The sequence below is a fragment of the Alternaria postmessia genome, assembly GCF_024291825.1.
Source record: "Alternaria postmessia strain BMP 2775 chromosome Unknown scaffold_38, whole genome shotgun sequence".
Taxonomy (NCBI): domain Eukaryota; kingdom Fungi; phylum Ascomycota; class Dothideomycetes; order Pleosporales; family Pleosporaceae; genus Alternaria; species Alternaria postmessia.
The window spans coordinates 1-66,679 of NW_026260111.1; the positions used below are offsets into that span (position 1 = coordinate 1).

The following is a 66,679-nucleotide window of genomic DNA, read 5'->3' on the forward strand; positions in this document are numbered from 1 at the left end:
GTCAGTTTAAGAGCTCTAAACTGAACTGACTGATAAGACGAGAGCTCTAAACTGACACTGAACTGACTGCCAAGCAATCAGTCAGTCAGTCAGTCTCATCAGTTTGGATTGATTGTTAGCAACTCTGCCTTAGCATCAACAACGTCAATGGCAAGACAAAGCAGCAGCTCAACGTTCGTGGCGAAGGCAAGGCCAGCGGAACAGAGGTGATCTCATACGCCATCAAGGAGGCTGCGAACACTCAGTTTGTTCTCAAGGCTGTTGTTGCATAGGTAGTGCGGTCGAGTTTGTAGGCCGAGGCCAGTGCTACGGTTGAAGGCAATGTCAGACTCCTCAGTCGAGATGTAGCACGTAGAATCTGTCACTCCTTCATCAGATTGATCCGCTGTACACGTTAGACTACTTTGGAATGATTTTCAAAAGCTATGTATCCTAGCCGTGTATCGATTTTGACAAGAATGCCTTGCAACTAGATCAAATTGGTTCTTCTAATTTCCGCTTTGCAGGAGTGTCTCACCTTTGCCTAAACCCAGTCGAGTTAGTTGATTAATGGTGTAATCACTGTTAGCCGAGATCATTCGCAACCTAGCATTGTGCCTAGGTGCCATACTGACCTCTGAAGCTGAATACATTTAGTGCGCCTGATGTAATCACCTAGATTTTCTGAACACCCATCATGCATACATTGTAAAAGAATCTCATTCGATCATCAAAGAAGATATCGCTCCTTCTGATTGCGACATTCAAAAGCATGAAGCTACGCTGAACATCTTCTCGTAGATGCAAATTACAAAGTGTACCGGTAGAAAGGGCTCTTATCACCCATAAGCAACAACTCCTGCTCGGAATACCTCGCACGAATAGCGTCTTCACCGTGCTCCGCGATCAGCTCATCCCTCAGTCTATTCTCCTTCGCATACGCCCACCTCAACACAAAAGTCATGAGAATGGCGGTACAGCACATGGCCAAACTAGCCGAAAAGCCTGTCGTGTACTTTGGTGCTTCGCGCGAAAGATAGATATTGCTTCCCATGATACCACCCATGTTTCCCACGGAAATCAAGAGAGCCATACCAACAGCGCGCTTGGAAGATGGTGCGAGGGAGTTGCCGATCCAGGAGACAAGGCAGGTAAAGGGGCAGTATAGACCTCCAGCCACGGGGAAAAGGAAGCCATAGGTGATGCCAGGATAGGCGGGCTTAGGAATGGCCAGTTGAGCGATGAAGCCGCATACGGCAATGGAATAGCCTGCGATAATGTATGGGGAGCGCTTGCGTGTCAGATCGGAGGCCCACGCAAAGATGAGGGTAAGGATAGCGGCGAAAACGTAGATCGGGATGGTCATGAGTTGGGCATTGGCACTCGTGTAGCCGAGGCCTTGGATGACAGATGGTACGGTGGCCGTGAATCTGTATAGAAATATTAGACATGAATCGGTAGCACAAATCGTTGTCGTTGACTTACCCATAAACTCCAACGGTGTTTCCCCAGAAAATAACCGTAGCAGCCCAAATCTTCCAATCGGAAAGACCTGTGAGGATCTGCTCTTTGCTGATCTTATCGCTGTTGGTGGCCTGTCCCTGTCCAGACCCAGAATCGTTGGACAATCGGGAAACCAGCAGGTCGCGCTCTGGTTGGGTAAGGAACTTGGCGGTTTCGGGGCTATCCGGGAGAATCTTCCAGATGAAGAGCGCGAGCGCCACTGGGATCAATCCCTCGATTAGGAAGATCCACTGCCATCCTGCAAGTCCAGAGCGACCATCGAGTTTCTCAATACCGTAGGCGAGTAAACCACTGAAAGCTCCAGCGAGAGAGGCGGCTACATAGAAAACAGCCATGCGACGCTGAAGTTCGAAACGGCGATACCAGAGAGTAAGCAGAAACGTTGCTGCGGGGAAGAAGCCAGACTGCGAATGTGAGCATATGCTGTCAAGTCTAGATTTGAATATTTTCCACCTACCTCTGTCACACCCAAGAAGAAACGTCCGGCGAGTAGCCCACCGTAGCTGGACGTTAGACCCATAAGTGTCATCACGAGACCCCAGCAAAACATCAAGATTGCCATCCAATGACTTGGGCGCATCATCTTGAGCACGATGTTGCTAGGTACTTCGAGGAGCGTGTATGGAACGAAGAATAAAGTGACTGCAGTGTTGTACTGGCTACCGTGCATTTTCAGGTCGTCCGTCATACCAGCAATCTTCGCGTTACCGACTACAATATGTTAGTACTCCGACATCAATTTGTCCAAGAGCCTGCACTTACTGTTACTTCGATCGATGAACGCAACAAGGTAGAGAAGAGACAGCATTGGAACGAGTCTCATATCCACCTTCCTCAGCACACGTGCAGCCTCCTTCTCCTCAAGATCGATATTCTGCGCTTCGAGCTCACCACTGCCCGATGAAGTCGAGATCTTCTCCGCGACATTTTCGGTCTGCTGGTGCTCAGCGGAGAGCTTGTCGTGATCGAATGTTGTCGCCATGGTGTGATTGCAGGCGATATGGGAGAGAAAACTGGCAGGGCAATGCACGACTTCAACCCCGTGGGGAGCTTCTACCCTTTAATGCATCTCGGTAGAATGCAAAGCCCGAATCATAGCATCACGACGGCATACCTTCTTCGGCAACGTTACCCACCTAGCATGCATGCCTCGCCTCTCCAGGCTCCCCTCAACGCAATTGACCCTCTTGTGTGGAGGCGGATCAAACGTATGTTAGCTTCTGGGGTACCAAGCGGCGCCTTTGCGGGGTAGTTTTGGCGGGATCATCATGCACGGCGTCGGCACGTGCAGCGCGATCTGCATGTCGTTGTGACGTATGGTTCGACCATCTGTCAAGCGGCACAGGATTAACTGGAGATGTGCAGGGGCGCATTTGCCGATCTCATAAGCCGCGGTGTCGGTGTGGGCATTTGTTGAAGGGCCGGTGGTGGATTTGGCGAAGAGTTGCTAGGTGGTTGGTCGGGTGAGTCCCTTCGGCGATAGCCCGATGAAAAAGGAAGTCCTGTCGGTAGCAGCGCCGCCTACGCTACCCTGGAGTATGTAGCTAATGGACATATAATGTCCGGAGTCTATAACTTGTCGTTGTCTAATTTTAGTCCACACGACATACAAGACATATCCAGGTCTCTGCCAAATGTGTTGGTAGCTCACTACAGAATGTTACTCATAGTTGAGGGTAGTAGAACCCATATACGGAAAAAACGGTCTGCCTCGAGACGAGGTAACCACGCGCACAAGCAACCATAACCGCGATACTTGAACCGGTGGCATTTGAGCAATCCGATGCATGCCTGTATTTGACATGTTCAATCGCGCCCACGTTCGAGCCTGCGCAACTTGCGTTTCCAGACATGCCCAGTTACATAAGGTTGCACACATCAGCTTGAGTTTTTGCACCATCCTTGGTCGTTGTCTTTGCACATGTTTTTGCGACATCCTCCAGCACTTGCCTACACAGCTCCCCTGTCAGCGCACTACATTCAGCGTAATGATCGCACAGCATTCTCTGCGCAGTCTGTAATCCCTCATGTGGCATGACGCTCGCGCCCTTGCCCTTCTTGTCCGGGCCATGCTCCGCTAACGTCCATTGTCGCCTCAAATCCCTCTTAAGACCAAGGACCATTACAGGCAAGTTTTCATCGTAATTAAAGTGCTTGTTCACTACCGGCAGCCATGTCGAAGAAAGCGACTCGAGCGACGCGCGCGAGGATATGTCGTAACAAAGGATCACGAATTGCGGGTGCAGAAGCGTATAGTTCTGGGGTGAGGCTGTGTCGTAGAATTGCAGCCTGTACGGCCGGCCATAGAGTGTGATATCGAAGGCATACGGCTGGTCGATATCGCGCAGCTTGGGAAGCTCATAAGGTGGAAGGTCGTCGTTCTGAGGTTGCACGCCGAGTGACAGGCGACTTTGAATCATCAGCAAATGGGACAAGACGTCAATTCACACGCTTTCGTCGCCGCTGTCGCATGTCGCGCCGTACAGCGCGCGCCGGATGATAGTACTCACGACAAGAACGTCGACTTCCCTACTTCAGAGTCGCCCAGCAGCAGGACGGTAATCTCCGGAGGCAGTGAGTTATATTCCATCGCGAGTCGTAGATGCCCCGCAGACACAATCAGATATCAAGGTGGTTTCATCTTTGCTTCTACGAGAGTCATGAGAAGTGACGAACATCTGGGCGCGGAGATAGGCGTTAGCTGCACATGGTCTTGGCAACCAGAAAGCGTCGCTCCATCACTCGCTGCCTCTACACTCCTTCATACAAGCTCGCACATATGTCGCCCATTCTACGAGACGATCGCCAACATACTTGGAATTTGTTCACGCTAACGCGACAGTAGCTAACTGATCAAGAGCGTTCGCAGCTGCTGCTGCTTCGCGCCAGTTTAGCGTGCATACCTGAATTACAAGATTTGGCCACCCGTTACCGAAGCCGTGGCAACCACCCTGTTATACTATTGTTCAACTATGGATAAGAAGCTTTTGTGCCTCTCAAGTTTGACAGCCTCGCGATACTGCTTATCTATATGACCACTCACACGACTTCGCAGCCACGATTACCTGTGCCTTGCTAACCCGCGTTCAGCAGTCTTGGCAACGCCTTCGACACCATGAACCAGGAGTCTGGATTCTTTAGAGCATTTCTGCATCCTGCTTGCCTACCACCAACATGATGTTTTGCGTTAGGCACAAATCCGTGTGGCCATAGCAGAAGATAACGATTCGGACCTGCTTAGAATCGTAGAGTATGTACGCCAGCCAAGTACGCTTGCTGTCTTGGAGTCTTGGAAACGCCATCCCCGATTACCGAATCAGGAAGCTGGAAGCAATTCATCCGTCTAAGAGGCTGGCAATAGAAAGTACCAAGCAATCGACTTTGAATAAATAACAACAAGATGGCGACAGTCTGTGTCTGCACGATTTGCAACTTCTACTCGTCGCAGCATTCTTACCGCTGCCCGCCATGAAGGTCTCCACTCTCCTCGGTTTGCTTCCTGGCGCTGTTCTCGCGTCAGATGTCCTGAGCGTTGCGTTCTACGCAAAGGAGAAGAACCAGCTATACGACTTCATCTCGGCCAACAGCGAGATCGATTATGGCTGCCGTCCTGTTGTCACGGCTGCAGGTGGCGAACACAAGCTGCACGCTGTCATCTCAGAGGACCATTTGGACCACTTCAAGCGAAGTTTGGATCCAGAGCTCGTTCGCGTTGAGCTTTTGCACAACATGAACAAGCGACAGACTGCAACTGCACCTATCGGCAAGGGCGATCGTTTCAAGGGTGGAAAGGTCGCGCCTCGCGGTCTCGGTACCAGGAAGCCCAGCGAGTACGCCCAACTTCAGAATGCTGGTGTCTTCAACATTGACGAGGTCTACACCGCCATGAAGGGTCTAGAGAAGGAATACGGCATGTCGCTCTTCACGACGCCGGAAAAGACCTTCGAGGGGCGATCGATCATTGGTGGTGTTGCCAACAAGGCGGAGAAGATCAAGAAGGACAAGCAGTACATTTACTTCACTTCTGGTATGTCTTCGCTCAAAATCACATTTGAAGGATAGACTAACCTCCCGACTAGGAATTCACGCACGTGAGCGCGGTGGACCTGACAACCTGATCTACTTCGTCTCTGACCTGCTCTATGCGAACGAGCACCGCATCGGCCTGACCTACGGCAACAAGAAGTACACCAATAGCCAGGTCAAGAAGGCTCTTGGGGCGGGAATCGTGTTCATTCCTATGCTGAACCCTGATGGTGTGAACCACGACCAGGCAAACAGCAACCTCTGGCGAAAGAACCGCAACCCCGCCTCTTCTACGCCTGGTGTTCCTCTTAGTGTTGGTGTAGATCTCAACAGGAACTTCGACTTCCTCTGGAACTTTACTGAGAAGTTCGACCCCTCCGTTGCCCCTGCTTCAACGAACCCCACTTCGCAGGCTTTCTACGGCACTGCACCATTCTCCGAGCCAGAATCGAGAGACATGGCTTGGGTGTACGACCAGTACCCCAACATACACTGGTACATTGACGTTCACTCCGCTGCTGGAACTCTGCTCTACTCATGGGGCGACGACGTCGATCAATCCCATGATCCAAAGCAGAACTTGTTCAACCCAGCTTACGATGGAAAGCGCGGTATCGTCGAAGACGAGCTGTACAAGGAGTACATTGACCAAGAAGACTGGGACAACATTCGTATCGCTGCCAACCGTACCACTGATGCCATGATCTCCGTCGGTGGCCGCGAGTATGTTCCCCAACAAGCTGTTGGTCTCTACCCTACTTCTGGTGCTACAGACGACTGGTCATTCAGCCGCTGGCACAAGAACAAGAAGCTCACCAAGGTGTACGGTTACACCATGGAGTTTGGTTACCCAACCAACTTCTACCCCACAAGCGAGGAGTACATCCAAAATATCATTGATACCAATGCTGGTTTCATGGAGTTTATCCTCACTGCTGATGAGATTGGACTCAAGGCCTAGATCTGTAATGGTAGAACGTAGCTCACGCGGTAGCAGGTATGTGGAAGTGACGACATTATGAGAAACGAGAGACGATGTGTTGTAGCTGTAGCATTAAGAAGAGAGTATTACTCATTAGTCATTAATCTATTCGCTGGTAAAGCACGCCTTGAGGGGTATCATCGTACAGAATTATCATTGTTGAAAGATCCTAATCCGACACTTTCACAGCAAACGCATTTTGCGGAAGCTTCGTACAGACGCAATGCCTCTCAAACGTAGCCGCCGTCTAATAATTGCCTTTCTTTCGACTTCATTCTTTTGATGAAGGAGGCTGCGTCTGTCGCGTATTCGTACTTCGGCTGCCGAGCGCTGGGGGTTGTAGGGACGACGGTGAGCGATCTGATCTAGAACTTCTCTGCGGTGTAACGTTCTGGTTGGAAATTGGGTCGCGGTAAACGAAGATCGAGCGCCCACCAATGGTTTTTGGGCCGCTGGAGCCGTGCTCATGGAAAATCCCGGTGTCTCGATCTTCTTCTCCACGTCTTTCGTCGTCTTCCTCAGCATCGGTATAGTCGTCTTCCATCTCCATGGCCGCAACACCCTCCGTTATTGCTCTCTCCTCCTCCAACCTAGTCTCTTCATCCCTCTTCTTCATCCCTTCAATCATTATCTCCGTCCCCCACCTCCTCCACGTCAACCCCAACCTAAACGGCCTCCTTCCTGCCTCCTTCAGACTTTCATACCAATCTTTGTGCTCCGTATAAGCAAGCCTCCTATCCCACTTCTTCTCCGGCGTCGGCGCCCGCGGTAGACTTGCAACATGCTCAAACAACATGCGCTGTGTATGCGTATTGATTTCCAGCAACTCGAGGATACTCTCTTTAACATCTCTGTCGAAGCACAGCCACTCTATTGTTGGTGGATTAGAATCAAGCCGGAAGCCGAGTGCTGAGCCGCCTAGGACGAACACGGATGGGAGGTAGCCGACTTCTAGGCAACCTGGGGGTAGCTCGTCGCCTGATGGGTCGGGGATGGAGGCTAGTGGATCAGGGCCCAGAAGGTAGTTTACATAGCCGTGTTGCTGGCGGGTGAGTAACGAGCGAAAGTCTGAGACGGAGATGAAAGACGCAGCGTAGTGGTATATCACGACATCGTCTCCAAACTTGTGGTATTGGAGTTGCTTTAACTTTATACCTTTAGGTCCGTGGAGGCCTCTTGGTAACTTTAGAGCTTTGAGGGATTGCGACTGGGCCTTGGGCGGGTTGACTTTGGAAGTTTTGGCCCTGCGGGCTTTGGCATGGTGGCGTTCATCATCTTCAGATGAACGATCTCGCTTTTTCCTCTTCCCTGGTTTTGAGGTGGCTTTGGGCGGCATGACGTTTAGTAGCCGTTTCACACAAAATAGAGGTTAGTTGATGGTTGTACGGTGTGAAAACTTGCTATCCCGGAGAATTGGTTGGATATATGCATAGCGTGGAGAATTAGGTTAGCCTCATTGGGAAGGTTCAGGCAGTCTTCAGAGTCTCGTTCACCGTGATGGTGAAATATCTCAGTAGAGAACATGAAGGAAAGCTGTATGAAGAAGCTAGTCCTTACCGAGTTGCACTCTGGGTGTATGCCTACCTATCTTAGTTCGCGATCTCTCAAGAAAGTACCACTATAACTCTTTGAGGCGGCTTTTGGTACCTGGGGCTGGACTTAGCAAAAGCAAGCTCCATCAAAGAAGCTGGCAAGTTCTAGAAGGAGATGCGCCTTTTCGGTGCGCATACGCGTACTGCTAAATTTCATGTGATACTTTGAAGGCTGCACATCTACACGGCCAAGAGAGTGGTGTCAATTGGGAGGGATGAGAGGTGGAATAGTGAGAAATTCGTAGCTGTCGAACCAGCTTATCACGTGCATTCGCAAAACTTTATATAGCCCATCAACAAGCCCTCTAAGGGGTGCACCACGTGCGCGTCTATTTTGCCCCCTTGCTTGGATTACGGGGACTTTGCGTGAAGACCATTGTCATAAGTGAAAGCTATAATCAAGAATCTATGCGTAATTGCATGATGATGCTGTCTAGCGACGATTGATAACCACTAAGATAGTCTTCCAACAAAGAAAGGTGGCGCTATGTTCAGTTATATCACATTATTTTAAGGAAGTACGCGATGCCTATGGGATTAACAATCTAGGTTGTCTGCCCGAAGAGATTGTAGTCGTCGATATTCGAAGTCTCGGCAGATGTTCAGTTCACTTTATACCGCTTGAGAGTGAATATAGAGGTACAAGCTGCACGAGCAAGGCGCGTAGCCTAGCTTAAGCAGATATTTCCATCATTACTTCTTTGACCTTTCCGTCTCCACTGCCACATATCGGAAACAACCCTCGAAAGAATGTGGATTACAAGGCTCTTCGGGCTGGTTGCCCTCCTCGTTATTGTTACTGGCGAGATATGTCAAGAGTAGGCATTTGTTCCACAATCCCAGTACCTCTTGGGCTACATGATACGATGACTGACTCTGATCTGTAGCTGCTTGAATGATGCTCAAACCGCGAGCAACCTCACGATACTGGAGCATTTAGATAAAGTGTTGGTCGCTGGTAAACCACAGCCGCCACCACCAGCACCACGACCTCCGCCTCCACCACCACCAGCAAGAATTCTCCCAGCGGATGACGAAGTTTGGAAAAAATGCAGAGAAAAGGGATGTATGCTCTCATGGGCAATGCGCTACGAAGACAGCCAAGTAGGAACCTATTACGTTCCGCCCCGCCCTACAGCAGCGTCGCCGTACCAAAGTCTGAGTGACCTTGCGAAGTGGTTTTGGTTTCGATGGCCCCAGGCCAGCATAAGGGAGGAATATTTCGACTTCAACCGGGCTTGAGGCATCGGCCATGCACTCGAAGAACTTGGAGTTAATCCGTATGCAGATGAATACGAGGGAGGTGAGAACCGGGTCCACAGTATTGACCACAAACTACCGCCGGATAACCCCTACCACGATATTCCTGTCGCTGACCAGAAATACAAGGTCAACGACAAGACCTACAGGGCCACAGCTGCTAGCTTTTCCTTTTCACTTAATCCGAAAGACGGTGTCATCATTGGTCTGAACCGAGAGAGCCCCAAAGCAACGGGAAAACAACAGGAGCCACCAGTTTCAGATGACCAGATGCCGGAACTTACCCAGTTTTCTGACGTGGTGTGGCTGAGTTGGGATGATATGGTCAAAGAGAAGAATGGCGATCTTAAAAACATTCGATATCTCATCTCAGTTTTGGTCGTCAACAGGGAGACGGTCTCAGTTGTACTGAGAGCATCGGAAAACAGGGGATGGGGAGTAGACGATTGGCCAGGTCATATATTCGAGGATGGGTCGCCAGAGATGCATGCAATCATCGGTAAGTCTCGATCATTTCAGGAGGGGTTGTAAGACGACTACGAACCACGTTTTTCTGAGCAAGGTTGATTGTCATCAAACTTTGTGGAGGGTACTGGGTGGTTGGTACATGTCTACCAGCATCTGTTACTGTAGCTTGGCTACCTTGTGGCACAATAAGGTTGCTGTCAAGCTCCATGTGGTCCAGCGACACCCTTCTGGGTCATTCAAGACTGTCTTGTTCTTGATCTTCTATCATCGCGAAGATCCGCTGGCTGACTCATGACCAGGCACTCCAAACATGTGAGATACCCTTGTACGAACTGTATGCGAAACATGTACTGACTTCGTACGCCCACCTTTAGGCAAGGCTTCGCGTATATGCTAATTCAGCACAAAGCGCAGCTGGGCAATTTGTACGTCAGCAAAATACAGGTCTTCAGATGCGAAACAATGCACCGCAATCCATGCATTGTTGCACATGTATCGCAACCAGGCTCTGGTTTAGGAGGTGGTCCAGAATTGATCCCAAACGAGGGCGTTGCGGAGCAGGTATCAGTCAGAGGAGTAAGAAGTGACGAAAACCATAATCTGGTTCGTACACACAAAATACTCGCGAAGCTATAACGGTGCGGAAAGCCATAACTTCTTGAATAGCCGAGAAGATCTCATGAGAAGTATGGCCTTCCCTTGTCGGCGGAGAAGTTTGTTTCCCTAAGCTGTTCTCCATCTATGCTACAATTTAAAGGCATACATAGTATTTCACCTCAAAAGGCTAAGAAGAGAGCGGCATGATGCATCTTTGTGATAAGTTCGAACGTTCAAGGTTTTATCCAGTAGAGTGAAATCTTTCGTACTGTTGAGAAGCGACATAATTGAGACCTCTTTCACGGATTGTGTATATGGATTTCGCTTGTGGTATCATTTGTCATAACCGAGAGGGGAGAAGGTGAGAGACCCATCTACGATCTGGTACTTCTTACCTCAAAAACATAGTCGTTCTTTATCCAGTGAAAGTGAAAGTGGTATTGTACCGCTTGCCTTAAGCGACGCACAGCTAAGTCTCTCTCACTTCTCAACTGTTGGTTCTTCTCTGGAAATACTTCCAGCGAGTATCATTCGAAAATATGCAGATCATAGTGTTCCTTGGGCCGGCTGCCCTCGTCGTTACCGTCGCCGGCGAAATTTGTCAAAAGTAAGCATTCTCCACTACGCATTTCACCGCTATCGATATATCCCGTCACCACGATGTATGCTTGAGTACATGATAGAATAACTGACTGCGACTTCTAGATGCTCAAGTGAAGGCGCAGCCTCCGTCAATCTTGAGATACTGGGGGCGCCAGATGCAGATTCATTCGTTGTCGCATCGAAGCCAGATGAAGTTTTTGTCGCCGCTGCAAAGTGGCCCAGACCAGCGACAGATGAAGTCTGGGATAGTTGCAGACAAAAAGGGTGTTTAATTGAATGGTCAATGCACCACAATAATGACCAAGTTGGACTCTGTTTTCTACCCCCACAGATAAGTGCAGAATCTCCATTCCAGACCTGGGAAGATCTCACAACGTGGTATTGGCACGAACACCCAGAAGACAAGATGGGCAACGATGATGATAGCCAATTACGCGATGATTGGGGCCTTGACGGTGCATTAGACGGGCTTGGACTTTCCTCGTATACGTACCTGCGCAAGGGAGGCAAAAATCGAATCCTCGGTATGGCCCACGTCGACCCTTACGGCTCGTCTATGGCCGACCACCAGACATACCAAGTTAACGGCCAAACTTATCGGGCAACCGATGCTGATTATACGATGTCGTTCAACACAGAGGAGGGTGTTATCATTGGGTTAAGTCGCGAGGGCCCTGCGACGAGCGCTCTACGTCGAAATCCGTCGATTCCAGCAGCTCAAATGCCCATACTCCATCAATTCTCTGACGTGGGCTGGCTTACATGGCAAGAGATGACAAAGAGGGACGGCCATGATGCCAAAAATCTTCGATATCTGATCTCTGTCTCCATCGAAAATCAAAAAACACTATCAGTGTGCCGTAGGGTATTCATCAACAACAGGTGGAAGGGCGGACCTTGGCCAGGGCTTACATTGAAAGCCGGTACGGATGACTTTCATGCCATCTTAGGTACCCCGAACATGCAAGGGTAAGAAATACATTGGTACGAACTGCATGTGAGACATACACTGACTTTGCACGCGAACCTATAGGTACGGATACATGCTGATTCAGCACAAAGCGAAACTCGGTAACATTTACATCAGCAAAATCCAAGTCTTTGCGTGCACCGGAACCAGAATGGTCTGTATCGTCGCACACGTATCCCAACCACGATCCGCTCCAGCGTCGGTCCCGGACCAGGGCGTTGAGGAACAACCATCAGGTAGAGTAAGACGCGACGAAAACCACAGCTTGGTTCGTACTCATAAGATCTTCGCGAACTTATGAGGTGAGGATTCGGCGTGGAAAAGAAGGACAGAAGGTACCTGGACTTGTGGCTGTCGGTCGGGTGTGACTGCCCGGGTTAGATTTGGATGCTGGGTCGCGAATGCCTTGATGAGACATCAGGCATGCGCGCCCCTTACTGGCTGAATTTGGGTCCTTTGCTTTCCAAACTCAATACTTTCTCGATCGTCAGTCCCATTTAATTCCGTCTCTTTTTCGCTTTTGAAAATGCTTGATCCAGTCAGACAGCTCGATGCACGCCACATGTTGTAGGCAAAAGTAAATCCATGCTGCTAGCCAATGACACGACCTCTACGCGCATCACGACGAAGCGGATCCGGCAGCCGTGTGCCCGCATGTTGTTATGAGGGGATCCGAACGCAGGGCAGGATACTTACATATACTACAGCAGGCACCGCTGCGCGTCAGACCCAAACTTACATTGCTCAACCACAGAAACTCGCCGTCGATTGGAGATCAGCAGTCATGTTGTGCAGGCGTGCCTGCTTCGGTACGCCAGTACGTCAGACTCGGCCAAACGTCATATGCCACGGTTGCCCCGCGCCGTAGGATGAGGGCGCGCGCATGACAGCTAACGGAGGAACATCTGCCGCCGTCCCAGGCAATCAATTCGCGTCTACACGATGCGACCGTGGGGTATTAGCCGTTCCTCCGAGCGAGGTGCTGGTAACAGTTCCGGGCCATGTTCATCTCGCAGGCTCTGTGACAGCTTAAAGGCTTTTCCCTACCTCCTCGGCTTTCCTTACCCCGCTAGCGACTCAAACGACTAAGCCTGTCGTCCTATCAGCCGAGTATCTTCGCCGCATTGCGCAATCGGAACCGCGGCCGGTAGCGAACGAAACGACTTCTGGACGCCCTTGGATCTGCCTTTCCGAGGTTATACCACACCATCTATTAGCCATGAGGCCTGCGACTACAGCGCCCGCCGCTTTTCGCGCTGCAACCTCCGTTGCACGACTCCCTCGACGACAGACTTGCAGCTTTGCGACGCGCTGCTTAGCTTCCCAGACAGCTGCGAAATCGGCCCAGTTTTCGAGCCCGCGACGAACCACCGCAAACAGCGCCCCAACAGCAGCATCCAGTCTGTATACCCAAATCGGACAGTACAGGATGGCGTCCCAGGCAGGAATCAAGAAGATCAAGGTCAAGAATCCGGTGGTGGAGCTGGACGGTGATGAGATGACCAGGATCATCTGGCAGGTCATCAAAGACAAGTTCATCCACCCATACCTTGACATCGACCTCAAGTACTACGATCTTGGTCTGCCATACCGTGACGAGACCAACGACCAGGTCACGCTCGATGCTGCCGAGGCTATCAAGAAGTACTCTGTTGGTGTAAAATGCGCGACAATCACCCCAGATGAACAGCGCGTCGAGGAGTTCAAGCTCAAGAAGATGTGGCTGTCGCCAAACGGCACCATCCGAAACATTCTGTATGTCGCACATTGGGGCAATGGGAGAAGCATGGCTGACAGCATATTTTAGAGGAGGTACCGTTTTCCGCGCGCCCATTGTCATCCCCACCATCCCCCGTCTTGTCCCTGGCTGGAAGCAGCCCATCATCATCGGCCGTCACGCTTTCGGCGACCAATACCGCGCCAAGGACCGCGTTATCCCCGGCGAAGGCACACTTGAGATGGTCTTCACACCCAAGGGCGGCAAGCCTGAGGTCATCAAGGTCTACGACTTCCCTGCCGAGGGTGGTGTCGCGCAGACCCAGTACAACACTACCGAGTCCATTGCCGGTTTCGCACACGCCTCTTTCAAGATGGCCTTGGACAAGAAGCTACCTCTGTACATGAGCACCAAGAACACCATTCTCAAGGCATACGACGGAAAGTTCAAGGATGTCTTCCAAGAAATCTACGAAAGCCAGTACAAGAAGGACTTTGAGGCCGCCAACATCTGGTACGAGCACCGCTTGATTGACGACATGGTCGCCCAGATGATCAAGAGCGAGGGTGGCTACGTTATGGCCTTGAAGAGTGCGTACATGTCTCATAGCTCACGAAACTCCGCTGACATTTCTAGACTACGATGGAGACGTCCAGTCCGACATCGTCGCTCAAGGTTTCGGCTCCCTCGGCCTTATGACCTCCACTCTCATCACCCCTGACGGCAAGACATTCGAAGCCGAAGCCGCGCACGGCACCGTCACCCGCCACTTCCGCGAACACCAGAAGGGCAACGAGACCTCCACCAACCCCATCGCCTCCATCTTTGCCTGGACACAAGGTCTGGCCAAGCGCGGTGAGCTAGACAACACACCTGAGCTCGTCGTTTTCGCCGAGCAGCTTGAGAAGGCTTGCGTGGACACTGTGGATGTCGACAAGATCATGACTAAGGATCTGGCCCTTGCGTGCGGAAAGAAGGACCGGGGTTCTTGGGTCACTACCAACGAATACCTCGACGCGGTCGAGAGGAGATTGAAGTCGAGCTTGAAGGAGAAGTTATAGATGCGTAGAGGAATTGAATAGCTGCTACAAGGTTTGGATCAATATCCATTGGATAACAGCATGATCCCTAGCTACCATGCAGACGGAAATCTGCTTACTCTTGGGCAGAAATCGATCATCCTCCAAGTAAATTAGGCCTGTGCATCTCTTCGTTTGCCAGTGAGGCGCGACGCATCTTTTTTTGGTATGGAGCTCGTGCCATGCAGTCTCCACCTGTTCCCGAAGCACGTTTCTTTTGATGAACTGGGTTCACGCTAATTTCCGAAGATACCTAACTCCTCAAAAAGAAACGTGCCTCTTGCATGTTTCACTGCAGTATGTATGCATATGCGGGACGATCTGATGTTTGTTTGTTACACAGCTGATTGCAGAACACTTGTCGCAACTGTTCTCTAGAGCTCTCTGTAGTTTTCTCGATTGGTGCATTTTCAACAGTCCTGCGTTGAGCACTCTTGATCTCTTTAACAGTCGCTGTTCGTCTCATCATAGACGGAATCACATGATGGAGGCGTTCACTGATATCGATAGCGGGATCATCCCGACTGCAGCAGCTATGACCTCTAGTGCGAAGCCGACCACCACGCCAGCCTCCGTACCAAACAAGAACGCCGCATATACAGCCACCAATACCACTCCGCTGTCGTCGCCTAAAAAGCACGGCAGTCCCTCGACTCCTGATCAAACTCCATTGCGTCAACGCTTTCTGCGGGCAGTCTCTATGTCGCCTGCGATACCGTCTCGCCCATCTATGGAGGGCCGTAAGACTTCTGAGAAGGCGCGCGATAGCCCAATCGTAGTCCGCCATACACCCAAGAAGACAAATCAGCCGCCGATGAAGCTCGAAGTTGGCCAGGGTGCGTTCTATTTTTCCATTGAACTACCACCCAGTAAAATCACAAGCAAGAGGAGCGGGACGACGAGTAAGAGTGGGACGCCCAAAGGAGAAGAGACGCCCACGAGGACGCGGACGCCTAGCCCGTTAAAGAATGCGAGTCCGACGAAAGAAGACGCAGCAGGTACGCCCACAAGGACGACACGCAACCCGCTGAAGCGAAGGGAAACGATCCACCAGAGCCCAGCAAGACCTTTGTTTGGTACACCAACGAAGATGACGCCCAAGCAAAACCCGGATCCGCAAACTCCCACTCGAAGAACGCCCAGTCCACAAAAGACGTACAGCTCAGTGAATCAGAGCCCTGCCAGGATAGCTGTAGGGACGCCAAGGAGGAAAGTTCTGGGTGATACGCCTGGTAGCAACCGACCTGGAAGTCCGGTCAAGCGATCGATCGAGGAGGACGACTCGCCTACAAATCCAATCAAGACATCTTCCCTGTTGACGAACAAAGTTCAAACAAACCCGAAAGAAACATCCAGGAAACCGATTGGAGGCCTAACCAGTGTGGATGATGTACATGTTCCAAACCCAAACCTGATCGCAACTGCCTTCACCAGCCCACCACCCCCACATCCTGAATCCACAGAGCAGGCACCAACCCCAAAAGCCAGCCCAGAGAACATCGGACAGCTCATGGCCAGCCTGATATGCGACAATACCAGCACTCATGACTGGACGTCTTCTCACCACGATAACGAAATAGCCTCACCCATACCGACACCCTTGCGTAGGGCTGGAGAGAAGCTCAAACTAGGAGAGTCGCCCTCTTTCCTGCGCATGTCACCCAATGGGACCACTACCGTCACAAGCGATGACCCTGCTGCTGATATCATCAGAAAAGGATCTTTGTTTCGGCACGAACCTGCGTCAACTGAACCACAAGAAGACCGAAGCAAGTCGATTGAACGCCTATCGCCTAGACTTCCGGAGGAAGCCTCGTCATCTTCAATCACAGAAGATCAGGTGGCCAGGCTTGATCATACTGGAACCACGCCACAAGAATTGCAATCTGCCTTTCCATTACGTCAAGCTGATCCGGGATCCTCGAGTGCAATAAACGCGATGCGCAGGTCACCAGCCCCACCACGTCGCTCACTTTCATACTCAGAGCAGAGGTCAGAAACGCACCAGAAAGAATCGTCTCAACAGGAATACCAAGCCAGAGGGCATGGAATAGACAACAGCCTACCAAAATCTTTCCTACCCGTGCCTGCAAGCCATCAGAGACGGGTGGGCACTGACCCAAGCGTGCTTTTGAAGACGCAGAAAGATACGGTAAATTTGGAAGCGACTATGTGCCGTTCGGCAGGGGTTGTCGACACAGACTTTTGCGGACCTCTGCACCTGAACGAACTTTCTGATATGCCAAAAAGCCTATTCGTCAGGGACCAACAGGACATCGGAAGCCCAGGCGCCGAGGGCACACCAGAGACTCTCAGTAGAGCCGACTCTGGCACCTCCTCGCTTCAGGCAGTGCAAGCAGATGGCGAGAAGGGTATTGAAAGACCAACAGCGACACGAAGAGTATCAAGTGCGCCACGCATACCCCGGTGGAAACCTGTTGGTGCAACGCCGGCACTGGCGAAGGATGATTGCGTTGCTGCAGCCAAGCGAAAGGACTCTCAGAGTAAAGGTGCAGACAAAACGGTGGCTGCGGGAAGAGCTCGTCCTCGTGCAGGGAGTGCAGTATCAAGACCAACTAAGTCTGGTACAGTGGCTAGCACGGCTCGTCGTAAGACGCTGGCGACGCCTGTCAAACCGACATTACCTGTTGAAGCTACAAGCCATAGCTCACCTCACAGCCGGATACCATCTCTCACGTCTACTAATACAAAAAGCCCCATACCACCCGTACCAAAAATTCCACGAAAGCCTCTTCCTGGAACTTCGGGTCCCGGTAAGGCCGTTGCAACGCTGAAAGAACGTTTACCAAATGTACCATCTGCACCCATCAATCCTCGCCCTGTCCCCACCCGGAAGCCTCTTCGCCCATCCGCTATAGAACCATACAACCCATCAGCGGACCCGCGACCGTACGAACAGAAGTTTGCCAGTGCAGGAGACATCGCCGACCGCCTCGCGGGATGGCATAACGAAAACCGGAAGAAGGCTGAGGCAGATCGTGCCAAAGTCCCAACTAGACCAGTCAACAAGACTCCTGCGAGAACCCCACTGAGAGCCCAGCCAATTGACTCGACCACACCAGACGGCTCCCCTGACAAGAACCTCATTCTCCTCATGGAGACTCCGGCATCCACTGAACCCCTCTCTCCCACTAAAGATGCAAAGTCAAGGCCGTTCTCCACTAAGCCTCCGCCGCCAACAACACCCAAAGCCAAGACCCGCGCCCCAGCACCAGCACCAAAAACTCCAATCCCCAAAACTCCAGCACTAGGCGCCCGCAAAGCTGCTGTCAATGACCTGAGGCAGCCCATCATGGCTGGCGCTCCTAAAACCCCGGTGAATCGCCGTATGACAGTCCTCGATCGTAACGCAACGCGTACACCAAGCAAAGATATCGTGAGCAGCCTAGATGCCGCCATCGACAGGAAGATTGCGGAGGATGCAAGGAGGGGACTAGAGTTCACCCCTGGTGGAAACAGACTGAGGGATCTGTTGAACGCGAGGGACGGCTACTTGGTTGAATGAGCTGCAGGAGTGATGGGGATGATGGTGTATGATTATCTTTCTCAAAGACAATTAGGGATGAACGGTTGGCATTTTATCACTTTAACTGCGGTATGCTTCTGAAGGTGTGGACAGCATTAAGGTCTTCTCCTAGGGCGCATGTCAGGATTTTCTTATACGGCGGTGTTGCAAGGAAGCAATTTACATCCGCAGTTAAACATTAATCATATGTACTGTGTTACCGATGTATTACTAGTTTACTATTGGAGTCCAAGCTATCGATTTGCCGTTGTTCTACCAGAGCTTGATGTTGTACGATATGAAAGATCTATACGCTCACGTTTCTTGCAGCTTTGTTTGTCTCTTCCTTAGCAGCCAAGATATAACGACGGCTCTTCGCAGGCCAGACCTTACAAGCTTTTTTGACGGCTCCCAAACCTAGGGCAAAGACTTTGCTCCTCTCACAATACATACTCAGTCTTCCACTAAAGCACCTAATCTCAATGCGCCGACATCCACGAGCCGTTACACGTTCAACGAAATTATGGAAAATCCGGAGCTTTTCGAACTCGCTAGCTTCAGCATCGATTTTGACACTTAGCCGTAGTTCGATATATTGTTCATCATCTCTAGGGCAATAATGAAAGTCATCATCGCTAGAGTAATAATGAGAGTCAGAATCGGAAGAGCTTGAATGAAAGTCGTTCTCCAAGCATCGACGAATGAAGTAGATCGCAGTGATAGTTTCTTCCCACAATCCGCCGTAGAGAGCGAGGTCATAAAACGAGTTTTCCAAGAGCAAGAGAGGAAGCTCGCCCGTTACTTCCCTTGCCAGCCATAGAGCTTTATACACGAAAATGGGCATGGTAAACATACTCCAATCCGCACGTAGAAGGGGAAGAACATCGATTTTGGAAGTCGATGTCTGTCCCCGGAAGACGGAAAGCAAATCTCGTAGTACGGTGATTATGGAAGCAGTAAGAGCCGGATCAGTGAGAGGAAAGGCCTCGAGGTAGTAGGGAACGTCTTCTATGGCAATGAGCGTTCGACGAGCTGTCACGTAGAGCGGCATAAACTCGCTACGGAACATGCAATTCGTTTGACCGAGGCCGAGGTATCGGAGACCAGGATTGCGGACCTTCGGGAACTGCCCGCAAGGGCGCGGTCGCCATAGGCGGGTCTCTTTAGGCCCTTCATCGTCGGTGATGGCTTTGTATATGCGATTGCGCAACTCTGCACAGGATATTAGCGTAAGATGCAATGACGGTAAACAAGACAGGTCACTCACCACCAGGCAGCGCCATAAGACGAGACGCTGTTGTTGTGATCGGCCTATCAGCCATGATAACGCTGACTTCCATGTCTGTTTGCATGCGCTCGTAGGATAGCACAGTATCTGGCTGGAGAAATACAGTTGAAGTAAGGTGATGGGGAAATAAGTCACGAATCTCAGCAGGAAGTGTAGGTCACACTAGAGCGGGCACGGACACGCGTGGAAGGTACGATCAAACGGTGCGATTCTCACCTTGTGACATAGACCCACTTTTGATTTCATTGTGGTGTAGCCTCGCGGTTTTAGGTAGCAGCTGCATGCACTTACAACTTTCACGATTCTTGAAAAACGCCATGTATGCGTGAATGTCTAACCCAAGCATCAGAAGCCGAACAAGTCATTCTACACCGAGCTCACTTCCACGTCTTCAGCGCCAACTAGCTCACCCCTCTCATCTCTCTCCCATTCACACACCCCCCAATCAGTCGTCTTACAAGGCATGCAGGCACTTCCGTCACCCAAGCTGCGACAAGCATCCACACCCAGTCCCCTAGTCTTACACCTCTTGCAGATAGCAAGCTTCTTCCCCTTTTTGAGCTCATCTCTCCAGTTCTCGTCATCCATGATACGGTAGTTGATGCCGTTGAAGCGCCAAAAGTCATCGCTGGTGTACATCAGCTCTTCGACAGGAAGTTCTTCACCGTGCATGTATGGCGGGATAAAAGACTTTCCCGATGGAAAAGTCTCTCTCGAAACAAGGAAGTGGGAGTTGGTACTGTAGGATTTGAGCATCGAAGCAATCTTGTAGGTCGCTGCGCGGTCAAAGAAGAGTGCGCTCAGGAGGTGAGCTTGTTCTGTTGCGTCGACAATCTCGAAGAGGCGGAAGAATGAGTGATCTGAGAACTTGAGGTGTAGTGTGAAGTCTTCTGCTAGTGTCCTTGGGAGACAGACATCTACAAGTGATGTGAGAGAGCGGAAGGCGATGTCGGATAACGAGCGCAGATCGTGACCTGAGTTGATTGAGATGGCAGAGTCGAGCATCTTAAGAGATCTGAGGGCTGGTGGAAAGCCGCTTTGCCGTAGGTAGTAGTACAGATGTGATTCAAAACCCAATTCGAGGTACTCTAGATCAACGAGAGAGCGTAGTTTTTCGGCACCTTCAGGGTCGGTGTCGCGCGGAGTCAGATGGCCGACATGGCCACCGCAGTGTGTCAGACGCTGCAGCGAGTGCGCTTGCTTCTGTAGTGCAAGGAGAAATTGCCGGGAAGAGGTGCGGCGTTCGGGGTCCATAGATGGTTGGCATTCCTGGAACACGTGGAGTCGCTCCCCAATTGACAGCTCCTTGAGAGCTTTGGGTAGGCTCAAAACTTCATCAAGGAACTTTACGTTGACGTTACATTCGATAAGCGTTAGAGACCGGAGAGGCGTCGTCTTGGTTTCCGATGCGGATATTCCAAGTTCTCCGTCAAAGTCCAAACACGACAACGTGATGTTCTGTAAGCTTGGATGTTTAAACATAGCAACGGCGCGGCCTAGTTTATATTTGTTGTCTCCTGAACCGTGTGCGTGTAGGGTCACTACGTCTTGTTAGCCAGGCTCCTTCGTATCGAAGCTTCAACTTACATGACTGTAGCATCGGCAGTGTTATCGGCATTCCGGAACGCGGATACACTGACGCTGCAAGCAAGTTTGTATAATCAATCCTTGAGTACCCATCAAAGTAGATACCGCCGTGTTGCCATTCCACGTTGTTCGGGCAAGGACTCTCAATGTGCAGATGGCGCAGTTTACTCATCAGGCTCAAAAAGTGGTTTAATTCCTCTACGCCATCGCGGTATGTATCGTTGTATCGAATAGCCAGATCTTGGATATAGTCCGTCCGGTCATCCCTTTTGTCAAGTGCTGTGGCAATGTTGCGTGCATGATCCCCTGTCAAAACTTCTAATTTCCGCCAGATGTAGGGTTCAACGAGACCTTGGAACCGCGTGCATGTCGCGGAAAGGCTACAAAGAGCGTCCTGGTTGTCGATGTGATCGATAATGTTGAGGAGTAATTCATCGACAAGGCGCAAAAGTCCGTTCTCGGCTGGGCCAAGCATAGAGGCTCCGGGTTCTTGACGTGCCTTCGTGAAGGTAAAACCGGAATGACGCGTCTTGCGTTTTTTGGCTCCTGCAAAAGATATACTTGGCATCCAAATGTCCCTGAACTAGTCCTAAAGTTGGTTAAGGGGAGTGCGCGGGGAGTATATGAGTTTGATGATGGTCGTGCAGGCGGAGATAAAGTCGGAAGTGCTTGCTGTTCAGCCAACAGGACCCCGGGATGATGTCAGGCACTAGTACGGATAAGGTCTAAAGCGCCACGTGAAAAGAGGCATCTGTGCATCAGCCCGATATCGTCTTTCGCTCTTTTACCCTTCATCCAGAGGATGACACGTAATGAAATGCTGCCTGCTGTATAGTATATAGACCATAGTGTTAGGCATCCCAGTAAGTGAAGGGGCCACGTCAATATACAAGATTGCATAGTCATAGATACATGTTGTGAAAAGCACATTTGTAGCAATGTCTATCCAGCAAAACAGTATGCATGGATGGACATATTGGTAATGACACATGTCTTTTGTTGCATTTCATGCTAAGCCGGGTGAAACCCCAAATCCCATTGCATCAACCCAGGTGTATGTACATATCAACCAATTAGTCCGTCTGGTTGATTACAGCATCCTACTCACAGTCAGCGTTCGTTCACATCAAGCATTACGCATTAAAACTCACCCTAGCAACTCCATAAAGCGGCTTGACACCAGTCCAGTACTCAAACTGATGCACGCCCTGTCCAACAAGCACCTCCAACCCATTCACTGTCTTCCACCCATTATCCATCGCAAGCTGGATCAATGCTGTGACAGGCGGTTTGTATGCCATCTCTAGCAGAATCCTCTCTGGACCCGGTTCAACATCCTTGACACTCGCCTTACCCTTCTCAAACAACGTGCAGAGTGTTTCGCGGATAGCAGCGTCAATGGGTTGGTCAGCAGGAATAGTTCCGATGGCGACTTGTGGCGTGCTTTCCATGGATTCGACTTCTTCCGGTGAGCTGATCACATGTAATTTGTATTCAGCGGGGAAAGCGTTCTTCAAAGTCTCCATCTTCGAGGGGTTGCGGCCGAGGAGGTAGATTGGTCCGTAGCCCATTTCCTTGAGTGCGTAGATGGCAGCGCGACTTGTGCCACCGCCTCCGATAACAAGGGCGGAACCGACGCCCAGGGCACCTGCGTTACGCAGGATGAGTATCATGCCTAGATAGTCGGTGTTGCGACCGATGAGGCGCGTGACCTCTTCGCCAGTGGTTTCGTCGACTGAGATCTCAGGGACGATGGTATTGAGGGCACCGATTGCTTCGACTTCTGGACCCAGGCCATCGAGATGGGGTACGATATCCTGCTTCAAAGGAATCGTGACACTTCCACCACCAAAATCTGGCGAGCGGATGACGTCTCGAATGGAGCTTGCATCAGTAGTCTCGTGACGACCGTAGATGTGTGGGAGTCCGGTCTCGCGGAACAGTCTGTTGTGTAGACGTGGGCTGGGACTTTGCGCAATCGGTGAACCGAAGATGAAGAACTTCTTTGTCGGAATTTCCGCCATCAAAGATAAACCGCGGCGAATGTCGGCTGCTGATAGCTGACCTGGGGCGGCAGCAGAGGGTAGGAGTGGATGCGAGACAGGCGTCATAAAGCCGTTGAGTATTCTGCTCAGCTTTCCATGCTCACCCATATTGATGGCGATTAGAGGAACGGGATGCGCAGTGTTTGCCCAACTTTTGAAATCTGCAAGCGCAAAGTTGTCCTGAAGGGAGCTAGCGACGCCAACAAGTTTGATGACAGTACCATACTGCAGCGCACGGTTGTAGTACTGCATCCACGAGCCATTCGTCCAGTTGAGTTCGCCTTTAGGGTCGTGGTGACTAGCGATGATTTCCGAGAATCCGCGGGTCTCGGACACCTCGCGCAGGATATCTTCGGGCATAGTCATCTCCAGATCCACAAACTCACAGCCAAGCCGTAATGCTGTCCGGTACAGTACAAGAGCTTCATCGTATGCCTGGTCCGGGAATCTGCCACCTTGAGCTTTTGTTCGCAATGTGAATATGACGGGTATGGATGTGACAGTCCTTAGTATCGTCAATTGTTCAATAACGAACTCTGGTGTGGGCAGGCCTTCTTGACCTTCAGGGTCCTCTAACAAGTCGACCCTAAGCTCCACAGCATCGGATCCGACAACTATTTCTGGCAGCGTCTTGATGTAAGACTCAAGCCGTGGCGCAGATAAGCAGACGAAGAAAGAGTGCTTCTTCTTCCTGAGCGCCTTCAAGGTGGTAGCCTTGCCGGTAATGGTGTTCAGGAAACGGGCAATCTCTCCTTGTGTCTGAGCAAGCCCGCGAGATCCCGCGACCTGACTGTGGAAGCGGTAGTTGCTACACTCGGTGTACCAATCCTTCCTTCGCAGCCACACGCCCATGATATCATCCACATATGCTGGACGTGTCTTGTCGATCTGTAGGAAGGCGACTACTGCATTGATGTCTCGTGTGACGAGTAGCACGATGCCGCCGCTCTTCTGATAGTCTACGAGGATTTTTCGAGCCTCTGGCGTCTCGACAATTCCACCGCCACAGGCAAAGACGTGTCCATTGGGCTTCTCTTTGACAGTTTGCGCCAGCATCTTCAGTTCCTCGCTTCGGAAGCCTTCCCAACCCTGTGCCTTGATCAGTTCAGGTATGGTCATGCCAACGTGTTCCTCGAGTGCGGTATCCAGATCAATGAACGGGCGGTTGAGCGCGCGAGCTGCCCAACCACCAGCGGTTGTCTTTCCGGCGCCGCGCATGCCAATGATGAAGATGGACTTTTGCTCAGTTCTTGATGCAGCCTTGTGTGCGTTTGGTCGCGGCGGCAGCTCTACACCCGAGAGCTCGGTCTTGAAGATCTGATGCAAAGAGTCCCAGTATCCAGGCCATGTCTTGCCAGTACATTCCTTCTCAAGGATGAGAACAGGTGCTGGTGCTACCAATGATAGTACAGCGAAACTCATGGCGACACGATGATCATCATAGCAGTGGATACCAGCTTTGGGAGCTTCGAGCTCATAAGCCTTTCCATCAACTTCAATACCATCATCAAACTGCCTGCAGGTGACACCGAATTTGGCGAGCTCATCTTCCATGGCTTGAATTCGGTTGCACTCTTTGACACGTTGGTTAGCAATGCCATAGATGCGAGTGGTGGTCGTGCTGCCATTTGATGATGCCACAGCTGCTAGTACTGATGCTGTCAGGAAAGCATCCGTCATCGGTTCCATGTCGATTTCCTTGACGGCCTTCAACTCACCACGAGGCGGACCCGTGACGGTTGTGGAAGTCTTGGACTGTTCCACCTTGCAACCCATAGGCTTGAGGACCTCGACAGCGAATCGCGCATCACCTTGCAGAGAGCCAGAGCCGATGTTTGGCACCGTGCATGTCGTACCTGTGATAGCTGCGATAGCAAGAGGGTAGGTAGCGGAGCTAGCATCGCTTTCCACCTCATATTCAGAGGGGTTGGTGTATGGTTTGTTGGGAATGTGGTAGGTGTTGGGATCATTCTCAGATCTCTCGACCTGCACACCAAAGGAAGCCATCATGGCAATGGTCATGTCAATGTACGGTTGAGAGATGACTTTGCCGCCGACTAAGCGCAGCGTTACTGGCTTCTTGGAGTATGGTGCGCTCAAGAGGATGGATGATACGTATTGTGACGATACGTTGGCAGTGAGTTCAATCTCTCCTGTGAAGGAATCGGCACCGAAGCCACCACATGCTGAGATACGTAGCGGAAGACTACCTTCGTTCTCTTGGTAGTCAATCTCCACGCCCATGGTGCGGAGAGACTTGACGAGCGGACCAATGGGTCGCTCCTTCATGCGCGCGTTACCAGTGACAACTGTGGATATGACGCCTTCGACAGGCTGGCAGAGCGCAGTTACGGAAGTCAGAAAACGTGCGGCAGTACCAGCATTGCCAAGGTAAAGCTCGTTACTTGAGGCCTTGAGGTTGCCGCCGTTGCCTGTAACTACTAGCTCCTTGCCATCGTTCTCCCATGCGAAGCTGGCACCCTGCATCTTTGCCAATGCGTCCAGCATGACTTGTGTGTCATCCGAGTGCAGTAGATTGGTGATGCGACATGAGCCAGTTCCGAGCGCGGCAAGTACCAGTACGCGATTTGAGATACTCTTGGACCCGGGAGGCCTACATGTCACATTTAGGTCGGAGGGAATGCCAGGATGTACGGAGATGCTCGGTGATAGAGCAATCTTGATGTCGCGATCCTCAACCGAGCTAGCCTTCTTCTCGTATGTCCTGCCAATTCCCGACAAAAGCACAATCTTCTTGGTCTTGCCTGCGTTCTTTTTGTCTACAGCCATGATTTTGATGAGCTCGTCTACGGGGCAATGCTTGTTGGCCGACCGTTTCCGCACGGTCTTGTCTGAGAGCGATGTAGGCAGTCCGTAGCTCGCAATGCACTTTGTCAAGCGCGCGACTGCAGAGGGGTCTAGTACGCCCAGGTATCTGGCCAACTCAGCCTCCTTTACCATTCCTATCGCAACGCATTCTCCGTGGAGGATCTGGGGTGTAAGGATGGCTTCGTAGGCGTGACCGATCGAGTGTCCGAAGTTTAGCAGATTGCGCAGTCCACCTTCGCGTTCGTCGGCGGAGACGACTTCAGCCTTGACGCGTACAGATCCAAGCACTATGCGCTTCAGTATCGTGGCAATGTTGTCAAAGTTCCTGCGGCCATTGACGGGCTTCTGGTCGATGGCAGTCAGAATGGCATCGGCGTTGCCCTCGAGTGTTGTGAATTCCTCCTCATTCCAGATTGCCGCCGTCTTGACCACCTCTGCCATGCCATTGATGACCTCCCTCTTGGGCAGCGACTCGAGGAACTGCAGATCGATGTAAATCCTCTCCGGCTGCCAGAAGGCGCCGACCAAGTTCTTGCCCGCAGGCACGTCAATGGCTGTCTTGCCGCCAATGCTCGAATCGACCATGGCCAGCAATGTCGTGGGTACATTGACAAACTTGATACCGCGCATGTACGTTGCCGCGACATAGCCAATCATATCCCCAATGACGCCTCCGCCGAGGGCTATTATGACAGTGTCGCGCACACATCCTTGCGACAGCAGCCAGTCTTCTACTGCTGCCTTTGTATTCCGCGACTTGGAAGTCTCGCCGGGGGATATTTGGTACGTGAGCAGACGTGGCGACGAGGAGAGTGAGGACGCGGCCGACGCGAAGGCGCGCTCGAAGACGGGCGTATAGAGAGGGCCGATGTTGGTGTCGGTGATGAGGACGTACGTCGACGAGGGAATGTTGGTAAGCAGATCCTGGGCGATGTAGTTCTGCCAGATGCCGTAATCGACGACTATCGAGTCTTTGCCCAGGATGGTGACCTTGGTGGGCTCACCTTGCGCTCCATTGACGCCTGCCATGGTGGGCTGTCGCGGTGCGAGTCAGACTTCGCACAAAGAGCAGGTGCGGCCGCCAGATGCTAAATTACAGGGACTGAGTGTACCAGAAGGTGCAATGGGTTGTAAGTGAGTATCAAGTTCAGCACATCATGCTAGGAAGATTGTGGGTGTGAGTCAGGCCACGCAGTACACTTTTTGCTGCGTTCCTCGAAATCAAAGTGCACCGCTACCGGACCTGCATGGCCGACATGGGTTCCCCACGTCATCCCCCGACCTATCACTTACTCCCTTATTCTCTCATCCAAACGCCAAAACCCTGCGCCACAAAGCCGATCGGCAGCTGTAGACTACAATGTATCGCGCATTTCGAGAGATACACATGTGCATCGCGACCCTCGTACAGAGCTCGTTCTTATCGTGACCCAACGCGCGTCATGCACGTCGCTCTAAGCGCTGCAAAGCTTCACATATCGCATCGACACAGGTCCTGAGAACGCCGGTCGCCGGTTCCGCCGTCTTACATTCGGTGCATGTTTTGGTCTGGAACCTGTAAGCCTACGATGAGTCAGAACAAGCAACAACAACACCATGGAGCTGTTTGCTAGCTACATCCTCATCTAGAAATTGGGTGAACTCCAATTCAGACCTTCCACAGTTCCGCAATGTCGACTCCAGTCAAGGTGTTGGTGACTGGCTTTGGTGTTTGTCGACGTCTTTGATCCGATACGTCGCTCAGCTAACACACTCTCAGCCGTTCCTTGATATTACGAAGAATCCGTCCTGGGAGATTGCACGGCATCTACCGTCATCCGTTACTGGCCCCAATGGCGAAATCGTCACTATCATCGTACCAGCTGAACCCATCCCAGCAGCTTACCACAAGATACTAGCCCAGGTCCCGGTGTTGATCCAGGAACATGCGCCTGATCTGGTTGTGCATATGGGTCTTGATGTCGGCAGCGGACCCGGAGTATTCAAACTCGAACGGAGTGCACTGCGAGACGGCTATCACGATATTCCAGATATCGAAAGGCGCGTCTTTACCAGAGCAGACAACAAGAAACTGTTTGGGAAGGCATCATCGTCTCTAACAACTACTCTCGACATCGATGCAGCAGCTGGGATATTGCAAGAAGCTTGCTATTCTCTCAGCCTCTCAACCCCGGCAGCTGCGCCAGAGAATGTCAAGGTCAAAGGCAAAGGCAAATCAAGAAAAGCTATCGAGGTAAGACTCAGCGATGATGTGGGCTCGTATGTGTGTGGTTTCAACTACTACATCAGCCTACTCGAGATGCAGAAGCGTACCAGCAAGCGGGACAATGTCTTCTTCCATGTGCCTCAACTTGAGTCCAAGGAGGATATTCAAACTGGTGTGAAGGTGACGGAGGAACTAGTCCGAGCGCTGGTGGCAGTACGGAAGCAATAGAGAGTGCCACGTTCCTTTTCCCCTCTTTTCCCTTGTGTCGTTGCCATTCCAACGGGTTCTGTGCAACGGACGCATGGCAGGCAGGGATCTCCACGTGGAGTTGTACCGGTCAATCGGTGCCTTGAGTCTAAGTTGGCAGTCTTGATAGCTTAGCATCGTGCTTCCAGATCGTGGTGTGCTCTACTGCTGTGAAGCCTAGGGTGCAGTGACTAAGCGGACGCGCCTTCCAAGACGCGCTGTCCCTGCCCTCATCCCATTTACCATCAGCTTCCGCCTCCATATAATTCATCGCCCGCCACCATCATCATCGTCAGCGGCGCCATATAACTACTCATATTCAAGACGCTGGGCACTTGTTTGGCGCTTGGCCATCTTTTGCATCCTTTTGCCCGCTCTGCACACCAAGCGTGCTTCGTTATGAGAATGCGAAAGCGCACCGTACCAAGCATCATCTTTCCGCACGAGGCGCAGCACGGCTGCAATGTTTCAACCCTTGACCTCGAATCAACGCGTTGATACGCGAGAGCGATGTACATTATCACCGATGGACCCGGCTGGGCAACGACAATGATGGGCCATCAAGGCGCCTCACGTCGCGCAAGAACTTATCATGAAGTCTCTACAGAGTAATTGGTATATCGCCAGACACAAACCCGGCGAGAATGCTCGCTATTTCGCTACTGCCTCGTTTCATGAGCAACGTCGAACGCGCAAAGGATCACTCCTGTGCATAGCACATGAGCCTGCCAAGGGCATGAACGTAAGCTAAGCACTTGGCGACTTGGAATTCGACATGACAACAACAACAACTGCGGAGTAAAGGAACGCAGCATTCGTGTGCGATCTCTCGGACTAGGCACTCTTCACCAAGTTGATAGCGCTCTCCGGTCGAATCATAGCTTGTTCATATCCCGGGCTCCAAGAGATGCGGGTCCTCAGCATGTGTACACATGACGACGAGAATCTCCGAGGCCGCTCTACCTGTTATTCAGATCCTAACACTCTATGGAAAGCTTCAGTTCATACTGTGATGAAGTAAGACAATTCTTTGGGCGTAAAGAGCTTCGATGTGACGAAGAAGCTGTAGGTCAGGGATCTCGTTTGAGTACGTGTAGGCTATGTACAATAGATGCATAGCACTAACCGGTACAGTATCCAGGGTTGCGACTACTGTTTGAGCACACATCAACGGTGTGATGGTGTAACGTAGACGACGTGAATCTATTCCTACCAGGGACCTGGTCGCATTGAAGCGATCCACACTCGTCCTTGCCAAACTCAGTTTAGATCCCAAGAAGTCGAAGATCTTGGTCAACCATCATGATCAAAGAAAGCTTGGAAGCACCGCAGCGGAAAGCGTCCAAGCATGCCAGGACGGAAGAACGGTTATCGGCACTTCAGCGATGAGATTATGAAATGCGCTTCGGTCTTTCTGCCTGATCGATTGTCAACGGCGCGTCTCAGGATGCTAAGATCATGGCACCCCCATAATCCCCATGGGGCCGGTGCGACTTCCCCAGGTGTTCGGATTATAAAGTCCAAGACTGGTTCCAGTTCTTTTGGCACCGTCAACGACGATCGCCGCAACTCTACCTCTCTGTCGGAAGCTACTCTCCACTTCAACTTACAAGCGATAAAGTTGACGTTCATTGCATTTGCAGCATGAACAACCACGCCCAAGACTCCGTGGTCGATGGACCAGAGTTCAAGGACGAGAAAGGCTCTGACATATCGCCAACCCCGCCTCTCAAGGTAGAGGATGTCGAACAAAATGGATCAATGGTCGAGATTGATGCAGCCACTGAAGCAAGACTACTGAGAAAGCTGGACATTCGCATCGTACCCATGATCTGCTAGATCTACTTGATGAACTTCATGGACCGAGGTCTGTATGTATTACTCATCTTCAGACCTCGACTGATGATCCTGTAGTCAACATTGGCAATGCTCGTCTTTACGAAATGGAGACAGATCTTGGTATGGACCCAAACACCAACCAATTCCAGATCGCAGTATCTATTCTATTCGTCACCTACGTCATATTCGAGACACCTTCGAACCTCATCTTGAAGCGAATGAAGCCGGCGCGGTACCTAGCCGGTCTGATGTTTCTGTGGGGCTTAGTAGCCACGTTCTCAGCCTTCGTCACCAACTTTGCTGGGCTCGTAGCTTGTCGCCTCCTCCTAGGCATGTTCGAAGCAGGTCTGTTTCCGGGTGTCATTCTCTACTTGAGTATGTTCTACAATCGGCGCAACGTCAGTCTGAGGCAAGCGTGGTTTTATGGCACATCTGCACTAGCAGGTGGACTAGGAGTGAGTGCAGCCTGTTCGCATCCAATGAATGAGGCTAACGGACGTAGGGTGTCGTTGCGTATGCTATCGGTGAGATGGATGGCGTAGGTGGTTGGAATGGATGGTAAGAAATGTCCCTGTACGAACTGCATGTGAGACACACACTGACTTCGCACACGTCGCTTTTAGGCGCTGGATCATTGTCATTAATGGTATCCCAACCGTCCTAACCGCCATTGCTGTACCTTTTGTCCTTCCGAACAGCCCAGAGACCGCGAGTTTTTTGACCGAAGAAGACCGACGAAACCTAGTCTTGCTTCGCATGAGGGAGATTGGCCAGACGACAGCCGGTCAAGAGTTACTGAAAGAAGACGTTATGAAGGGTGTAAAAGACTGGAAGGTATACGCCTACGCCGTCGCTCAATTTGTTGGGCTTGGCATGCTTTACAGCTTCTCCGTGTTCCTACCCACTATTATTAATGGCCTTGGAGGCGGGTGGAATCGCCAGGTGGTTCAGGCTTTGACTATTCCTGTATATATTGCCGGGTTCATCACCTACGTCGCGGGGGCCTACTACAGTGACAAGACTCAAAATCGAGGCTTGTTCTGCATCGCTGGGCTTGCTGTCAGCATGATTGGATACATCTTCCTCATCGCTAACAAAGTAAGTACCCGAATGCTTCGAGTCTGAACTTATTGTACTAACGGAGGCGTAGGGGCTTGGTCTCAGCTTCGCCGGCTGCTTCATCGTCGCACTCGGTTTATGGGTGGCCACCGGTATCGCCTTCTCCTGGATTGGCGTGAACAACCCGCGATATGGAAAGCGAGCCTTTGCCAGCGGTATGCAAATCACCATCGGTAACTGCTCAGGTGTTGTGGCGCCTTTCTTGTACGCCGCTGAGGATGCTCCTCAGTTTACTGCTGGCTACGGTGCGACCATCGGACTGCTGGCGCTTGGTATCGCCATCTATGTTGCGCTGCATCTCTACTTCCGGATGAAGAACCAACGCAAGCTTTCTGGTAAAGAGGATTGGAGGATCGAGGGGAAGACTGAGGAGGAGATTGCGGAGATGGGCGAGGATAACCCGAGGTATTTGTACACTATCTAGGGTATTGTTCTATTTCTCGTCAGGGTATCCAGACTTTGTGTTCGCTTCCTATGCCGAGATAAAGTAGCTAGTCGCGATATCCGAAATACCTAGTAATTGATGAGAAGGTGCCATTTCATGTATTGTTATTGGTGCTTGCCGCACCCACTAGTGTACTGCTTGTGTAGGAACATCCTCCGAACCCAACACACTTCTACACAACAGTATTTCACCTCAAGATACCTCTCGCTTTAATCTGGAACCTATATCGCACGAGATAATACTATGCCGCTTTCCAAAAGTCTTCTGGCACGCTCGACATCGAAAGGTCAAAAAACAACGTCGCTATGAACACCTGCCTGCCACAAGCCAGTCGTCCCTGTGGTAACTTTTCTGGCACCTCCAGTCTCGCGTTTCGAATCCCAAGTCTCAGACACTGTCTGGTCTTGTGGTGCTACGTCCGTATACATTGCGCACATTCAATCATCTTCCACCACCAAACAAACGCCTATTGGTTGCCAGCGCAAACCACAAACAAGCTCCTCATGCTCAAAAAATCAGTCCAGAAAGCTAATCGCGATTCATCCCGAAATCCCTTCGAACCTATTATCGCAGCATTCCGTGGCCAGCACAGCACTACCTCGAACTCACCCAAAACCTTTACAACCTCATCATCTTCACACTCGACTGTGACAACAAGTATTGTCTAGTAAGCCAAAAGCAAGATACTTGATCCATCCGCTCTTGTCGCCGCCCAGACCCCCTGGACGAAAGCATTCCAAACATCAAGAGCAGAACACATTCCAGTCTTGCGCCAAGACTTCAGCTACACCATAGAACCTACAGAGCACCAAAACGAGTTCTTCGGTGAAACGCACGATACAAAGCTTCGAGGGACATATTACAACGAGATGGAGTCAGTCGAACGCAAGTACGACGACGTCAATTCTCTAAATCGCCACAGTGGTAGGCACAGTTCACCATCAAGCCAAACTGCAGTCCGATCAGACAGATCCAGCTCTACACCGGCAGCTGATGAGAAGGAAGCACAGGATCGGCATGACATATCATCCGCCGAAAAGGAGGAGAACACTGAGGTAGATGATACCGAACGTCAGTTTGACAGTGGGTATGAAGGAGGTGAAGAGAGTCAAGGGGAAGGAAGTGAGACGTCTAGTCACACATTAGGATGGTCGGAGGGTTCCAGCTGTACTCTGGGACGAGTCAAGGAGGAGGACGAGCACACGGAAGAAGGTGAGTCTGATGACGAGGGTGACTTATTTGCACAGAGCTATCGGAACGGCAGTAGAAAGTGAAGAACATATCAACGGCCCTGCCAGCATAAATGGTGAGCGCGCACTTTCTCAGAAGCCTGGTGTGCTTGGACAGTCTGCACATCGACTCAGAGATCTAAGTGGAGTATTACTACGTATACTTGTGTGTTGACACACGCCGTGGACGGTAGAAAACGAACCTTGTAATGTCACTCACTGCTCTATAAACATTGCTACGACATATCAATTACGACACTAAGAAGACAACGGTGATAAATAAGCCGAACGTGAATGATCAGAGCTCTATATTGATGACGAAGGAAGAACAAAGTGATCACCATCGTCAGAATGGAGGGTATGGACTCTCTCGAAGGTCGCACCGCCAATTTACTTACTACAGCGATAGCAGTAGGTGATCACCGCTGCATTCTGCCTATACCCCTCTCCCAGAAGCAATGGCAGTGGACATGCAATCTCTCAGCATCGGAACGTATCTCCGCGCCAATGGTTCATCCCACGGAGCAGAAGCGGAAGCGCGATTTGTTCCTTTCGGGTGGGAAGCATGGCACTGTGACCCAGACGGTGCTTGTGAAGAAGATGACGGTGAGTGTTTGCGATCGTCTGTTTCTGGAATATGTCCTAAGTTCTTCCAGAATGGCTCGGCGGCTACACAGGCCAGTGGATGGGCCTTCTGACGACGAAATCTTCTAGGCTAAGGCACATCTCGCTCCGTGTGCAAGCTTTGAGTACTCGGACATGCTCGTCATGCATCTCTGTAGTATCTTCAACGTGCACCAGACCGCAATTTCTCGACCACAAAGGTCTGTGCAACCTGTAAATCGTCTCTTGTCTTTTCCGCTTGTTGTTCGCTAACACCAACACCTGACTTAGAGCGAACTGCGATATCAGTTCGAAGTGGCGTTCTTAAGCGAATTCACGGAATAATCCATAGTGGAGGCGTTTGTTCGGAGGACTGCGTAGCATTCTCATTTGATGGCGTCGCACGGAGCTGTTCCCCGATGTCTTTTCTTATTCAAGGGATCAGACTAGTTGGTGTGTAGGAAGTTGGAAGACGTGAGTTGAACGGTGCGCAGCCGGTTGCGCTACGCTAATGGCGACTTCCCGAGTTCCCGCCTGCAGTTCACTCCTCTTTCCCCGTACAACCACTCGCCCAGGGCCAGCGGCAAATGCAAACATCAACTCAACATTCGCATCGCGTGTACGCGCATTAACGCTCATTTACCGCCTTTGACAGTTACACCCATCTCATCTCACACCAGATTAGCTTTGCACCGCTGACAGTACGTTGTGGCTGTCAGCCTTGGGCGTGATGACGCACCTTGCAGGCACAGCCTCAACTCGCGGGCTGCAGGCAGCTTCCACTGCCCGCGTCATTTACAACTGTGATAACTACAACGCATCTACATGGGCATGCCATTTCTGCATGCATCAGAGGGTATACCATGGACTTTCTGGACGTCCGGATGCGTAGTGGCTCAAAGTGTACATGACAGGCGCGCGGAACCCCGCAAAAGTAATGCCTAGCCGCAACCTTCACATCCGCCAGGCACAATTGGTCCGAGATGTTACCAGGGTCAAGTATCGGCGACCCCACGCGGGACCTCCAGCAGGCTCAGGCGCGGCAGATACTCCAAGATAAGCCCTGGGTTGAGCTGAGGGGCGGCTGGCTGCAAACGGAAGACTGCCGTGTGCATCAGCTGCAAGCTATAGAGGTTAGCCTCCAACCTTGTCCTTCTATCGCGACATTGTCAGCTTTCTTTTCTTTCCTCCTTGTTTTTTGTCGGTGTGTATCTACACCCTCTTCTCTGTCCACTTCTGTCCCTTGATAATTAACACCCTCTTCCTGCTCTGGATGCGCTTCGATAATCGTGTTCCCATACAACATGACCCTTCGTCGATCTCGCCTTCTAAACCTCAAGCGGCCTAACGGATAGCGACACTGGCGTCAGCGGCTTGACCGCATTGCAACTCGACAATGCCATTACCGTTCAATCAGGAATCATGGATCTGGTATACGTGTGCTGTATGTATGATCGGAGCAAGATTGTGAGTGCAACTTCTACAAACAATGTCATTCTTTCACATGCGAGAGGCGTCCTTGCTATCAAGAACAAGGCTTAGCACGCGATGCGCTGGCGGGCGAGGCTGTGGCGTCCTGGGCGCATTGCTCTTGTCGGTCGCTTCACGCTCTACTCGCTCGCGCCTCAGGGCTAGCATTATGGGAATTACATTTTCGTTGTAACGTATTAGTCCACTTTCTGACGGAATTGCCATACAGAATTTCACGGAAGATGTTGTTCCGATCTGTCAAAGGTCTCCAGTTCGATGACTGGACGATGGGTCTCTTCGTCACCGGCGCTTACACGGTTATGATTGTACTTGCAAACCGATGGCTAAAGGTCCAATCAAACCTTGAACCCGAAAATTTCGACTTCAGCGCACTCACCGTGGACGAACTATCGAGACGAAGATTCGGGAGCAAGCTCGTGGTTGTTGTAGAGCAGATGCACATCGCTGTGATCTGGGCGTGCAAAGCATGTCTTCTGATCATGTATCATCGCATAACACGGACAGCTCTTCGCAACGAAAACATCGCCATCAAGATTCTCGCGGTTTACACAGCACTCGGATTTGTGGTCATAGAAGTCCTCTACTTTTCAGCTTGGTGTAGACCTTTCTCGGAGTATTATGCAGTGCCGACCAGTTCATTCCAGTGCAATGCCTTGGTTCATCACCGCATCACTAAGGCTGTCTTCAACATATCCTCGGACTTGATCATGCTGTGCATTGCATTGCAAATGCTCATCCGATCGCTCCTTCCTATGAAGAGAAAGATAATCCTGTGCGGCATCTTCTCTCTGGGTCTCTTCGTGGTAGCTGCAAGCATCATGAACAGCTACTACTCTTTCAGCAACCCGTACAAGTCAACTTGGATTTACTGGTATGTTCGAGAGTCGTCAGCTGCCATTCTCGTTGCCAATCTACCATTTACTTGGACAATATTGAGAGAACTTTTCGAGCTCGGCAATTTCGACGAAGGAAATCCACCCCCGTGGTCCTATCACTCTCCACGCACAGCAGGAGGTCGGAAGACAGCACAGCTACTCCACCAACAGTCTGCGACAACGGGCGCACGTACAGGGACGAAGCGCTCACCGAACAACACCATTGGAAGTAAGAGCATGACTTTGACCCCCTCAAACATCACGCAAACCAAATCGCCAGCCCTCAGTGACATGTCCGGATTCGCCGACAAAGACCTGCTCGAAGAAGCCATATCACCTCACGACTTTGCCCCTGCAGTTCTACGTACTGCAAATGACGGCACTGTCGACATTGATCTCGAAGCAGGCCATGTGGAAGAAGTTAATGCGCGACCAATCTCTCCTGACCATACTGAGCAACGAAACAAGCTTGCTGCGGTTCCTACCAAAATCACCGAGGATGGCACGGGCGGCTTCTACGTCAACGACCATCCTATTTCACCACCGTCGCGAGTGCATCTCGTACTTTCCATGAATGGAACGCGAGACAGCAGTATAGCGAGCACGCATCGAAGACCAAGCGCTACATCGAGTATGATTAGTGGTTACACAGCAAGTCGGCGCGGAAGTGCATCGACGCAGGGTGCGGCGGCTGGACACACAGTAGGCGGAGGGAGAAGCGCGAGGGACCGGAGGGCTAGGACGAAGCTGAATGAGTAAGGTACTTGATGGACGAAGTGACGAGTGCGATATACCCCTGTTCAGCGTCTGAAGGCTTCTACTTTTGCAAGCATGCTGCCATTCTGTCATAATCTCGTGATTTTGGCCGTATTAGATATACCCCTATAGGCGAATGCCTTGCTATATGTAGACAAGGACCTCTAATATAATGTAATATGATGTACTTCATCTTAATATGTGTCACGTAATCCTGGAAGCAGAGTCTGACAAGATTGCGGTCGTCCAGAATCCTACACGAACGACACACAAAAGTAAGGAAGCAAAAGTGATGGCAATGCTAACACCGCTTCCATGGGCACCATATCCGCATGAGTGATGTAAAAACACCAAATGGGCACTCTATTCTGAATGTGATCTGGACTAGGAAAAGCACACACAGTCCATAAAACTAGGCAAGTTTTTGTAGTAAAGAACAGCCTACCCACCCAACGCCAACCCATGCACGTATGCCTATAATGCAACGTTCAGGTACTTGATATACTGCTCCTCAGCAGTCTATAAACAGGACATAAAGAGAATGCAAGAGCAGAAACACCACATCCATATCCGTATCACTTTCGTAATCAACAGAAGGTTGTAGCATCTCTCTAGCAACAGACTAGTCCCATTCGAACCACATTGCCCTATCTCTCACACGTGTTTTCGGAAGCAGGAAGTGAGCGTAGCATAGCGGGACTAATGGTACGGTGTCCGAGGAAACGGATACTCGATGAGTACAGATACTAACTGTAGTCGAAAAGCACGCTAATGCTCTCGCCATGGTGAACACGTCGGATGGCCTAGAAGATTGTTAGCATATACTTCCAAAGCTATTTTTCATGGAATTTGATCTTACCTCAGCAAAGACATTGCCGACCTCGAGAACCTCCAGCTTGGGGCACTTGCTCTTGTGGTCCTCCTGGGGCACCGTGTTGGTCACAATGACCTTGTCTAGAGCACTCTGGTTGATACGCTCAATGGCATCTCCGCTCAGAATACCGTGTGTAATGAGGGCTATCACCTCTGTAGCGCCCTCTTTCTTCAGGAGCTTCGCCGCGCGAGTAATGGTGTTGGACGTATCCGCCAAATCATCAACCAGGATGGTTGTGCGCTCGCGGACGTCTCCAACCAACATCATGGTCGCGTTTTGCCGGTCGTTGATCTGTGTGGGGCGGCGCTCCTTGTGAATGAGGGCAAAAGGCATGCCGAGAGCGTCGGCGATGGCGGTTGCGCGCTTCGCACCTCCAGCATCAGGGGAGACTACAACAGCTTGTTGGTAGTTGGGGATGTTGAACTGGATGTATTTGCGGAGGAGGTGACGGCCATAGAGGTTGTCCACGGGGATATCGAAGAAGCCCTGGTACTGTGGATCTAGCAGTCTGTCAGCGCGTTGTCTTGTACCTAGACAACATGTATCCTACCGTGGAGATCCATGGTGATGACATGGTCAGCGCCAGCGCAGGTCAACAGGTCCGCGATCAAGGTACCGGCTTGAGCAACCCATTGGCGGTATCCGACCTGGGGCTCGAAAGCAGGAGGCTTGGTGGTTGTGGGTGCGCGCGTGAGGAAACCTGGGGTTGGGGCAGCCGTGCCGTTGGCGCCATTGGCTTCCTTGCCAACGTCGAAGTAGGCAGACTTGTCGGATTTGTCCGACTTGCCCGAGTCGACCGTCTCGGAACGCTTGATGCCGTTCTGCTTGACGGGGCTTGTGGGGTTCCCGTTGGCATGGCCGCCGTTGCGCTCATCCATCTTCATCCTACTGAGCTGGTGGTGCAGCGCTGCAGAGCCATTGGTTATGCCGGCGCTTTCAGCCTGGCCTGGGAAGGGCGTCTGCGGTCGCGAGTCGAACGTGTATGTGCCGGTCCTCGAGCGCCCAGGCACCTTGGAAAGAGGCGCGCCAGTCTTGTTGTATGGAATGTCCGACTGTCGCGAGTAGGGAAAGAGCGGAAGGACGGCGGTGATGCGCTTCGCAGAGGCGGTACGGCAGGCGGAGATGGTAATGAGAAGTCTGTCGGACGGTCAGGCACTTCACTCAACTACACCATGAGGATGGGCCTACTCCATCAGATGGTCGTTGACTGCGCGCAACACGAGCATTAGCGGGGTTCTCGAGAGATCAAAATGGCACGCGGGCGTCGTGTTCCGTCCCAGGTGCGCTGCAGTACCACTATGGCTAGGAGGATAATGCGCCGGAGAGCTTCGTACCTTTACCGCCGCCAGACTGGATGATGAAGACATCCTTTCCTCGCACACTCTCCTCAATCTCAACGCGCGTCTCGCCGCCCTTGAACTTGTCAAGAAGCACCTTGGCCTTGGGTATGCCGAGGTGGTTGCAGATAGTCCTATCGCCAGTTAGTTGGGGCCGCAAGCGCGTTCGACTGCGACCTACTCGGTGAGCTGCGGGTGAGAGCTTCCGCCCAGTACCACGATGTTCCTCATGACGACGGCTGGTGGAGGTGGTGGTGTGGGGAGGTGGTCCGTTACTTCGCGGCGGGCAGTATAGCAAGAAGAGATTAGTGAAGGAGGGAGCCTTTCGCGGAGAAATTCCTCTTATCGATAGAGGGAAAAGATTTAGTCGAATTTAAGGTTTCCGCCCTGGTAATGGCTGGGTGGAGCAGTCAGCGCTCAGGAATTGGGCAGCATGATGAAAGATGAATGGTTCTGTCGTCACGGGCCAGAGAGGTTTTCGCTTCTTTCGGCGGTTGCAACTTTTTCTGCCGAACCCATGTCGCTTTTCCCACGCTTCTCACAGCCGCTGGAATGCTTCTAGAGCATGCAATGGCTGCAGTCTGCATTGCATGCCACAGCAAGCACACCGGATGCAATGACTCAGGTTCCACGCGAGCTATACTCGCCTTTATCGCCCACCGTAGCCGTTTCACATGTACTGGTTGGCGGTCAGTAATTGCGCCATCCTCAGTGGCCGCTTCCCTGGACCAAGGGAAGGGTCCGGTAGCGCCTACCGAAGTCGGCTCCCTCACGTGCCCACCCGACTACTACCTAGGAAGGCGCTTTCGGATAACCATACATGGTTCCGAAATCCTCAACTTGCATCCGGTCATCCACGGAATATGTCCTGCAGCGGTCACCCAATGCGGTACCTTGCGCCCTGCCGTTGTCTTTAGCCGTCACCAAGCGTCCACTATACTCGCAGCTTAGCGAACGTGCCAAAGATACGTCATCCTCGTCGAATCAAATCCTCAAGATACGTCGTCAGACAAACACCAACATAGGTTATTGCTACATACGGCTATCTAGGAACAATGTTTAACGGCCATTGACACGTTTCGCTCTTTCTTCTTTCCCTCATTACAATGCTCATACACACCAGCTTCATAGCTGTGTCGAGGTCGCCATAGCGTAATATGGCGACTACGGCTGCGACCTCGATACTCCCGATTGATCCCATACCACTGATGTAACATCCTACTAATCCTTCTCAGAGTGTGTCAGGCAAGGTCCGCCGCATATCCACATGCGAGCGGTTTACCAGTACCCTGGCATCCGTAGCCAAAGCAAGCCATGTCAGGTCGTTACGCCAACCACCTCCCCTCTACCATGTACCTGTCCGTACTGCACATACACATTCAAACAAGCACTTCAATTCAGATCAGAAGCCATTTCACCTGATTCCATCCTCCCACCTCCCCACTCCACTATCTTTTCTCCCTTCCCTCCCACCCCTCCCATTCTCCTCCTCAGGCGTAAACAATTCCGCGCTTAGCACCAGCACAGCAGGAACAACAGCAAGCGCATCAATAGTCCCACTCCTGCCCCTTTTGCTCTGGTGCCGTAGATTCATCATCGCGTTTACTTCACGGGACTTTACAATGTCTCGTCGGATCCGCGGCCATTCTTCACTGTTCCTGGAAGGAGAAAGAGTGGGGGATGTGGGCGAGGATATGGGGTTTGAAGCAGATGAGGAGGAGCGGTGTCGGAAGGGGGAGAGGGAAGAGAGGGTTCGGGAACGTCCTCGTCGTTTCTCAGTTGTCGTGTCCGATGTACATGAGGCGGCGGATGTGGATAGGCGTGGTGATGCGGACGAGGTTGTTGGTGGTGCTGGGATGTGGGGCAGTGGAATGTTTATCTCTGTGTATAGGGGGCCTTCGTACTGGAGGCAGAAGGGCTCGAATGTTGTCGCTGTGATGTCTGAAGTTGTGGGTATCGGTGCATCGTGATCGTGCTGTGGGGTTGTGGGGGCGGAATATGTATCGAAGGTTGGAAAGGCCTCGTATGCATGCGATGCGGTATCCATGGCTGCGATCTTCTTCGTCTCTTTTCTCTTCTCAATCAACGGGTCTTGTGGTAACGTGCGAATCTCGAGAGTTGAAGCAGACCACGATCAGATGTATGCGAGCTTGAAAGCGCGGTAATTTGAAAGGCGTTGCGGCTCGCACAGCCTCGTTCAGGCAACCCTTTGTTTTGGTACGTCGACGCCCAAAACAACTCTCAGAACGATTGATGACCTCAGACTATTGAGTAAGTGACTCACTCAGAATCAGTGGAAAATCGCCTCTGTCGTACCCAATCCTTGTCGTAAATTGAATATGTTTTGTGTCGCGTGGAACGCAGTGCTATCAACTGTTGTTGTTCTCTTCTAAGGGTTCGCGGAACTATCAACCACGACGCGAACGCGTCTCATTTAAGATACATATACCAAACTAGGCGCTCCATTATCTGCACTTCAGCTGATCACAATAAGCCTCATTTCCACACGCGTGCGCTCAGCCGCGGTGTCGCGGTGAGAAGCTTTCGCGAGCCGCTTAGCCGATTCATATGGGGCTGTGCAGAATTCGCGTGCGTATGGAATACGCCGCATTGGCGGCTGAGGAAGTAGTAAGCTCAGCGCAACATCAAGATAGTGCCTAGAAAGCCAGCGGGGCTAGCACGAATACATCACTCATGATCAAGGGAAGGTAAATGTGTGTGATCAAAATATATTATTCGTTTTATCATCGGTCTCATCATCATTCACTATATACAAAGTGCAATCACCTTAAACTTACAAAAGCTTAAGAGTGACCTTTCCGCCCTTGACACCCTTTCGGACGACAGGCTCGCGAACGCTCCTCTTCGCAGTGCCGTTAGCAGGCACACGCTCGGGAATTCCCTCCCAAGAGGTAGCGTAATGAGCAACAGCGGCAGCAATACCGCGGGAGTGTAGAAGCCAAGCCTCCTCGTTAAGGTTGGTGACATTGTCAGCAGCCTGGTGGTAGTTCTGGTCAAGGATCTCTCCTGCAACGCCACCCCAGATAGCCTGCTCCTCGACAGTCTTGACCTCATCAGCACCGGTGGTTGTGCCTCCAGCGGGAATGTTGGCGTCAAGGAAAGGACCGTAGTCAGAACGGCCGTTGAATTCGGTTTCGTTGCTGGGAATGTTGAGATCCTTGAAGTATCCCGCGAAAAAGGCCTCAATATCGTCACTTCCAGCGGGGCCGCTCAGACCGTAAGCACTGCCGTCACCGTCGTAGATCTGATGAACATAGTTGGGAGACGCAATCATGTCGAAGTTGAGGTAAGCGCGGACATCAAGAGCTGCTTCGGGAGACAGGCTTTCGACGAAGAAGGTAGAGCCGAGAAGACCAGACTCCTCGCCAGACCAGAAACCGAAGCTGACAGCGTTGTTGACGTTGTACTTGGCAAGAGACTTGGCAACGTTCAAGATAGCAACAGTTCCGGAGCCATCGTCGTTGATACCAGGACCAGCGCCAACGGAGTCAGTGTGAGCACCGAGCCAGAGCTGGTTGTTCTTGTCACCACACTTGCTGGTGGCCAGAACGTTGTTGGTGGTGATGACTTGGACGTCGGTCAAAACATCCAATGTGCCGGTAACGGTAGCACCGCCAGCGACCTTGGCAACGATGGCCTGACCCTCCTCCAAAGAGAGAGTTACACTTGCAACGTAGTCACCCTCGGGACGAGGAGGAGGACCAAGAGTGGCGCTGATTGTGCCTGCAACATTGTTGTAGATAATGGCACCGACAGCTCCAGCGCTTCCAGCAAGGGCGGACTTCAATCCGAACTCGCAGCTACCACGCGAGATGAGCGCAATGGCACCAGATACCTCGGCAGGGAAGTCGGACGCCTCGCAACCGAGGTTGTTGACGGGGACGATGGGTGCGGTGACGAGACCTGGAGTAGACGCGGAGTACTCAAGAATGGTAGAGTTAATCGCACGTCCGTCGATGGTGAATGCATTGAGAGTGCCGTTCAACATGACGTAGTTGGAGAAGGGCTGAAGTGTAACATCGTAGTACGAAGTAGATTCAAGCTCCTTCTTCAGCCATTTGACAGTATCGTTGTGAGCCTGTCCTCCCATGATCCTGTTACGAGCTGGGTAGCTGTAGGCAAAGTCCTCAAGCTGCTGAGCACCCCTCATCAACTTCTTGATGGTAATGTCCTTCTCCAGAGCATCCTACAAAATCATCAGCATACGTCCAACGCGACCGTGAAGAACCGGAGCTGCATACCTTGGTAACCAAGGGCTTCTTGGGGCATGGCTTGGAGTTGTGACCATCCTGGCGTTCCCTAAGCTCGGTAGGGATGGCCGAGGCGCCGACGGCGAGAGCTGCAAGACCGAGAGTAACCCTCATATTGACAAAGCTGTTCTATCTCGGGCGGTTGAGATGGTAGAAGCAAGCTGCAGCTGTGTCTTCCATCTGGAGTGCGGATTGCAGCCTTTATACATGTTTGCTGCACCGATCGACCGGTCGTGCGTGTGTAACCATGTACAATTCCCATGGACCTGTTCCCTAACCCTAGAGTGCAGCTATCGCGTGCAATTCTGCAGCAATCGCGTACACTCGCAGTCGTTCCCCCGTCTGCCAAGCATTTCAATATCGGCCATCTCTTATCATTCGCCAACGGCGACTCCACCGTTCATGCTTGATCCAGCAGCTGGTAAAGACAAGCTGCGCCAATGCCTGCTTCGTTCTGGTAGATGGTCTGGGCAGCGCCTGGGCGTACCTGATAGTGGCGCTCAATTGCGAGATTACTGGGGCTCGATTGGAGAGCGTACTGATGTGGGTAGATGTCGGCGGAGGCAAGCTCCCTCCTGCCAAGAAGGCCGGATGGGTGCTCTTTAGGAAGGTGGCCACGCCCGGCTATGGGAACGCAGAAGCGCAGCTCTCTAGCCTTCTAGAAGCGATTGTGTATCGCGGAACATCCGAAGGTCCTCATGGAGCTCGTCTTGTCGCCTCTTCCTCCAGGATTTCCATGTCGTGCGGTTTGGGCAGGTCATCTGGTGTAGATTCGCATGTCGTAGTCGACGGCCAAAAGCACGGCACACGGCCGCCGAGGTCCCTGGAAAACGGGGGCTTTAGCTGGTGGCGCACGGAGCAGCTGATTAGGTACTGATGACACAAGAGCATCTCATTGCTCTACAACCCAAGAAAACGCGAGAAGAAAAATTCACATTAGGAAGACGTTTCGAAGACAATCGATGTGTAGGAAGATGATATCTGACGATGGGGAATGCGCGGCATATATGTCTCAGAGCACCATGTTGTCCTCTTGGCGGCACCATGGCGGCTTGGGCAAGTACCCAAGATCTCATGGTTCTTGGATGTGGCCTTGACATCCTTGGAAGCGCTGAATAGCAGCAACAGGAGCTAAGAAGGTGCAATGTAAGGTTAATCTCATATACTGAACTTCCAACGCTTCGATCGGAATACTTCACATCAAGGTTATAGGCTGGGTACAATTCAATCTTGGGGAAAAGATGGTCATACTAGAATATGGCTTGATATAAAATCATTGGAAGAGAAGGAAAAATTAAACCGAGGCAAAAATATCCGAGGACGTCAAGGGAGCAACTCAGCTAGACCAGTTCTACCGCGCATAAAAAGCCATATCTTTTCTCCATCGGGTAGCGACATGGCAGCAGTTGTTGCTGGGTTCTTTGTTTTCTGCCATTTCCTCTTCTAGCCATGTCGCATTGATGCCCTCTAGCATCCTACCAACTCGCGGAGTCCAATTGTTCGACTCAATAGTTTTTCTTTACTTGTGCCATAAATAATTAAATACCTTGGTGCAGATGATAGCAGCGGACCCCGTTGGGAACGTGATGTCGGCTGCAATCGCCCATATCGGCACGTAATGATGCGGGTAGAGCCTAATCAATAGCGTAGAAGGCAAAATAGAGAAATATTCATACAGCTCTGATACGACGGCTATTCGGAGGTCAAGTCCAGAGAGGAAGATTGCATTTTCAGTGCGGTACGCAGGACTCCGAGTCACGATTGGGATAAGGGAGGGTTTAGCAGCTGCAGAGAAGTAGTGGCATACTGTTAGGACAGGTGTCTTGAGATAGCGCATGTGGACATGTACTACGCGATTTCTTCCTACGACATCCCTGAACTACATGGCCCAATGCGAAGCGGGCGATATTGTCAATCCTCGTGGTTAGAGCGTCAAACTGCCTCCGTGTGCTGTACCAGAGTCTACTCTTCGTTACTTGACTGTGACCCTCCTCAGAACCCATCACATGAAACCACAGACATCCTTCAGCGAGAGAAAAATGACGATCCGTCCTCTGCTTAAGCGCAAAGCGAGGGCCATCAAGCTTCAGTGTCATGGTATCATCCTAAAGAAACCCATCACTTTCCTTCCGATACAGGATAACGCCCGGTGTAAATATGCCTTCTGTCCATGCAAAACTGTAAGGCGTGTTGAATTGGAGCTGAACCCCGCCTAAAGGATGAGCTGGGACATGAAGTTCCCGTCCACCGCTGCCGAGTACATGTGGCATATGTATAGCTTATCCATTCTGGTTCGGCTCACCGTTACAAAATCGCCTGACATGTTCGGCCGCTTGCTCCTTATGGAGGCTTCGAATATGCTCATATCTACAGAAGCGCATCGGCCGTAGAAGTAGGGATTACTCTCTGTTAGGGTTCTGAGAGATTGGGTTGCCTGTGGAAGTTATTTGCGAGAGGGGAAGATTGCATGGCTTCTGGAAGGTTTTACCAATTTCGAATCGTTCTCCTGAGGTGGCATCATGCGGTAGCCTCGAGTATGGCTTCTATACTGTAGGCTGAGAGCCAAAGCTCTGGTCAACTTCGTAGTGGGAGAGGTTTGGTAAGTCGTATCTTGTACGCCGGGCTGGAGAACATAACTGCAGCCTTCTTTTGGAGTCAATTTCCGAATAGGGAGGGATGAGACAGCTTGTGGTTGAGAATATAGGATGGCTTTGCAGTATCATATTAGAAAACGGTTTCCGGTGTCTACACCAAGCGGTAAACACTAGTAAGAGAAAGGTTACACAAAATATGCGCAAAGGTATATTACTGACCTTATCGGGTGTGTTTTACAAGTTAAGAGCAAATGAACACGGTTCAGTTGCGGTGGAAATATCTTAAGACTTTGCATACGTAAAACGCCCTTCTGATTAACGATTCGCCACGAATATTTACTTGAATTGATCTTCGGTGACACCCTTGCCCATAGCCGCCGTCGAACTTACACCACCGGACACCATCTTCAGAAGATTGTCGACGTAGTTTGCTCCACTCCACTTCTGATGCGTAAGCACATCGACCTTGTTCTCCGCTTCGGGTTCCTGAATGATTTCGCCGTACGCCCGCATTCCCTGCTTAGCATATGCCTTGGAGAATGTGTCGGCCATAAGAGCGCTTTGGTGCAGACCGGCGAGCGTGATGAACTGCCAGCAGTAACCCAGTTTGGCCAGGCGTTGGATGTAGGTTTCTTGCTCCTCACGTGGCATGGCGGCTTTCCAGTTGAATGAGGGCGAGAGGTTATACGCCAGTCTATCAATATTGTTAGCATGGACGATGAAAGCAGGAGTGAAGGAACATACTTCTGCTCAGGCCACACAGCATGGACACCGTCGGCAAACTGTTTCGCTTGCGCAAAATCAGGCAGCTTCGACTCCATCCAAATCATGTCGCAGTAGGGTGCATATGCAACGGCGCGGTTGATAGCACATTCACAGCCACCTTGATATCTGTAGTAACCCTCTCTGGTCCTTGCGGCGTCCCAGTTGAAGTACACATCAACGCCAGTCAGACCTGCGGCAATGGCGCGTGCCTCTGAATTGCTCTTGCCCTTGCTCTTCTCCAAGAACTCGTTGATCATGTTCTGCTTGTCCACGTGTACACCAGCATTTATCGTGTCAATCACTGCCTCATGGTAAAGCTTCAGGTTGGCCTCCTTGGTCCATGCATCTTCGATAGCCTGGAGCTCCGCGCCGTTCTTACCAGCTTGCTCTGCGGCATACATGAGCTCGCCCAACGGTTGAAGGGCGGGATTTGTGCAGCCTAGGATGTAATGGTGGTCGCGAGGGTCGATGGTCGATGTGATCAGGGTAGCGGCCTCTGAGTCGGTTCTGGCAACGGCAAGTAGGTCGGTTCCTGTGCAACAATGTGAGCCATGTTCGCAGTCGATACTTAGTTAATGTTATCTTACCCATGATGTCTGCCTGTGCCCTTATAGCGACTAGACGGTTGATGTGTTCGCTGATAGGTACCAAGACCTTTCCAGCCATATGTCCGCACTTCTTCGTTCCTGGTGCTTGATCCTCGATATGTATACCAGCCGCGCCCTTCTCTATGAAGAGCTTGGTGAGCTTCATGATAGCCGTAAGGCCTCCGTGTCCGGTATCTGCATCCGCAATAATCGGTCGCAGGTAATCAACGCTGGCGACTTTCGCGCGGTCGGCTTTTGCAGTAGTCAGGCGCTCTTCGCGTTGCTTTCGGTCGTGGAACAATTGCGCCATAAAGAGGTGACCAACTTTGTTAGGTACAGTTGTCTAGGCATGTAAGCTTTCTTTCCCTTCTAGATATCAAAGAACTTGACTCACGTAGGGGTAATCTGCTAGATCAGGACCTGGTTCGTCGGTTGATGAAGCTGTTGACGATGCTTGCCATCCGGATACGTAGACAGTGTCCAAGTATTTCGCCATTTGTGTGACCATGACGGGATCGAGACATCCGTATGTGAAGCTGACATCGTTGTTCTGGATTTGATTAGATCGCATGGCTGGCATCATGAAGGACTATCATACCTTGAAGCGGCCTTCAACAATTTCCCAAAGCTTCTTCGACTGATGATTGCTTGGGTAGGTAATCTTAAGATTGCCTCTCTTTGAAACAATGTCTTCTGCTGTAAATGGTCTTCTAGTGAACCGCCATCTCGAATCTGACCACCATTGCTTAACCTCCTCAACTTCCTTTTGGAACTGCGCGTCTTCTGCGTCAATATTCGACATCGCGGTTGAACTTTGCGTTATTGGTAGATGATGTATGAAGCGTGTGTCAATTAAAGAACGCTGGATTCCTTTGGTTCGGTAGGTAGGTAGGTAGGTGAGTAGGTATAAAGATGTAAGAAAGCACGAGGGAAACCTCTCTTTTGATAAATGACCAGCGATGACACAACACACTCTAGCCTCGGTCTACCGTGCCACAAACCTGGGGAGCCAAGCTTATAAGTGTAGCATCAGCATCTCCTACCATCAAGGTTAGCACAATCCCAGCTCTACTTCTTAGCCCAAGAGCTCGGGGACAACCGGCTGAGCGCACCATTGGCCCGACTGGAGCATCCGAGGAAGCTGGCAAGAAGATCTAGCGTGGCAGTCATGCTAGAGCGTTGTTTGAGTTGCCCTCGGCCCAAGGGGAATTGACGTTCTGAAAGCATGACTGGTGTAGATCGGGTGGGGATGGGACCAGCGGAACCGTGACGGGGATGACGTTTGCCAATTGCTTGGTGAGGATGCCATCTCGTTCCAGACACAGCTGCATCTTCATTATTAACCCCTCTCAAACCCCCATTTCGATGGACCTGAGACTTATTACACAACGGCACGCGACCGCCTGCAGCTTCACATGCTGATGTTTGTACTTTGCTTTCGTCTTTTGTGCATGTGAAGGCGCATGCTAAAACCTGGGGTCGCGTGTCGCTAGCGTCGCGCGGGTTTAACCTCGGTTGATCCTATCCGGAAAAGGCCAGAACCGCTATTGATCTGCAACTTTCACGGGCTGGCGTGTTCGCTGTTTAGAGGGCTTTTGCTCGGAAACACGTGAGAGTTGTCATTGTTGCGTCTGGGATATTTCGGATAAGCCTCGCTCGGCAGCGACGACGATCCCGGCAAATGGTTGTGACGACGTCGCATACCAATGATCATTGCTGCCATTACGGGTGATATATCAGTACTCTGACGATGACAATGATGGTTGAGATGAGATGGAAGATCTTCGTGCCTAACTATAACCCTTCAACGATTCGTACGCGTGGCATGAGTACACCAACAAGGCGCTCTTTACCAACCACCACCAATCCAACTGGCGTACTTCGAGTGCATCAGAGTATGCAGACCAATCCCTTCCTGTTACCATGCTTTCTAGGCATTTGGCTGAAAAGAAGCCCGCCGAAGACCCACTCCAGCTCTTCAGCTGTTGTGCAGCAGTATAGCACAACACAACCCTGATCACCAAATCCACCAGGCCGACTATTTCCGGAAATCCGAAACAAAACCGATGTGCTAGAAAAAGCTTCGTAACGGTCCTTCTGTACTCACAAGCGTACTGCTGCCCGAAGAAACCCCTGACGTACCTGTCCAACTCGGAAAATGGTCTGGCACGGATATCATCAACGTTCACTGCGGAGCTTTGCGGCGTTACCGAGTATGCAGGGTCAGCTGGCGGACATCTCAACTTTTTCAGCAACCACCACCTCAGCTCGTCAAGACTACTCCTTCTCGTTGGCGGCGTGTCCTTCTCTTCGAGGCGTGTCGCCGAGCGCTCTGGAAGCAGCAGAGGTAGAAGCTGCGGGCGACACATCCACAAAGTTCTATTCCGTTCATCGGTGAAGACGCACTCACGGTCGATGGCCTCGGAAGTATACGTGTAGTGAATTAGCCGCGAGTAGAATGCTGGTGTAAGCACGCGGATCTCCATGTTCTTTCTGGGCCGAGTTCGACCGGGTACATGTGTCGGGCAAACCATATTGGTGGGAACGTTTGGAATCGAGGCTTGGAACGTAATGTTAAAATCTACTTCCGCTTCTTCTACAAGCCGATGCAGGTAGTTTCTGAACACTTTATAAAGTGTGCTTGGTCTGTCAGCCGCGTTCATTCATTAATGCCATCGTACTTACATGTCAGCGGATGTGGGTAGTCGGCCAACGCTCGACGTCAGGACTTCTGGTCGGAACCACACATGCAGTTTTCTCTTGAAGAAGATCTTGAAAGCTTCTCTGATAATGCGCGGGAACGTAACGAACCCTACCCACCACCAGCTTAGAATGAACCGCATAGTTCCGAAGAGGCCCAACTGGTCAGTATCAATAGCCTTTCCGGTGGAGTAAAGGCGTGCTACAAGCTTCCCATGATCCTTGGAGGACTTGAGTGTGATAGTATTATCGATCATAGGGTTCCTGTAATCAACACACGGAAAAGGGTTTTGTGCCTTCAACGCATACGAACCCTTTCTAGAGTTAAACGGCGAGACATGGAAGTCTTTCATCCAGACATCGGTAAACTTGGACTTCGCTTCGACAGGTACTTGCGATTCCTGGCCCTCCGAACCAGACGTCTGCTCAGAGTCTGATGTGCGTGGCGGGCTGGAAGGGCTTGATCCGTCAAGCAGGTACATGCGCCTTTCGCCGAACGTGTTGTTGACTTCAAGTATCATCTTCTTGAGCTCATGCTCGCGATCGTAGACATACCAGAACGAGACTGGGTTGAATGCGTAGCCGAAGAAGCGTGGTGCCGTCACCAAGTAGGCATATTCCCATTCGGAATCTTCGACATGTTGGGCTCTCAGGTACGTCCTCAGCTTCCAGTAGAAACCAAAAGCGCCACCGCCTCGCTCCAGATAGTCCTCCGCTCTGACACGTAGCCACCATCTACCCAAAGTTCGATCTTCTCCACTCGGAAACTCTATTCCGTTGTACTTCGTTCCGCTCGAGACGATGGGAAATCCACACTGGAGGTACGAGTATGCGAAGCCATGGCGTTTCGGGAAGATACGAGCATGCGTCGTCTGGCAAGGGAAGATCTTCGGCTTTGGTGTCTCTATTTGAGACCTCCACCGACTGATATCGAGCGGGGTTGCAGTTGTGTTCTTGCTACTAACGAAGGTACGCCATAGGAAGAATGCGAGTATAGTAAGCGGCAATGCGACACTAGAGACTGCGTATATGAGAGACGTCCTTTCGGCGCTACGAATCCAGCTCATCCATATGTTCCAACTCTTCGATGCTGTCGCAATCAAGTTCTCCCTTGCCAACCAAGCGTATAGGATTCCAGACACCGCGCAATCCGTTGTGAGCTGGCGATCTTCATGACGCCGTCTAACGGCATACCCTCCGATCCAGATCGCGAGCAGAGGCCACACTCGCCACCCATCGGCAACGGCACATGGTAGCAAGAGAGTCAAAGGCGCGCACTCAACAAGGGAAGCACCCAGACCGCGACGGCCACGTGCAATCTGCATTAATGAATGTTTCTGTTAGTATTTTCGTAACATTGAGGTGATTACGAAGGAATATTGTGGTGCGATAAATGTCAGATCGAAGGTGGTTTGACGCTAGACCATTCTCATGAAATGTATATGCAGGGTCAGAACGATACCCGCCGCGAGTATTTCCCCATCTGGCTAATGCCAATACGAGAGCCGCATCTTCCGGGATACCAAGTGTGTAGACCGGTTGTGACCACCGTCGCTATTATTTGTTTGGACGCCGACTTGCAAAGCTCGTGGAATAGAAAGGAGAGGAGGACGCCGAACCACTGATGGATGTGGATCATGGTGCGTCATCAGGGTTAAGTGGGTCAGGAAGAACACCAACATGTGTCGACCGTCATTACTATACTTTTGTCCAACTGTATATTGCATGTTTCAAAATGCGCCAAAACGACCCCCATGGTCCTAGCAAGTCACTCTTTCCCGAGGTTATCCACCAAAGCACGAGAGAGACGGTTTATCTCGAGCGCGACGCGACGCGGACTGTGGACTACGCTAGGACTGTTCGAACAAGGACCGGATCCTGGACCGGCGCCATGATTTGGAATATCGTTTCACACACAAAAGCAACAAACATGTAGGGAGAACGTCAGCAGTCTCTCTGAAAGCTCAGAGGTTTGCGAAGATTCCGATACGAGAAGCTATTATAACTATGTCGCCCGCCAAGATACAACTCCAATGGCTAGCATGAAAGAAGGCCAGGTAACAGTCAACTACCCGTAAGACGTCCTTCAAGTGACAGCGTTGCCCACCATTCAAACCCTCTTCACGAACATAACTTCTGTCTCCTCTACACTCGCACACGTCGTACATATAAGACGCCAAGCTGAGTAAAGGACGTTGGCGGGCCGTGTAGTGTAGATGTTACAGAAGAAACACACCCAACCGTCACAACTGGGGTCAGCTCTACTCGTGTTTTGGACAGAGAAACAGGCGCCAGGCTGCATAGCGGCTCTTCTAGAAATATGCATTGTAGATGGGCAAGCTACATGTCCACAACGGCACAAGGCTCCTGGTGTGGTGGGACTAGGTCTGTTGTAATGGGAGCAGAGGTGACAGATCCACCCGCGCTGTTTAGGATGTTTCGTGCGGACATCTTTTACAGCATTGCGTACAACAGATGTTGCACGGTTTCTGGAACTGCTGGACAACCCGAGGATTTCTTGCTCTACATGCGGATTAATTCGAAATGCTCTCCTTCACCAAGAACTGAATGGAGGAACTTACTAGTAGATGGCGGGTTCATGTTGCTCTTCTTAGATATGGTAGAGAATGAGGCGAAACGGGATTAGTTCCAGAAAGGATCAACCGACCGTATCTATAGACAAATATTGTGAACCCGAAACGTCATAATCACGCTCCAGATCTCATTAGAAAGAGAGCAAACACATGTCAAGACATTCCTAGCATGATCTCTACTCTTCCACGTGCTTGTGGTCATGTCTTGCCAGGAACTCTGTAGCTCATGCACATGTATAAGTACTAATAGTTCTTCCTAGTCCCGGGATGAGAACGCTACTCAAATTGACAAAAGGGAAGTACTAGCAGGCCATATGGATCTCATGAGAAGTAAGTATCTCGCCCGATAGCACCAGTTACTTACATGCTGACTATACGAAAGAAAAAGACATCCTAGCGGTCCCGGAGCTACCTGATCAACGGACTCAGATATCCGCCGTTAAGCAATCTGCAGCAACAGTCCGAGACGTGAGTCCCTCTTTCCATAACCCAGCTTCCTTTTTTATCAAGACGTAGCAGGGCACTAACATCTCGCAGTCCGCCACCCCCCTCCGTGGCTGGGTCTGCCACCTTTGCGCCCACTTCAACACCCCCGGTACCCTAACCTCTCCCAATGGCCCATGTCAAACATGTAACACACCCGCCTGTGACGCAGAATGCGCGGACGCAATTATTACAGCACGCGATGACCAGGACTGCTCAGGCTTCACTTGCTGGTATTGCAAGTACTTCTGGGTGTGGTCAGACTATGATGATGATGGTAAACCCATACAGGACGAAGTGCTATCGTGTGATGTGTGTGGAATTCTAGAAGAGGAAGAAGTTGTGTTTGTCAAAAGCTGGTTTGAGGAAACGAAGAAGCCGGAGCCAGAACCGGGACAGGGGGAAGAACGACTGTTGGTCTGTGAAGAGACAAAGGATAAAAAGAGCGAGGAACGAGAAGTGGACGATGGTGAGGGCGAATTTACTATAGTCGATAGGAAGAGAGCTTGGCCAAAGAAGAAGGTTCAGAATGAGGGAGTTGATGATGGTGATACTGTTAGGTTTACTGAAGTTGGCCAGAAGAAGGCCAGGCAAAAGAAGAAGATACCGGATGATCTACTGGCAACTGAGGGCATTCCACGATATGCACTCAGAAGACCAGGTCGACCAACCAGGTAGATTGAAAGTCCAATACCAGATTTTTTATTGGTTGACCAGGAAAATTTCCCATCTGGATGCTCAGTAAGCGTGTGGAATCCGTTCATATTTGCCGCGGTATGCAGCTCGATACACTAAGCCTCGCACGTTACAATCCAAATCGGGCAAATGGTAGTCGGGAGCATGCTTCCATCAGCGATGTAATTTTGAAGGGTAGAATCTCATATAAAGGTCTGGTAGCAGCCCCCAATGAGTCCGAATCACTTCGGCACATCAATATTACAGGATATCTGCTGCGACCTCAGTCGCAGTGATGAGACACTGTCTTTCAGTATTGTGCATTTTACGCAATTCCCTGAAACCGATACGGAACTCTGAGCGATGCGCAGCCCTCGGGAGCATGGAAGACGTACGGGAAGGCCGGAGATAGGAGTGTGTTGGTTTGTTGGGATAGACCGAGATCGAACATTTCGTGGGCCCACCAGAAGTATCCAGGGAGCGAGATCCATCCAGCACAATCTGTGAGGATCAGAAACATTGCTTAAACGCAGCGAGTGTTTAAGCGTGGTTGATGCGACACTGTTCACTCTACTATATCAGAGCGACACTACCGTGATCTATTGGAGACCTCCAACCCGATCGAATGCGATACTGTCCCATGTTTGCATATTCGCTATCCAAAGAGGAGGAATGGTGCAGATATTGATATACATCAGTGGTGTATGTCACGGCATGCTATGTCGATGTCGATTTGCAAGATCAATCGCGATGTCGTTCGAAAAGAAGCGCGAAAAGAAAACCAGGTTGACGACGAACTGGAAAGAAGCATCGAGGGCTAGACGACGCAAGCATTTCAGATGATGGAAGGGAAAGAGATGCGTAAGATCATAGGAGGACTGGAAGCCGTTCTGCCGAAGAGCGCCACAGATTCGGTGAAGATTGAGCGCACTACGAAGCAGGAACAAAAATAGAAGTTGGGAAGTACGGATCAGGCGGCCCACTGTCGTGTATGTGTATCAAGCAAACACGACCTGCAGAACGAACAGAGTCGCTCCATGACAAAGCTGCCTGTGCAGAATAAGCCAGAGAGCCACCGAGGTGTAAGATAAGGTATCAAGAACATTGTGGCCACGGCCCACTCCACGGGTGAAGACGAAGACCATACCGCTTACGACCTATTCCCGCGTTCGTATAACCGTCAGCAACGATGCAGGCAATTTAAGGAAGGATATGTTTCAGACGATCCTGGGTGGTGTATGTCCTCTCATTGGAGGTAAGCGCCCAACCATTTAATCGAGATGCGGATATTATTTGGAAGCATCATATTTCAGACGCGTGGCGTTGATCATAAGGCTCTAGCTTCAGTGGAACCTTTTCTGGCTCCGAGAGATATCGGTCAGCAGACAATGATGACAATCATTATACTGTTGGTCTCGGAGAACCTGTCAGCCTGGAAAGCTGTACGACGAGCTCGGACGGGAGTGGCGACCGGTAGCCAAGTATCCTCCTGTTGAACAGTCATCAAGGAATGAGTTTTGAGTCCATCTACAAGCTCACCCCACTCGCGTTCGCCACCCGGAACGGCACAGGTATTCAGTTGAGCGGCAGGTTGTGGTATCATTCGCGGAATCTGTTGATTGCCATGATGTCGGGCGTATGCAAGATGTAATCCAACTGCATGTCGGCTAACGAAGCACAATGTGTCAGAATACTGTGAACCCCTGTCTCCGGAGTGGAGTTACAGCTAAGCCGTCTAGCCGACAGATCTGACATAAGCAGACATCTTGTAGAGGCGGGCAGCTATGCCGGGCAACATGCGTAGACGATGGTTGTATTTACCTGGCGCGTATATTGCGGCTGCTTAAGCAAGTTTCCCGTCAGAGACACGGCAATGGAATGGAGGATCGATCCGAGAAACCTCGGGAAGGTATTGCGCGAAACTTGATTGGATTTCCGTTGGGCCGAGCCATGTTGACGTCGATCATCGTGGTCACCATGTTGGTCAACATACCAGATGCTGAGTGTACACTTGTTGTGTGGTATGTCATATCATGCTGTCGGTGGGCGCATGTAGGTGATCTCGAATGCTGATCGTATTGAATTCTACTCAAGGCGTTCCATGGGTATCTGGAATTTATGCGTGATCTTGGTCATGTTGTTGGATACAGGAAATCGGATATGTTAGTATGTCGTCCAAATGCAAACTGGCATGCTGCTTGCGGTCATTGACGTCTGTCGTCATTTATGTAACTGCGTTCGGAACCGAGCCACCTGGACTTGTATCATCCATCTTTGGCGGATTGGTATCGATTTGAATAGTGACCTAGTCGTGATTGTTAGCACGCGTAGGCGGCTGCGGCACATACTCAGGGTATGCAGTGCTCAAGTTGCACTTGGCTGTCCAGAGAGGTGTGATCTAAACGTACCGGCCCATCATTGACTAAAGCAACGTCCATCATAGCAGCGAAAACGCCGTCTTTGACCTTGTCAGGCTCGTATAGGGCTCCCACCTTCTTGTAGAAGGCTTGGTATAAAGTCTTGGCTTCCTCGCCACTTGCGGATTGGTGGAAGGAAGGTTTATTTCCTTTACTCATTGAGGCCAACAGGGTGAATTGGGAAACTGAGATTTCTTAGCATACCCTTTTTCGTAGCAAGACTACTAGTATTGGCACCACCATGGCAAACTAGGAGAGTCTCAGCGTTTCAACATACCACACAAAACTTCGCCATGAATGTCGGCCACGTTGCATTTCCACTTGACAGATCAGTCTCAAATCAAAAGAGGCAAGTCTGGCATCATACACGGCCTTCCGGGCCTTTGGATTCATCGTCCCAGAGCTTGGCCTTTAGTATCTTGCTAGCCATGGCCTCGACATCCTTCTCAGTGTCGTGTTTGGAGACGGCAGCAAGGACCAGCAATCCCTTGCCGATGGAGGAGACCAGTTGGCCATCGACTGTGACGGATGCCGACTTGACCCTCTGCAGCACGGCTAGACAGTGTTAGTATGGTCGTGGTTACGAGTGCATAGTGGCGGGGTCGGTACTCCTCATGATGGCGGGGTAGCAACAAAGCTGTGTGAGGAAGATGGTGGTGCCCCTCGTTGCGCGATAGCCTCAGGGTGATATGTCGAGACGCGTAACGACGTCACACATGGGAATTCAGACATGCAATAGTTGTGAGACGAGGCTGAGAAGACGTGGAACGCGTAGGTGAAACAGCGACGCGTGGGGCGATTGGTGGCTAGTGGCCGCACTCTTGGCAATTACGCTAGGCCAGCCCTGTGGCTTCGCGTTACCTATGCGATACCTCAACCTCCGCACTGAGCCCACGACAAACAACCCGACACTATTGCCGTCGAACGCCTTCATTCGCGCGATTCGACTGTCACACAGCGGCTAGCACCGGCACCGACGCAAACATTGCCGTAACCCTCGCGAAAGCCCTCAGAACGAGGCTCCACCACCGCCATGGCCGCACGGAAACTCCAGCAGGAGATTGACAAATGCTTCAAGAAAGTCGCAGAAGGCGTCGCGACGTTTGAGAACATATACGAGAAGATTATGCAAACGGGCAATCCCTCGCAGAAGGAGAAGCTCGAAGACCAGCTGAAGAAGGAGATCAAGAAGCTGCAGCGGTCGCGGGACCAGATCAAGACGTGGGCCGCCATGTCCGAGATCAAGGACAAGAAGCCGTTGCTGGACCACCGGAAGCTCATCGAGACAGTAGGGTGCCCGCCGTGGCCTGGCATGATGGGATGCTGACATGTGACAGCAAATGGAGCGCTTCAAGGCCGTCGAAAAGGAGATGAAGACGAAAGCATACTCCAAGGAGGGGCTGCAATTAGCGTCCAAGATCGACCCCAAGGACAAGGAGAAGATGGAGATGGTTGAGTTCCTGCAGCAAATGAACGAGGAGCTGGAGCGGCAAATAGAGACCATCGAGGCCGAAATCGAGACGCTGCATGCCAACGTAAAGAAGACGAAGAAGGGAGACAACTCCAAGGCGGAGCGGATAGCAGAGCTGGAAGAGTCGGTCGAGCGAAATAAGTGGCATCAGTCCAAGCTGGATCTGCTGCATCGAGCGCTCGAGAACGGCAACGTCGAGACAGACCAGGTCAAGGGGATCGAAGACGGCATCAAGTACTACGTGGAAAGCAACCAGGACCCTGACTTTGCCGACGATGACACCATGTACGACGACTTCAACTTGCAAGAGGAGGAGGCCATCTTCGGCTTGGGCGAAGGCCTGGACCAGGTCTCATCGCACGAATCGCAGTCGGTAGCAGATAATGACGAGTCGGACATACGACCACCAGCGCCAAAGCCAAAAGCGACAGAAGCTGTGCAACAAGCAGCGAGACGGCCCTCGACACAGATGAAGTCGCCATTACCAGCACTAGCAACGCTGCACACGCCCCTGCCTGGTGCCTCAAATACCACGGGCAACGCCATGAAGCCCGCGCCGATACCCACACGGACGACGGGTGAGCCTTTGAAGTACGCCTCGGCCGCCGCCGCTGCAGCTGCGAGTGATAAAAATGGAGTGGGCATTGCCCCTTTGCCACCACCACCGGGAGCTGCCGCGGCACAGTCAGGCCTTACTCCTGGCGCACGCGCAAGTGCTACGAGTTCTCCAGCCATAACACATTCCCAACCAGCCGCCCGCACACAGCCAGCCGAATCAGCACAAGCATCGCCAGCTCCTGCGGCAAGTATACCCGCTACGCCTGCTGTCGAGAAGGAGACGCTTTCGCGCGCTGCTTCGTCGGAAGATGCTTCAAAGTCCAGCAGAAGAACACCGGCTCCTGAACCTGTAGAAGAAGAAGAGTCCTCGGCTGCTACTCCGCCGTTAACAAATGGTGAATCCCATGCTGAAGACGACGAGGAAGAGTCAGTATATCACCTTCCTTCAAGCTTACAGGATCTCCTGGATTCCTTCGAAGCGACTAAGAATGACATATCCGCCTCTGCAACAAAACCTCCTGATGAGCGCATGCTAGCAGCATCCATGGCTACCGCGCCGGACTCTGCCGATACTGAGGCGCCCCGCCACTACCGTCCCCAGAATCCCTATCCGTTTACGCCCGCGCACTACCCGCAAGAGCCGTTACCAATCTTCGATGATCCTCGCCTATACTCCCGGATCGAGACCGACGCTCTCTTCTATGCCTTCTACTATCGCCAAGGTACATACCAGCAGTACCTGGCAGCGAAAGCACTCAAGTCGCAAAGCTGGAGATTCCACAAGCAGTATCAAACATGGTTCCAACGACACGAAGAGCCAAAGGCGATAACAGAAGACTACGAGCAGGGGACGTATAGATTCTTCGACTACGAGTCGACATGGTAAGTACCTAATTCCGTCCACCAGCCTCACGTAGGGCTGTCGTATGACAAAGTCGCGCCACGCGGTGCTATTTCTGCACGTCATACAGAGCTAACCTTATTTCAGGATGAACCGAAGGAAAGCAGACTTCCGATTTGCCTACAAGTTCTTGGAAGATGAGCTATGAGCCGTAGGTTACTTTCTTCTTACCGACCCGCATGCTCGGCTTGGTAGTCGCGTTCTGTATCAAGTATTAGGTAGTCTTGGAATGGGTCCCATCTCGGGCGATATCTTTTGCTCTTCGGATCCGAAACCTTCTCCTGTCCAGGCTCCGCTGCATACTGACCTTCACCCACAAACATCAGATCGACCATGGGTAGAACCATCTACGGTGAGACATCATGCATGGATCAAATGGAACTTATTGAGGCTCACCTGCCAAGCGCAGCCCCAGCCCGCTACAATTTGACCCGCCAGGGGTGTCGTAGCGGTCTGAGCGCCGGGCGTAATCTGACATGATGTGGCTAACAGCTGCGGAATGTGCTCAATTGGTCGGCATTGGGTTACGCTGGATTTCGCCCCCAATCGCGTGGAGACTACAGGGCTGCAGGGGGAGGCTGGTCGCTCTCCACTGGCCGCCTTAGCGAGAATCCTTCCGTAACGTTCAAGCTTCCATTACGCCCCGTTACGCCCGGCAGCACTAAGTTGTGCATGAATTTGAGTCGAGCGGTTACAGCGTCAATCATTTTACGGCATTCATGAGCCGGTCAAACTCCACCAGGTTGCGGGTTAATTGACCCACTTACAACGAGCAGCAGGAATGAACGAAGAAAGGACACAAATGGGCGTTTGATGACAGCTAATCCGCTCCGGGACGAGCGGTCAAGCCAAGTTCGAATTCGATCGCATTAGAAGCTTCATCAGGATGGCGCTTGTTCCCGCAATCACGCTGTCATCTCAAGTGTATTGAGCGTTCCTGTACCAAGACGTGATCAAGAGCCAACCAGAGAAGTGTAAAGCATCTCGAAACTCCCAGGCCGGTCCCCAGGCTCCAGCCCATATCATGCAGCTAGACAGGGGTTGAATCCTTCATCGTGGAACGAAAGTACGGGAGCAAGACACGCATGCACCAACAGTCACACAGCGGCCCATCCACCTACCCGCTTATGTGTTAATCGGTGAACTATGCCCATCATGAATCCCGGCACACAAAGATCAGAATACCAACCTGTATGCATCGGACTATTCTAGCTCTCTGCCTTGCCAAGCAATGACAACGACAAATGAAATAGTTGCTACAGTTCAATTAAAGTTGGATCGGGGTCTAGGGCAGTCGCCCTGCATCGCCATAAGACAGCGGAGACGACACAGATCTACTATTGTCTTCCGTTGTGCTTCCTGCTTCTTCACTTAGATCATTATTTCACCGCCCCGATCTATCCACCACATACCGCAAGATTAGGCCTTTTGATTCAGCTCCTACTTGATTTTCCGGCGTCGGCACGGGCACTAGTCGTTGTCAGCCCTATACCGATAGTCGTGTGGGGTACCACTACACTGGTATCGACTTCGCCTCGCCATCCTACAAATCCACCTCAGCAACCTTGGACTTCTATATTCAAACATTTGGCCTCTGGCGTAGCGTCACTTACACAAAGGAGATCAAATCTTACGAAAGATACGATCGCCACACACATCCGGCCGAATCCGCAACCTGATTTGCTTTCTCGCCTTACCACACTTCTACTTTTGTTCGTCATCACCATGTTGGTGCACTACGGTTCGCATGGAGATGCCTTTGGGCGCCCTGATGGCTCATTTCCTCCGAAGTACCTGTGAGTCTATGCAGTCCCGTTCATAGCATAAGCCGCGGGGTGGCAGTGATCGGTCTCCGTTCAAGAGCAGGAAAAGGGTTATCGCACTTATCTTGATATAAGACTCATGACCATTCCACGATAGTAGAAGCATCAAAATCATCAATAACATCTAACCAAGGCTTCATAGGTCTCTTGAGCAGGTCCAACTACGGCCTCGAAGACACTCTTCAGTAACTAGCACGAGGAGATCATCCAGACCACAGAAGCTACGCATCATCACTTCGCCCGTGGCGCCCGCCTATCGCCCTTCTAGTGCTACCACCCGTACCAAGAAAACAAAGTCGATACGTCCAAAGCAGGAACAACCGCCTTCGCCCGCTATGTCCGGATACAGCGTAAGTGTCACTCCAGTCTTTACAGCAATCTTCGGTGTTGACTCGTATAATCAGTACTCCTCGTCCGACCAAGGTAACTACAGCTATCAAGCCTCTTATCCACACTCAGGAGTGCCACAATATACTCAATCTCAAATCAATGCCTATTACGCACAGTATCAACAATATCCACCTCAACCATACCAAATCATCCCAGACTATTATACGCAACCGGTAACTGTTACACATACTGCTGGATATCAACAACCAGTAGCCAGTGGGTATGATGTTGGAAGTTGGCAAAGTCACGGCGACGATCTAGGAATGAACACATCGCAAGGCCCAACTAGGTAAGCACTTTCCCATCCAAATTTCACAATATCATGCTGATATCAAAGCAGAAGTAGCAGCCGCACAAAGTAAAGTTCCTCCATCCGCTTGCGCGTTCATCAGCTAATCATGCTCCCAACTTACAGAACATGGACCTGCGATATCCCCGGCTGCTCCTCCTCAGCAAACTTCACCCGTCTCGCGGATCTTCAGCGCCACCAATCCACTGTCCACGGTGTCGGGACTCCAGAATACCCGTGCAACGTGCCCCGCTGTAATCGCGTCGGTGACAAAGGTTTCACGCGAAGAGACCATTTAGTCGAGCATCTACGCAACTTCCATCACATCGACATTCCCAAGCGGAGGCCAGGAGAGAGAAGCGCATTTCCGTTTGGGTGGCCAGAAGGCGCGGGAGGTTCTCATCAGTGAGTCCATCCTTCAAAGACGGAGGAAAACAAAAGGGGGAGATGAGGAAGAGGAGGGCTGATTGGGTGTGCATAGGGATGACAGGGGTAGTACTGGAATTACAGGAGGGGGCGAAGAGACGATGGGGCATGCTACGCGTAGTGCTCAGCGTGTACGAATGCTTGGAGAGGTCGAGGGTGGGACTGTACGAGCATTGCCACAACGATCAACAACAGCAGCGATATCAACAAGAAGCCGTTACGCCGGCATCACACGAGCCAGGATCGCCAAATCACCGTCAAGAAGAGGAGGCAGAGCCGGTGGACGCAGCAGGGGTGGCAGTTCAAGTGCAGGCATCAGTCGTTTAAGCGCATCGTCATTACCGGCATTGTCTTTATCAACATCCGCATCAACGTCGTTATCATGGTGGAACGTTCATCAAGAACACGAATTGCATTCTTCATCAATTCAATTACAGAATGACCCGCCACAACCGCAACGGCACCTCACCAGCGCGGAACTTGCCGCACAAGATATGCTGCTTGGACTTGAAACAGGCACCGGAGACTTATTTGGTGCACCAACCCCTGGACCGGAGACTTATCCTGAGCGGTAAAGGTAACATTAGACGAAGGGCAGGGTCTCGCTCGAGGTGGTTGCGGTTCGCGTAATTTCCCTATTCTCTCGTTCATCACATTGTTTTGTGATTTCTTTGATCTTTTGCATAGCATCGCGTGGTCAAGGCGGGGTATAGATCATGATCGGGCTAGCATGGCGGGCCTCGAGGGCGTTTTGGGAGTTCTCCTTGGTTTTTTACTTGCACTTTGTCCATTCGCTTTACAGTAGTACATACAATATCGAAACTAGTTCATGTATACGACGTGGTTGCAAATCGGACCGTAGTGCGCAAGGTACATTCTATACGAACAGACCAATTGCAATTGCGCATGAATGGAATCCGATATTCATCCGTTTAGGCAGGCACTCCACTCGCTACTTTGGTCGCGCATCAGATGCCTGAACAAAACTAGTTCGGTGGAGCTTGCCTATCGACATCGTGAGGGTCTTAGCAACGTTTGTAGGATCAACATCCTTGTTGACTCTGGTGATCGCTTTCGCGTAATTCGGAGGAACTGGATCCCGTTGATACCTACTCGCTATGGTGTTATATGCCGAGTAGAGATGTGTTGGTGACCGTGCCGCATAAGCCTCGCTTCACAGTCCTCCCCACAACAAGACAATGCGACATTGCGCACATGTGAGCTTTATCAAGCTGCCCGGTGCGGAGTGAATCTGGTAAGGCGTTTGTAAGCCAACAGAGGAGATCACATCAATGATGTGCAGGCTATCCGAGGTAGGCATTGCATTGCTGGTATGTTGACACTGTGCCGCCTAGGCGCATGTTTCTTACTCACTCCACGTTGCGGCGTGTGCCTCTGGTCGCCTTTTACCATGGTGTCGGTGCCGAGTCTGGTCGGTTGGCTGGAGGGCGACGAGGAGCTGGGTCGCAAGAGGTAACCCATTCGTTGGCGGTGCCCTGGAGTTGGAACATGGGGCTGGACATGGAGTTGGACATGGAGTTGGACATGGGTGCGGCACCAACATTGCCGCTGTCACGGATAAGCCGACGACCAGTGGAAGCGAGATGCCTATACTCGGGTCCAGAATACATGTATACACTTATGCGCGCAAGACACCGAACTTGTGATAAGGTTCTGTGCCGTATGTACTCATCGACGAAGCCCTGCGTCTTGAAACCCCGTGCATGGCCTGCCACATATAGACTAGAACCGAGGCTGAGGTTGAGGTCCAGCAATAGGCCGATTCGCGGGAAACGATCCGCTGGCACAGCTAAGCTCCACGTGGTTGTGCCACTTTCAAAATGCGTGCATTGCATGGAGCATCTGGCCTCGTGATCCTTTCATCTATTCATATCCATCTAGATCCTGCAGTGCGGCGAACGGTCGCGGTGCACGAACGTTGTCTGCGCCGTAGCTATTTCGAACGCTGAGCGGATACTCGACCGTCGGGCCGCCATAGTTGAGCCGCATGAGCCTCAAAGATGTCTCGGAAGGCCTGAAGGGCTATTGAGGAATGTCTCGCAAAGGTAGGGCTGATGGAGGGGCTTGAAGAGCAGCCACAAGAGCCAGCAGCTGAACTTCCAGCTGAACTCCCATCTGCTTTGCCTTCTCACGGATCAGTTCATTGACGACTTTGCGCGGTTCCGCACGTGTAATTAGTTTTACCGACGCGAGGACTACCGTGCCTTGCCAGCTGCTGTACCTATCCATCCCAAGAGAAGGTAGGCGTACATACGACCAATCAGCGACAGGGCCATCTGGCTTACACTTGACGGATGATAGGTAGGTACTGTGCAGCTGGCGCGTTCGATAGGGAACGATGTGCTTCTGTACACTACGGCAGTAGGAAAAGGTACGAAGATAATGATTATGTGATTGCTCGAGCAAGGCAAACTGCAATGACGTAGGTCATGGTTTAGCGCACTTTGGGCAGCCACCGAGTCGGAAAGAGTCGTATGGATGAACATCTGACACCTGAACGTCGCCTCCTGCACACCCTTGGTACCAACGTCGTCCTACTTTTGCAACCTGTAGTTTGGTTGCCTTCTCCTCTGACTCATACTCATGTCTTTCAAACCTCACCGGTATTATTTCACACCTGATTTTACAGACTCTTTGCCGTTGCAATAACTGCGTTTTCACCCTGCGTTCCCCGCAATCTACTGCCAGCACGACTGCATTCCCCGCGGGCTCGAACAACAAAAATACGCCAAACTTGCCTCTCAGCAAGCACAAACCACCCACAATCTACAAATCACGATGCGCGATCTCCGGAAACAGGCTCTTGAGAGCCACAAGACCATGTCGCGCAAAGCCCGTTCGCGCGTCGCATCTACAACTGCCTCGAAGACAACTTCAGCAGTTGGATCGCCAGCACAGTCACGCGCCGCCAGTCGCGTCCGACATGAACATGACTCGGAGGATGAGGACGACTTCAGCGACGGAACTGCTTGGAGGTGAGTTTGACCGCGTCCATGACTTTTTATTTTTCCCCACATCGCGATCGCACCGGTGACATCATCGCTTCGCGACTTTGGTATATGAACACACTAACATATACAACAGCACAGCATCCATCGACGATGTCCTCAACGGTGAGGACGTGAACATACCTGAAGACGCGTGGAAGTCTGAGCTCAACACGCGCATCGAGCAAATCACCAACCTCAAGCGCAGCAGCACCGAAGGCCGCACCGAAAGCCTAAAAGCATATGCCCACATCCTCAAGGCCCGCTATGCAAGGGACGAGGTCGAGGGGCATGTAGCGGAACTGGTGTCGTCGATGATTAAGAGCATCAGGCAGGAAACCACAGAGGCCGAGGTCGTTGAAGCCCTCAAAGGTATGAGACACGCGCCACAGCAAGTAGACTTTACTAACGGTCGCCAGCACTGGCTGTCACCGCCGTGACTCTTGACTCCGATAGCATCTACGATGACGTGGCCGACCAACTCAAGCGCTCGATACAGTCTTCTTCTTCCATTGCCATCAAAGTCAATGCGATCCACACCCTTGGCACAACTGCCTTCTTCGCCGGCGCCGGCGACGGTGAGATCTTGGACATCATGAACCTGTTCATCGAGATTGTCGAATCAGACGGCGCATCCATCGATGCACAAGACGAGGGGAACGTTGTGATTGCCGCGTTAGAAGAATGGGGTCTCCTAGCGACCGAGATCGAAGACCTAGAAGAGGAAACAGAGGCTGCAATGGAAGCTTTCGTCGAGCAGCTTGAGAGCGCTGACTCTGGTGTTCAGATCGCAGCAGGCGAGAACATTGCACTCCTCTACGAAAAGTCCCTTACCCCACAAGAAGAAGATGAGGACGCACCAGAAGACGAAGACTCTGACGACCCAGAGCACGTTCGGAATGGCGAGCGATTAGTGAAGCGCTACACCGTCTACCGAAGACAAGACCAGCTTCTACATACGCTCGATGAACTCGCCAACGTCTCCACGCGCCGTATCTCCAAGAAGGACCGCAAGGCACTACACTCGTCCTTTGCAGATATCCGCAACACTGTCGAGAAGCCTAGTCGCGGTCCTGCTTACTCCACGGCTCTACATGAGGAGACTGGCAAGGCCTATGGAGCGGGCAGAATGAAGGTCAAGATCAACAAGAACGTGGAGATTCGGATCGACAAGTGGTGGAAGTTGCAGAGGCTAAACGCCCTGCGACGGACGCTGCAGGGTGGTTTCACTTACCATTACGATCAGAATGAGATGGTCTCGACGGCTCTTCCTTTCTCTATGTCTGCAAGGCGGTAATGCGGTTAGTCGGGGGTAAATCTTCTCAGTGTTAATGTTGATTCCACAAGTGACTTCTGTTATTGTGCGCGTGGATGGCGTTGTTGGAGCTATTGTTTCGTACTACAGCGAGAGATTGGTAAGGGAAAGAGGTAGACTGGAGCCTGAAGATCCGGGTACGAAGAAGCTCGTTTTATAGAGTTCATCCAGTATTCAAGTCAATCCCAAAGGTATACGCTATACTTTACGCCAGCACAGTAACAAAACATAATGTGTACCTTGTAGGGTGCAGCATGACTGTTGTAAAACTTGACAAGAATAAGCCTCTCCGGATGGCAAAACGCATTTTGCATCCGTGA

General features: G+C 51.4%; 22 protein-coding genes across 22 annotated transcripts; 11 read left to right on the plus strand and 11 right to left on the minus strand.

Moving 5' to 3' along the window:
• Positions 1–787: 787 nt before the first annotated feature.
• J4E82_006434 (uncharacterized protein) lies at positions 788–2,485 on the minus strand (the record flags this gene model as incomplete). Its single annotated transcript, XM_051732691.1, has 4 exons — positions 788–1,409; positions 1,465–1,907; positions 1,961–2,214; positions 2,266–2,485. The coding sequence occupies 4 exons, from the start codon at positions 2,483–2,485 to the stop codon at positions 788–790; spliced, it is 1,539 nt and encodes a 512-aa protein (XP_051587460.1).
• An 877-nt stretch (positions 2,486–3,362) lies between these two features.
• Positions 3,363–4,093, minus strand: J4E82_006435 (uncharacterized protein; the record flags this gene model as incomplete). The annotated part of the gene is made up of 2 exons (XM_051732692.1): positions 3,363–3,912; positions 4,014–4,093. 2 exons carry the CDS (start codon positions 4,091–4,093, stop codon positions 3,363–3,365), a joined length of 630 nt encoding a protein of 209 aa, XP_051587461.1.
• Positions 4,094–4,971: 878 nt separating this feature from the next.
• J4E82_006436 (uncharacterized protein) lies at positions 4,972–6,490 on the plus strand (the record flags this gene model as incomplete). Its single annotated transcript, XM_051732693.1, has 2 exons — positions 4,972–5,530; positions 5,583–6,490. The coding sequence occupies 2 exons, from the start codon at positions 4,972–4,974 to the stop codon at positions 6,488–6,490; spliced, it is 1,467 nt and encodes a 488-aa protein (XP_051587462.1).
• Positions 6,491–6,782: 292 nt separating this feature from the next.
• J4E82_006437 (uncharacterized protein) lies at positions 6,783–7,847 on the minus strand (the record flags this gene model as incomplete). The annotated part of the gene is made up of 1 exon (XM_051732694.1): positions 6,783–7,847. The coding sequence occupies one exon, from the start codon at positions 7,845–7,847 to the stop codon at positions 6,783–6,785; it is 1,065 nt and encodes a 354-aa protein (XP_051587463.1).
• Positions 7,848–9,355: 1,508 nt separating this feature from the next.
• Positions 9,356–9,894, plus strand: J4E82_006438 (uncharacterized protein; the record flags this gene model as incomplete). Its single annotated transcript, XM_051732695.1, has 2 exons — positions 9,356–9,406; positions 9,484–9,894. 2 exons carry the CDS (start codon positions 9,356–9,358, stop codon positions 9,892–9,894), a joined length of 462 nt encoding a protein of 153 aa, XP_051587464.1.
• A 3,049-nt stretch (positions 9,895–12,943) lies between these two features.
• On the plus strand, positions 12,944–14,779 carry J4E82_006439 (uncharacterized protein; the record flags this gene model as incomplete). The annotated part of the gene is made up of 4 exons (XM_051732696.1): positions 12,944–12,951; positions 13,037–13,756; positions 13,809–14,308; positions 14,355–14,779. The coding sequence occupies 4 exons, from the start codon at positions 12,944–12,946 to the stop codon at positions 14,777–14,779; spliced, it is 1,653 nt and encodes a 550-aa protein (XP_051587465.1).
• Positions 14,780–15,527: 748 nt separating this feature from the next.
• On the plus strand, positions 15,528–18,323 carry J4E82_006440 (uncharacterized protein; the record flags this gene model as incomplete). The annotated part of the gene is made up of 1 exon (XM_051732697.1): positions 15,528–18,323. The coding sequence occupies one exon, from the start codon at positions 15,528–15,530 to the stop codon at positions 18,321–18,323; it is 2,796 nt and encodes a 931-aa protein (XP_051587466.1).
• Positions 18,324–18,899: 576 nt separating this feature from the next.
• Positions 18,900–19,645, minus strand: J4E82_006441 (uncharacterized protein; the record flags this gene model as incomplete). The annotated part of the gene is made up of 3 exons (XM_051732698.1): positions 18,900–18,958; positions 19,179–19,535; positions 19,591–19,645. 3 exons carry the CDS (start codon positions 19,643–19,645, stop codon positions 18,900–18,902), a joined length of 471 nt encoding a protein of 156 aa, XP_051587467.1.
• Positions 19,646–19,977: 332 nt separating this feature from the next.
• J4E82_006442 (uncharacterized protein) lies at positions 19,978–21,673 on the minus strand (the record flags this gene model as incomplete). The annotated part of the gene is made up of 3 exons (XM_051732699.1): positions 19,978–21,076; positions 21,199–21,252; positions 21,288–21,673. 3 exons carry the CDS (start codon positions 21,671–21,673, stop codon positions 19,978–19,980), a joined length of 1,539 nt encoding a protein of 512 aa, XP_051587468.1.
• A 598-nt stretch (positions 21,674–22,271) lies between these two features.
• J4E82_006443 (uncharacterized protein) lies at positions 22,272–27,101 on the minus strand (the record flags this gene model as incomplete). Its single annotated transcript, XM_051732700.1, has 2 exons — positions 22,272–22,298; positions 22,350–27,101. The coding sequence occupies 2 exons, from the start codon at positions 27,099–27,101 to the stop codon at positions 22,272–22,274; spliced, it is 4,779 nt and encodes a 1,592-aa protein (XP_051587469.1).
• Positions 27,102–27,742: 641 nt separating this feature from the next.
• J4E82_006444 (uncharacterized protein) lies at positions 27,743–29,545 on the plus strand (the record flags this gene model as incomplete). Its single annotated transcript, XM_051732701.1, has 4 exons — positions 27,743–27,781; positions 27,832–28,491; positions 29,132–29,266; positions 29,363–29,545. 4 exons carry the CDS (start codon positions 27,743–27,745, stop codon positions 29,543–29,545), a joined length of 1,017 nt encoding a protein of 338 aa, XP_051587470.1.
• Positions 29,546–30,168: 623 nt separating this feature from the next.
• Positions 30,169–33,201, plus strand: J4E82_006445 (uncharacterized protein; the record flags this gene model as incomplete). Its single annotated transcript, XM_051732702.1, has 6 exons — positions 30,169–30,345; positions 30,417–30,818; positions 30,866–30,921; positions 30,987–31,461; positions 31,514–31,887; positions 32,607–33,201. 6 exons carry the CDS (start codon positions 30,169–30,171, stop codon positions 33,199–33,201), a joined length of 2,079 nt encoding a protein of 692 aa, XP_051587471.1.
• Positions 33,202–33,507: 306 nt separating this feature from the next.
• On the plus strand, positions 33,508–33,854 carry J4E82_006446 (uncharacterized protein; the record flags this gene model as incomplete). Its single annotated transcript, XM_051732703.1, has 3 exons — positions 33,508–33,514; positions 33,560–33,762; positions 33,813–33,854. The coding sequence occupies 3 exons, from the start codon at positions 33,508–33,510 to the stop codon at positions 33,852–33,854; spliced, it is 252 nt and encodes an 83-aa protein (XP_051587472.1).
• A 1,301-nt stretch (positions 33,855–35,155) lies between these two features.
• J4E82_006447 (uncharacterized protein) lies at positions 35,156–36,884 on the plus strand (the record flags this gene model as incomplete). The annotated part of the gene is made up of 2 exons (XM_051732704.1): positions 35,156–35,226; positions 35,459–36,884. The coding sequence occupies 2 exons, from the start codon at positions 35,156–35,158 to the stop codon at positions 36,882–36,884; spliced, it is 1,497 nt and encodes a 498-aa protein (XP_051587473.1).
• Positions 36,885–37,627: 743 nt separating this feature from the next.
• On the minus strand, positions 37,628–39,323 carry J4E82_006448 (uncharacterized protein; the record flags this gene model as incomplete). Its single annotated transcript, XM_051732705.1, has 6 exons — positions 37,628–37,684; positions 37,741–38,255; positions 38,306–38,892; positions 38,944–38,962; positions 39,090–39,226; positions 39,274–39,323. 6 exons carry the CDS (start codon positions 39,321–39,323, stop codon positions 37,628–37,630), a joined length of 1,365 nt encoding a protein of 454 aa, XP_051587474.1.
• Positions 39,324–41,886: 2,563 nt separating this feature from the next.
• J4E82_006449 (uncharacterized protein) lies at positions 41,887–43,477 on the minus strand (the record flags this gene model as incomplete). The annotated part of the gene is made up of 2 exons (XM_051732706.1): positions 41,887–43,299; positions 43,355–43,477. 2 exons carry the CDS (start codon positions 43,475–43,477, stop codon positions 41,887–41,889), a joined length of 1,536 nt encoding a protein of 511 aa, XP_051587475.1.
• Positions 43,478–46,293: 2,816 nt separating this feature from the next.
• Positions 46,294–48,111, minus strand: ICL1 (isocitrate lyase 1; the record flags this gene model as incomplete). Its single annotated transcript, XM_051732707.1, has 5 exons — positions 46,294–46,651; positions 46,702–47,254; positions 47,310–47,652; positions 47,704–47,859; positions 47,908–48,111. The coding sequence occupies 5 exons, from the start codon at positions 48,109–48,111 to the stop codon at positions 46,294–46,296; spliced, it is 1,614 nt and encodes a 537-aa protein (XP_051587476.1).
• Positions 48,112–49,990: 1,879 nt separating this feature from the next.
• J4E82_006451 (uncharacterized protein) lies at positions 49,991–51,076 on the minus strand (the record flags this gene model as incomplete). Its single annotated transcript, XM_051732708.1, has 1 exon — positions 49,991–51,076. One exon carries the CDS (start codon positions 51,074–51,076, stop codon positions 49,991–49,993), a length of 1,086 nt encoding a protein of 361 aa, XP_051587477.1.
• Positions 51,077–52,917: 1,841 nt separating this feature from the next.
• Positions 52,918–53,764, plus strand: J4E82_006452 (uncharacterized protein; the record flags this gene model as incomplete). The annotated part of the gene is made up of 2 exons (XM_051732709.1): positions 52,918–52,933; positions 53,283–53,764. 2 exons carry the CDS (start codon positions 52,918–52,920, stop codon positions 53,762–53,764), a joined length of 498 nt encoding a protein of 165 aa, XP_051587478.1.
• Positions 53,765–55,985: 2,221 nt separating this feature from the next.
• J4E82_006453 (uncharacterized protein) lies at positions 55,986–56,794 on the minus strand (the record flags this gene model as incomplete). The annotated part of the gene is made up of 5 exons (XM_051732710.1): positions 55,986–56,066; positions 56,170–56,363; positions 56,456–56,498; positions 56,546–56,733; positions 56,788–56,794. The coding sequence occupies 5 exons, from the start codon at positions 56,792–56,794 to the stop codon at positions 55,986–55,988; spliced, it is 513 nt and encodes a 170-aa protein (XP_051587479.1).
• A 417-nt stretch (positions 56,795–57,211) lies between these two features.
• Positions 57,212–59,256, plus strand: J4E82_006454 (uncharacterized protein; the record flags this gene model as incomplete). The annotated part of the gene is made up of 3 exons (XM_051732711.1): positions 57,212–57,466; positions 57,516–59,089; positions 59,196–59,256. 3 exons carry the CDS (start codon positions 57,212–57,214, stop codon positions 59,254–59,256), a joined length of 1,890 nt encoding a protein of 629 aa, XP_051587480.1.
• A 5,579-nt stretch (positions 59,257–64,835) lies between these two features.
• J4E82_006455 (uncharacterized protein) lies at positions 64,836–66,341 on the plus strand (the record flags this gene model as incomplete). The annotated part of the gene is made up of 3 exons (XM_051732712.1): positions 64,836–65,032; positions 65,142–65,416; positions 65,464–66,341. The coding sequence occupies 3 exons, from the start codon at positions 64,836–64,838 to the stop codon at positions 66,339–66,341; spliced, it is 1,350 nt and encodes a 449-aa protein (XP_051587481.1).
• Between the last annotated feature and the right edge of the window lie 338 nt (positions 66,342–66,679).